Here is a 68,562-nt window from a genome sequence, read left to right on the forward strand (position 1 = left end):
TCCTCCAGGTCTGATGGGAGAAGGGCCTCCCCCTCCTCCCTCCGCTCTGATGAGATCTCTCTCTTGGGAACAGCTACCCTGAGCGGAGCAGGCCAGCCTCAGATCACACTTCCTATTGGGGGCACACACCACCGCGGGGCTGAAATCAGGTTTCCCGCTGTCTGAGGAGCTGTTCCAGCCTCTGCCCCGGGCCAGGCAGCTCCTGACCTTGAGGCAGCCGGCCGCTCTGTCTTGGTTTCCTGGTCTGAGGCCGAGCACAGGGGATCATTCCAGGACCTGGTGGTTCTGGGCACCTGCGGTGCGGTGAGACCCCGGGCTCGTGTCCTCTTTCTGGGGTTGGGCGCTGAACGTGGAGGGTCAGCGAGCTCAGGCCCCCCAGCTGCCCAGGAGCCCTCCCCACCACACCACCCGGCCCAGGGGAGCACGGGGCCCGACCGAGAGGCTGGGATGGCCTCCATCCCCGTCCCCCACTCCGACGGGCTGAGCTGGAGGTGCGGCACGGAGCAGACGGCCTGCGTGGGTGTGGGGGCTCGGGCACAGGCAGCCGGGTTGCCAGGCAACCGCCCGGGCCTCGGCAGTGGTGTCTGGGCTCCTCCGGGCCCGGAGCACGGGGTTCTAACACTCACGCTTTGCCACTAGCAAAGTCGCTGTCAGTGGACGGAACAGGGGATGGTGTCCTTCGGGGCCGGGTGGCAGAGTCCCAGGAGGGGGAGAAAGCACAACCTGGTGCCCGGTTGTGCTCTCAAACAGGGGCTGGGGAAGCCCCCTGATGACAGTGCCCCCGGGCAGGGTCCTCTCCTGTCCCTGGCCAGGTGAACCAGTCGCCCCAGCCCCGCTCCCTCAGGACCCTTTGGGGCAGCCGGGTTCTCCAGCACCTTCTGTGGTCCCCTGTGTTCCCCAGCCCGGCCTCCCGCCGAGCCGGTGCTCCCTGCTGACCTGCCCGGGAGTGAGGGTACTGGGAGGAGGGTGAAGGGTGCTTGCGTGGGAGGGGTCTGACCGACCGTTCGTGACCTTATCCTTCCCTGGGGTCCACTGACGGGGTCCACCCCATGACGGCCTAGGTCTCCCCACCTGTCTCATGGGCCCAGTCCCTCTGAGCAGGTTGGCTGTGCCAGATCTGCCCCCACTAGGAGTCTCCCCCAGGCCCGGGGTTGGCTGTGCCCCCACGCACACTGGGAACCCTATCCCCTCCACTCCCACATCCTGGTGGAGACCAGGGTGTCTCTGGTCCGAGGGTGCCCCTGAGGCAGGGACCATGCACCCAGGCACCCCCACTGAGAAACAAGGTCAGCAGAGAGGGGCGCCTGGGTGGCTCAGTGGGTTAAAGCCTCTGCCTTCAGCTCAGGTCATGATCCCAGGGTCCTGGGATCGAGCCCCGCATCAGGCTCTCTGCTCAGTGGGGAGCCTGCTTCCTCCTCTCTCTCTGCCTGCCTCTCTGCCTACTTGTGATCCGTCAAATAAATAAATAAAATCTAAAAAAAACAAAAAAAACCAAAAAAACAACAGAGAGCACTGGGGTCCTGGCACACTGTGTGCAACCTCATGGGTGACGGGTCCAGCCACACAAGTTCGGCCCAAGGGCTCAAAGGAGAGGCAAAAGATGTCTTCCCAGGGAAGGAGCTGACCTCCGTGGGGCAGCAGCCTGACGCCCCGCCTTGGTCTGAGTCTGCTAGGTCAGAGCCGTGGGGGTGGGGGAGCTCGGTGGCCCCCAGGCCAGGCCTGGTCTGCAGATGGGGGTCTCTGCATCTCGGGACCCTCGGGTCCCAGTTTTGTCCCCCGGGAGGGCTTGGGCCATAGCTCCCTAACAGGGCTTCTGGAAGCAGGGTCCCTCCTCCCACCAGCTTAGGGTGGCTGGGAATTGGGGCACCTAGACATCCAGGTCTTGGTCCCCCCAGAGGTTGGCAGGTTCAGCTGAGGTTCCCCTCGTCAAGCCCGGGGGTTCCCAACACCCCCCACCTGTGAAGTCACAGCCCCACACAAGCACTCGGCCACCGTCTGGAGATGGGGCTGCTGACACGCACACATGAGGCAGATAGATCAGGGATTTTCCCTTTACTGAGCGTGAAATGCTTGCGTAAGATTTCAAATAGGCCATGTTGGTTCTGTCTGGTCCTGGGTGGTGGCAGTGGACGATACCCTCAGAACTGGGGGTGTCTGTGCGGAGGGGCCCCACTCGCCCACACCCCTGCCCAGGGCCTGGCATCTCCACACAGCTGGCCCTCTCCTGCTGACCTCCCCAGCCCCCGCAGGCTGTTCCCCTCGTGCTGATGGCAAGCTCTCCCTCCAGCCTCTGACTGAGGGGCTCGCAGCTCCCAGCACCAGCCCTCTGTGTCAACCTCGCATTCTGGGGCTTTTATTCCCTAGGACGCTTAGTGAGCACGTCCCGGTACTTTCTATGGCCCTGGGCACAGTCTGGCACCAGAGACCGAGCACCATGGAGCCCCAGCCTTGTCAGGGCCCAGGAAGAGCTGGCCGGGGGCAGGTTGGGGCGCCCAGGAGCTGAGACCCAGGGAGCCCAGGCTCCATGACCATCGGCCCCGTCGGCAAGCAGCAGCCTGGTCTGGCTCCCAAGGGTGAGCACGGGGCTCTGCAAACCCTTTCCCTGCTCTCCTCCCTGGGAAGCCCCCCCACAGAAAGCCCTTGCAGAACCTCCTTTGTGCCCCTCCGGTGCAGCTGACAGTTGAGACCAGGTGTTTGCCCCTAGAGCGGAGGATTTAGGATTTTCCCTCTGGGCTAGTGATTGGCCCTACTCACCCTGGAAATGGGGGTCCAAGCACTATCCCTGGGGACAAGCCTTTGCTTCTAGACCTGAATGGAGGAGCAGAGGAAGGTCTCATGTGGCAGTCCCAGTGTGGGGCCCGCCCACCATGCCCACCACCCTCTGTGGCTGTCACTGTTGGCCCAGCAGTGAGGCCCCGCAGCCCTCCTCTCCTTGGCGCCCACGCAGAGCCCAGGCTTGCCGCTTGCCACAGGCACCTTGTGGGGGGTCCTGAGGCCCTCGATGCTTCGGGGAGCACGGGAGGGGATGCAGAGACCCCCAGGTGGGGCTGCACATCCTCCTGGGGACCCTGAGGTACAGCCAGGCACCACCCCCTGCTCCTGACCCCCAGCTGTCCTTCCAGGATGTTGGGGCTGAGCTGGGGAGGGGGACAGAAGGTCGGGACTGAGGGACCAGCAGCCCTGGCAGCAGCCCTGCCCCTCCCTATCGATCTGGAGACAATTACCCCATGGCAAATCCCATTAGGTCCCTCACGCACCATTAAAGAGTTTAAAAATAACAATGTCTCATCCACGTCAGTGACGGGCCAAAGTTCAGGGCGGGATGCTGTGCGCCTGGTTCTGTGAAGGTGACTGTCACTTTGATGGGGGGCTGCGATGTTGTAAATCGGGTCCCCCAAGGTGGGGAGGGCTTTGTCTCTCCAGGTAGCCGGGCCCATCCTGACCCCCACGTCATCGGCGTCCAGCACGCCCAGAAAGCAGGGCACGTCCGGGGGGAAGCCCCTGCCTCCTGCCGGGAGACAAACCTCCTGCTTGCCCTCCGCCCCCTCACCCCCAGTCCCCAGGCCTGGTGAGCAATCCTCCACCCAGATCCAGAGACCCGTCGTCATAGAAACAGACCACATTCCCAGAGTAAACCAGGGCCATCTGTGTCCCTCTCTGGTCAGGGCTGGGAGTGGGTAGGGACAGGCGGCCTCTCCCCCCCAGATCGGGAAACAGGACAAATAGGGTCGGGGCCCTGCCCGCACCCCCGCTGGTGCTAGCTTCCCACCAAGCAGGAATCACATCCCACAGGCCCCTTGCTCCACCTTCTCTTTGTAATGCCTCGTGTGGGCCCTGGGCCCCAGCTGGCCGGCAGACACCCCGGGCTGGAGCCCATCCCAGCTTCAGGACCTGTATTAGCCACAGGCCGAGGGACACAGGGAGCCCCTAGAAGCCGGAGGAGGCAGGAAGCACCCTTCCCTGCAGCCTCCAGAGGGACCGTGGCCCCGTGACACCTTGATTTAGAACTTGTGGTCTCCAGATTAGGAAAAAATAAATTTCTGTGTGAAGCCGTCCAGTTCCTCTCCTCTGTGATGACAGCCCTGGCAAGCTAACGCGTCTCCTTAAATAACGGTTATCGCGGTCATCGAACGTGGACAGCTAATACTTTACCTAGAATGTGAACACATTTAAGCCCTTCACTGCCTTTGTTAATTTGCAATAGACAAAGGAAACTCTGAACTCCAGACAGCCCCACCCTCCCTCGGCACTTTTTCCAACTAGACAGGAAACTAGCTGCCCCCAGGCCCCCTGGGCCCCCGTACCAGCCCTCAGGGCAGCCAGTGATGCACCAGCATCTGGCTGGGGTCTCACTCTGTGACCGTGAGCTGACCAGTCAGCTGGGCCTGGGGTGGACAGGGGAGGCTGGCCTTCCCTGCCCCACATCCTAGCCCCGGCTACCCTCCACTCCCCGCTCCCAGGCTGCCGATGGGCTCCAGGTCTGGCGCCAGCCCCCCGTGCCTCCTGTGCCCCTGTGGCCCCTTCCTGCTCTCAGGGATGGTCCTGCAGAGGTCCTGGTGTGCGAAGGACCCTGTCCCTCTGTGGACCATGCCTATGGCTGTGCCGACTGCTGGAGCCCCACCTGTTCCCCATCCAGCCAGGCCAGGCAGAGATGGGGGTGTCCGCGGACTCCAAGACCCAGCAATCCAGGAGTCCCGGCCTCACCCTGGGGGGGGGGGGACTAGCTTGGGGGGGGGGCATCCACACCCAGGAGCTGCATCTGCCCCTGAGGCCACGGCTGACAGCAGCACGCAGTTGGGATTCGAGAGATGTGAACAGGACAGGACAGATGGCCTGGGGGACCTGGGGACTTCCCTCCACTCTGCTCAGAATGCTGGACAGGGATGGCTACGGCAGAGCAGGCCAGGTCGTGCAGGAGGCCCAGGCTGGAGAGACCGGGGAGGCTGGCGGGCGGAGGGCCCGCAGCTCACGGTGACCCTGCCCCGTCCTAGCACTCGGGCGGCGGCTGCTTCTCTTGGGGGAGATGCCGTGGCCCTGGCAGCCCGGGCCTACCTGCTAAGTGGCTCCATGCCGCGTCCAGCGCTCCCATGAGGCCTGTCTGGGCTCAGTGCCTCTGTCCAGCCAGCGTCCTCTACATCTATTTCCAGGACCTCTCAGGGCTAAGTGCTGCCGTGGACCCAAGAGGGGCCGGAGCTCAGGGCTGTTTGCATCTTCTCTGGGGCTACGGGCACGTGGCCTATGCTCCTGGTGCCGCCACAGGCCTGCCAGTCTCACAGGTGCCCTTGGGATGCCCTTGGGCTGGGGTCTCTAGGGAACACCATCTTCTCTTTCCTGCTGGCCGAGGGTTACCTTAGAGAGAAGGTCTGCGAACAGAACACCTCCTTCTAGCACCTCCAGCAGGGAAGAGCCGATGTACCCCTCCTGGGCAGGCTCGCCCTACCTCAGCCCTGCTAGTACTCCGGCTGGGCCATCCCTCGCTCTGGGGTCATCACAGGCACTGGAGACTCCTGGGGCAGCAGCCCGCCCCCCGAGAAGCCAGAGTACCCCTCTCCCTGCCACTGTGACAGCCACAGTGCTCCCAGACATGGCTAAATCTCCCCTGGGGGCAAAGTTAACTCCCAAAAGAACCCCGCTGCAGAAGGGTCAGGCTCCCAGCCCCACTGGGCCCAGAAGAGGGCCTGTCGCAGGGGTCCCACAGCCCTGACCCTTGTAGGCATAGACGGGCCATGGGACTTGCCTACGGAGATCCCTAATGGGTCCCTGGGACCTGGGACTGAGAGGTCAGTGGTGGGGGGACACGAAGCGCCAGGCTGAGGGCTAGACACCCTGTCATGGACACCCCGGCCAGGCCACCACGGCTCCTGGTTGGCACATGGCGCAGAGAGGCTAGGGTTTTGCCGGTAGTCCCACAGCGCATGGGCAGGATGTGGGGCCCACAGGGTGGCCTGACTCTGGGACAGCTTCATGCCCTTGACCAGACAGCTCTGCAGGGGCAGGCTGAGAGGGAGGGGCGGTCGGGGCAGGAGCGGGGGAGAGAACACATTCTCGGCCATCCTCCGAGTCTGCCCTCCAAGTGACCCGCCCGGCTCTTATCTAGTGCCCACACACCCCTAATCGGCTCGATTACCCACACAAGCCTTTGCAGATGTTTCTGGAGCCTCTTAGCATCAGAAGCAGCTCAGAGCAGCACTGCTCCCTCCCAACACCCCCGCAAGGCAGCCCAAGGTCGCTGGGGCCACAACCGGCCTGGGGCTGCTGAAGAGCTGGGGGTGGGGTGCAGAGCTTCCCCGAGGGCCCCCCACATGGACATCTGATGGCACACCATCAGGGTCAACTACGCAAGTTCCCAAAGCCCAGGGGCCCAGGGTTTCCCTGGGGACGCCGTGAGTTGTGCCTTCTTGGCAGCCGTGTCCTGTCCCTAGGGCTGGGTCCCTGGGATCAGGGTGCATTTAGGCCACCCCCCACTCCCAGGCCCTGTCGCCTGCCTGGGGTCTGAGGGCTGAGAGATGCCCTGACCTGGCCAGGCCTCGGGTCCCTTCACTGGGAATAGGTTGGCTGCTGGGAAACAAAGTAGGATCCTGGCCTGTCCGTGACAAGGTCATGGGGGAGCCCACCCTAGCCAGGGCACCCCCAGGCTGCAGGCAAGGAAGCCTGGATGGGGCCAGGAGAGGGGAACTTGGGCATGGGGATCTGCGTACCCCATCATCCTTGCTCAGGCCCCTGGAGACGGGCAGCTGGGCTCCCCCTCCCCTGCCCACCCACGGCCCCGGCACCGGTGGCCTTGCCACGTCAGCCTGTTCCTGGCCCTGCTTGGGCAGACGCAAAATCTCTCCCAAATCCCGTATTTAATTTTGTTCTCTGGGAAATTGTAGGAGGTTTTGGAGATAAAGCTGAGCTGATAAATCAGGGATTTGGCTGTTCTTGCGGAAACGCTCGGATGATGGGCGGGCGGCGGGCCCAGGTTGCCCAGGTCGGCAGAGCCCCGCGTAGGTGTCCCCGCAGTGATTCACGGGGACCCCCACCAGCCTGCTAGGTGACAGGTGTGAAGGACGCCGGAGTGACGATAGCTCGTACGGGGGCCAGACCACAAGGGACGCCCCGAGGTGCTGTTAGAAAGTGGGTCCGCGCACACTGCAAGAGGTTGGGGCGCTGAACCACACGGAGCCCTCCTCTCCGCGTCGTGCCTCTGTGGATCCTTCCCCAGGGGTGTGCTTCAGTGCCCCCCCTTGCTGACTGCTCTGCCTCAGCCGCCCCACTTAGCCAACACCCACGCCCTGGAGCACTCTCCTTTTGTCTCCCAAGCACGTTCTGGCCAGTGTGGAGTGGAGTAGGGCTATCACCTCCCTCATCTGGGACACTATACCTCTTCTAATGTGACTCAGAGGGCACTGGGTTTGTCAGCCTTGAAACCCATTGGCTGATGTCCACCAGGGGTGGTCTCAAAACCCCCCAGGGGTAGGGAGGTTTTCATCTGGTTTCCTCATTACTGTTGGGTTTGCCCTCGGCATTTCTTTCATTTCCTTAGCAGGTCTGAGTCCCTTTTATTCACAGTCAAGGCTTAAAAACGCCAGGTCATGCCTGTGTGCTCTGGACCTCTGAAGGCAAAGGAGGAGGAGGAGCTGTGATACTATGAGAGACAATCAGGGAAGACTTCCTGGAGGAGAGGTGAACTCGCAAGAAGTGGGGTCTGGGGCATTCCAGGATGGGGTGGGGAGGGGAGGACCGTGAGGAGGGCGGGTGTGAGAAGCCCCTGGATCCTGGCTGGGTCCAAGTCAGTCGGGATAGGCCGGGTTTCCTCGGGGTAACAGAGGTCTGGTCCACCTCGATGGCTTCCCACAGCAAAGGTTTATATCTTGTCTTGCCCTAGGTCCTTCGTGGATTGTGCTGGGCCCCATGACATCCTCATTCTGGGATGTGGAATATCTTGGGCCCCCTGGCAGGGGCAGGGCAGAGGGAGAATCAGGACTGGCTCTTGAATGCTCTGTCCATGAGGGACTTGGGTCACTTCTCCCATGTCATCCACCCGAGTGGGGACACAGCTTCACCTAGTTTTGGAGGGCCATCAGGGGCCTCCCTGTGCCTGCTGCAGAGTAGAAGACACGGGGCCCCGTGGGGACTGGCTCCAGCTCCCCAAGTACCAGGCTGTCCTCGGCCCCAGAGGAGGGGATGGGGCCCCTCATCAGGTGTGTGGATCCTGGGGTCCTCCTGGGACCTCGGAGCCTGCACCTTCTCCCCACTAGAGTTGAGCTCTGGCCTCAGCCCTGGGATCCATGAGGATAAGCAGCCTTGCGGCCGCAGGAAAATCACTTTATAGAAAGAAACCGGATTGAAAAATCTGCCTTGAGGTCCTGATGGGAACATTCTACTAAAACTGGCTTTGGACAGTGACATGCCATAGGGGAACGTGGGCATCCTGTGGCCGCTGACGGCTCCTGGGGAGCCGTCGTGGGCTGGCCCTCAGCCTGCTCTCCCCCAGCTCCTAAGCAGCTGCTGTCCCCCCCACGCCCAGACGGAGGGGAATTAAACACAGGGAGGGTGCTGCCCCCCCGCCCCCGAGCTATGCCCAGAGCAGTCCTGGCCTCAGCCTTGGGAAAAGGTTCTGGAGTCTTCTAGTCCTCTGACTGGTCCCTGCTGTGTGACCTTGGGGTGACCTACGGCTCCATGCCTGTTTCTTCATCTGTGCTCGGGGACCCAACTGCATGCCAGAGGGAGCATCCGGCAGACGCAGGCGGGGCCCAAAGGAGGCTTGGAGTGGGGGTCGGTGGGGGGCGAAGGCCGGGTGCAGACGGGAGTGCGGAGCAAAGCTCTGGGCCCCGACGGGCTCCATGGTGAGTTCCAAGTGTCAACACGCCTTGTGAGGGGGGAGGAGGGGACGCATGCTGGAGCCCAAGGATGGGATCCCAGGTCTCAGCCCCCTTGTGCCCTGCTAGGCCGTGGTGGAGTGGGCCCAAGGGACAGAGCCTGCTGCCCCTGAGGTCCAGGAGAGACCAGGCCAGGCGCAGAGTGTGGATGGGCTGGAGAGTGTGGGGCCCCAGTATCCCGCAGCCAGTGGGCTGGGCACAGTTCCTCTCGGCCGCGTCTGCCCCCAGGTGTCTCTGAGCAGAACGAGGCAGGTGCGCTGCACCTGAAGCCCGCTCCCTTCTCCCCGCAACTTCTTGGACTCTGCCAGAAGCCTGTGGGGACGTGCTTTATGGGAGTAAGGAACATGTGTGTGCAGGATGGCTGCAGGGGGCCCAAGTCCTGTGGACATCAGCAGGGAGATACCTGGCAGGGAGGGCAGCGGCTCTGAGAGTTTCTTGGGGTCCCCCACACTGTCTCTGATGTTTCCACCATTCCTCGGGGCGGGCCAACAGGGCCCAGTGGGTGGGGCGCCCCCGACACTCGCCTCCAACACAGACTGGAGAGAGCCCTCCCTCTGCGCGGGATCCGTGGGCTGGGGAGCAAGAGCTCTCCCAGGCATCCTGTTCCAGGATTCCCCACCGCATCCTGACACGCGGCTGCTTGAACACCTCCAAGGACGAGGAGCTCATTCCCTGTGGGAAATAGAGCCTGTACCCAGAGCGCAGGAATTAAGGCCCCGCGGGCTCTGAGCTCCACCTCTTAGCGAACAAACACTGTTTCATGGTCACATCTCAGGCATCCTTTGTCTGTGCCCAGACCCCAGATGCCGTGGAGCTGAGCCTTCCCAGGGCTCTCCTGCCCAACCGCTTGTTACGCGGCCTCTTCCGTTGTTGCTCTGATTGTAAATCCCACCGTGGTGTAGCTCGGAACACTGACGTTTCCCTTCCCTTTGAAAAATGCCCCCTATTTGCCCTCATGTTCGAGGGCGAGCGTGAAGGGACTGGGCAGCTTATGTCTCTCAAGGTCACCTGACAAAGTCCTTCTAGAAAGCTCACCGGACCGGTCAGGCCCCAGGATAGATCCGTGGGGCTTCCCCCAGGGCCCGCCCTCACGGGGCATCCGGCGCCCTGCCTTCCCCTGGGAGATGGGGTGCAGGGAGGCAGTGGCCGGTGCCTCAGGCCCCTCGACGCATCCCCGTGTTTTCAAAGTCCTGGGCTTTGGGAGTCTCCAAGCGGTGTCTGGGTGACAAAAATATCAACGTACACAAATAACTGAAAATGACTGCTCAAAGTGTGCCTGAGGTCCCAAGAGCTCTGCCCATGGCCGCCAAAATGTCCCTAGAGAACATGCGGATAGCAGGCCACAGCACACCCAGGCACTGGATTACCACCGGCCAGGACTAGGAGAGCAGCCGGACCCCCGCTGCCTTGTGAATGCGCCCGAAGGCGGCAGGGCCAAGCCTCCTGGAAGCGCATCTTGATGCCCGGCACAGCCAGAGAGGGGTCGGAGAGACACAGGTGACGTGGGCCGTTTCTATTCGGGGGGCTGGGAAAGTTCTGGAACCAGAGATGGGTGGACGAGTCTGTGTGCCGCCGCGTCCACATGCACTGGCCTGCCCAGCCCACCCCTGGGGCCTCTCCCTGGCCGCCGGTGCCGCACAGTCATCCTCCAGATTTTGGGGCTACACTCTGCAGCTTTGTGGCATCTTCCAAAAACCCCTTAATGTGGACATCTTGGAGCCAGTTCTGCAGGACGGAAGGCCTGAGAGGTTATGAAGGGCAAGGGGGCACGGTGCCTGACCCCCAGCCCCCGTGTCCCCTCTCTACGTGAGCGCCCAGAACGGACCACAGACTGCCTGGGAAGGAACCTTCGGGGACAGAGACTGACAGAGAGACTTCCAACGGGAACAAGGTCAGGGGTCAGGCCACATCGGGAGGGGCACGCACACCGTGTCACTCCATCCTCAAACACCCAAGAGAGAGGAGCCGCCCTTATCCCCAGCTCACAGAAGGGGAAACTGAGGCATGGTCCTGGCAGCGTCCAGTGCTGCGGTCTAGATCCACCGCCCACACCACAGACCTCCAAAGCCTCGCATGGCAGAGCCAGGCCATGGTGCTGGGGACAACCTGGGTGACCGGGCCATGGTGTCTCAAGGCTGCCAGGGCCTGGGCTGAGCCCTGCAGGGGGACACAGCTGCCCAGAGTGGGAGCCCCATGTGGTTCCAGCTTTGGGCTGGGAACACGGTCAGTGAGTGGTGTCCTCTCTGGGCGCAGGGTGGACAGGGGAGTCTCATGGTCCTGAGTCTCCACCTTGTGCTCATGGCCAGGTCTGGGGACAGGCCCGGGGCTGAGCAGGCGTGAGCCCCCAGCCTCTGTCAGCCTCCCTCCTGCCAAGTGCAGGGACGTGGCATGGAGCCTTGACTTGAGGACAGTTGGGTTGCAGGCTGCAGCCGCCAACCGCCCCCCACCCCCAGCATGTCTGCCCCCACCCACATCCTCCTGCCCTCTCCTGCCGCAACCCCCCTGACCCATTGCAGGGAAGGGGACCTCCCCAGCTGCCCAGCGCCTCCATTCCTAGAGCACATGTCCTGGGCCCGTCCACACTCCGTGCTGCTGGACCAGGAGGAGGGAGTGTGTGCTTCTTCCCTCCTGCCTGGGGGCGGGGGCAGGCCTCCCTCTTCCCCGGTGGCAGCTGCTGGAACTGGGACCGGCCAGGCTTAGGGCCATCTGAGACGCTTCAGCTCCTCCAGTGACCAAAATGTCCTGCGGGCCCGGGAATTGCGAGGAGGGGTGAGGCCATCCTTCTGGCCCCGACCAATCCCCCTCCCTGCAGGTAGTTTCCCGGAAATGCCAGGTCCTGCATCCTCTCTCCTCTTGCTGGGGTCCTGGGTCTGAGGCTGGCGAGTGGCCTGTCGCCTCCCACGGCACTGGCCGTGACTCAGTGTCCCTCTGTGCAAGCACAGAGCAGCGGCCAGGGGCGTGGACAGGTAGAGACCCCAGGGAACGCTTGGGGGGCACCGTTCCTCCACCATCCCCTCCCTGCCTCTTCCTGCCTCAGCTAACTCTCGAGATCAGGCCAGGCACCCACTGGCCCCATGAGAGGTCATGAGAGGCGCCAACCCCGGGGGCAGGGGTGTGTGAGGAGGTGTCTTCCAGAGCGGCCCTGGGAGGAAGGGAACTCCCTGTCCCCGGGGGTGTGCGAGGACGATCTGGAGGGAGTGCTGGGGGGCCTCAGGACCTCCCTGAACCCATGGCAGGTCCCAAACGGCTGTCTGACCACGGCAGGGGAGAGGGCAGCGGGTGAGCACCTTGGCGTGTCCCTAGACTCAATTTTCTCGGCTCAAATGCAATTTGGCAGCAAATCCAATAAGCCTGCATATCACTCAGCCGCTGCTTCGAACCCGACACTGGCAATCAGCCTGCCGCTTCGAGCCCAGAGACCCCGCAAAGCTTGGGGGCTGGGGGGCGGGAATGGGCCTGGAAGGTGCTGCTCATTCCCAGCACTGGGCACCGCACCAGCCGTTTATGCACAGCCACTCCACGCAGCAGATGGTGTGATCCCTCCACAGAGGAGAAGCAGGCCCGGGACCACCGGCCTCACCACAGGGTAATAAGGGCAGGGTTAGACTCCAACCCAGCCGTCTTCCCGTGGCGTGTTCACTTCTGCCTATGGACAAGGGACGGATCTGCCACTGTCCGGGTTAGGGGCCCAGTTCCCTGACAGGCACCCAGTCACGTCCTGTGGACCGGCCTTGCTGGGGACCCCGTCATTCCCGAGCACCTGCCTCGGGGACCACATCCTGTCATGTCCCCAGGGTCTCCAGAGTTTGGCTCTGGCCTCGTGTTCAGCAAGCTCCCTGGGTCAGCAGGTTCTTGGGGCAGCTCTGGCCTCAGAGGACAGATGCTGTGTGCAAAGCAGGGTCCAAGTAAAAGGGAGGGCCAGGGATCTCCCCTTCGTCCCCGTCCTGAGTGGGCCCTGTGTATGCAATGCCGTCAGGAGACACAAAGCACAGAGAGGCCCCCCTGACCTCTTGCCCTTGAGGACAGGCTCAGGTCCAGTCTCAGTGGGGGAAATCTGGGGTGACTGTCCCCAAGGCCCACATTTATGAAGCACTGACTTTGGGTCAGGCGGCAGACATGCTGGGCCGCAGGGCCCCTGCCAACAGGGCACAGAGGTCAGGCCCCCCGGAGGGGGCACAGCCAGGCCGAGGCTGATGTACCTGAGGTCTGGGGCTGGTGTGGCCCAAGCTGGGACAGGACAGCATGGGATGTGGAGGGACAGGGGCTGTGGGATGGAAGGGGGCATGGTGGTACATAGGTATCCTGCAGGTGCACTGTTGGGAGGCTCCCCAGGGGCTAATGAGGCGTGTGGGGTGGGAAAGGCCATCCAGGCTCCGGATGGGGTGGGGGATAGGCTCCAGAGGGAGAAGAGACCACCCCAGCCATTGTCCCGCCCCTTCCCAGAACATTTTTGCGGCCAACGCTGCCCTCTGCTGGTGGTATTGGAGATCGCCCCTCACTTCTGTGGCTGGCAGGATGGGGCCAGATGAGCTGTGCCCTGGGGAAGAGGCCTCCTTCCTGCTCCTGTGGTCTCTGCCATGAGCCTGGCCCTGCGTGGCCTTGGGGACACTGTCAGGATCTGCTTCTACCCGTGTGGAGAAGATGCGGGTGTCTGGGTCCAAGGTATCCCCTGGAGGCTGAATTCAAACCCCTTCAAAGACAGGCCCACCCCGTGCGTGTCCGGGGGACCGGCTCCCTGGGACGAGTAAGATGGGCAGGGGACAACGGGCCCTGGCGTCAGGCCACCGTCCCGGTGCAATTCTGGGCAGACACCACATGTGGTCCAGGATGGGTGCTGGGACTTGGGGCTGCCTGGCCCTTTAAGAGAGCCTCTAGGGGAGGGGGCCAGTTGCCCAGCAACAGGAGGGCTTGTGCGTACCTGTCGCTGGGAGACCAGAAGTGTCCTGCTGGGCACAGAGTGGCCGGGACCTGCCCCGCTGACCGTTGCCCTGACCACTGACCGTCCCTCCCCGGGGTAGCAGGGGCGGGGAGAACCATGGCGCAGATGGACGCACTCCTGACCAAGGAGCCGGCCCCGCAGACGGTGCCGGCCTGCGAGCTGCCCCGGAAGCTGTACGATGTGGCCCGGAACACGGGTGCCCATACGTCCTCGGGCCTGGCCACTGCCGGCTTCCGCTCGGCCAAGTACCTGCCAGATGAGTGGTTCCAGAACTGCTATGCCCGCTACCACCAAGCCTTCGCTGACCGCGACCAGTTGGAGCGGCAGCGCCACGAGAGCCAGCAGCTGGCGGCGGAGACGGAGGCATTGGCCCGGCGCTCGCAGGAGGACTCCACCCGGAAGGTGGGTGCGCGGCTGCAGGACACGCACTGCTGGAAGTCGGAGCTGCAGCAGGAGGTGCACGAGCTGGCCGCTGAGACTGACCTGCTGCTGGCCCAGAAGCAGCGGCTGCAGCGTGCCCTGGACGCCACCGCTGTGCCCTTCTCCATCGCCACCGACAACCTGCAGTGCCGTGAGCGCCGCCAGCACCCCGACCTCGTCCGTGACTTCGTGGAAATGGAGCTGCTGAAGGTGCTCCGGGAGCCACAGGCCCCATGGTCTCCCCCGCCTCAGGGAGCGTGGCCTGCACAGGGTCGACGGGGGGTGGTTCCCCCGGGTGCGCCCACGGCGCGGGCTGACCCCAGGCGGGTGCACACAGACTCATGGAGCCCACGCCCCTCTGCACACACGGGAATACTCAGAGCACGTAACCCTTGGCACACGCAGACCCGTGTGGAGCACATGCCCGGGTCCACACCCATGCACCGTGACACCAGCTCTGTTTGTAGGTTGGGGACCCACAAGGTGCTGGGGCCACAGGGTTAGGGCTCAGGCCATACAGGACGGAGGCGCGTCCCTGACCCTGGAAGGGTGCCCAGTCTGACCTTTTCAGAGCCCAGTGCTCACAGTGGACACTGGGGGAGGCTCAGCAACTGGCAGGGTGGGCCCCAGCTTGGACCTGCTGAGTTGAGGACATCATGGCATGGGGACAGGTCCCAGTGTAGGGGTTTGAGCAGGTACGGGGGCTGGAGCTGGACCTCACATCTGCTCACCCCATCCCATGTCCAGGGCCCCTGCTCTGCCCCCACCCCAATAATTGCTCATCTTGGGGTGAGGGGGACAGAATTCACACCTGGATGTGTGTCGGGGACATTTGCCTGAGGATGGGACACTCCGAGGACACCGAGGCGAGGTCCATCCACAACCTGATGCCCCCCAGCATACGCCCCATGGTTGGGACAGGGACTGAGCTGAGCCCAGTGGGGGGGGGGGCACCTGAGGTCTGGGATGCAGGCAGGGCTGGCAAGTTGGGTCCTGTAGGCTCCTGCACTGAGGGGCAGCCCTATGGTCACCCTTGGGTCCCAGCACCCGCTGGGTAGACCCTTGGGGCATCCTAGCTCATGCAATTAAACCTGCGCCTGAGCTCCTGAAGGCCGAGTGCCCCATAGCTCCCCCTCCCTGATGCCTGTGGTGGAAATCCAGGCCCAGCCCAGTATTCAGGTGCTGCTGGGTGAGGGTGGGATGGAGGTCACCTTCATACCCCAAGGCTTCCCCACTCCAAGCTCAGCAGGACCTGTCCTTGGGGGAGCCTCACAAGCATCAGGGAATGACACAGTCCAGTCCTCTGCTCCAAGACCCTCTCAGATCCTGGGGGCCTTACTTGTGACCTGTAGGCTGTGGGCGTTCCTGGGAGATGCAGGGCACCCCCTGCATGCTCCAGGCTCAGCCCAGAACCTTGAGTACCCCCTCTCCCAGCCCCAATGCCCTCCTCGGTCCCCCTCCACCTCAACCCCACACTCAGCTGCTCAACGAGCTTCCAGGGCTCTGGCTGCAGCCCCCTGGGCCCTTAACCAAGAGACACCCCCCTCCCCCTCCCTAAGCATTACCCCACCTTCCCAATGTGAAAACATGAACAATGGTCCAGGTACAGGGAAACAGACCCTGGGTTTAGAGCCAGATGGAGGTAAAAGTCTAAATGGGGGTAGCGGACTGTTTATGCACAGAAAACAGGGCCATCGCAGAAGCAGAAAGGCACACAAATTCCCCCTTAAAGGCCAGAGGAGAGAGCCTGCCTTCTCTGAGCCCAGGGCCCTTGCCGGGAGGGCACATGGTTCCCAGGGGCCCAGGGGCCCAGGGATTTGTTGGCCACCCTGCCTGGGGGCAGGCGGCAGGGATGGCCCCTAGAGCCCAGGGGCTGCTGGGTGGGTGCCAGGTAAGTGGGAGCTGGCCCTAGTGCCCCCCAGAAAAAACCCTGCACTCTGCCACACCAAACAGAATATTCCAAAGCCCAGAACAAACCCAGTGAAAAAGAGTGGGGCTCCTCCCTCCAGCCTCCCGGGAAAGAGATAGGGGTCGACTAGCTGGCTGTGGGGCCCAACCAAGTACAGCCAGGGCCAGATGTTGGCCTAGGCACTGAAGGGGCTGACCATGGGCCCACACCGGCCTGGCCCTCCTCAGATCCTCACCAGGGAGTGGGGTCTTCTCCCCCAGGAAGCCGAGCTTATCCGCAACATTCAGGAGCTCCTCAAAAGGACCATAACGCAGGCCGTGAACCAGATCCGGTGGGTCTCGGTGGTTGCACACCTGCCCCGTCTCCTCACCCCTTGGGCTGGCTCTGGGCAGGAAGTTGGGGTGAGCTGGCTGGGAGTCTCAGAGAGGTGGGGGCTTGTCCTGGGTCTCAGCCAGGAGGATGGGGGAGGTAGGGGCAACTGGTGGGGGTGCAGACTCCTGCATGGCCTGGGGACCTGGGCATCCAGAACCCAGGCCAGCCTTTCAGGGCCGGGAACATCTGCTCCTGGACGCTGTTGGCCAGGCAGAGCCTGGGTGGCCCGAGGACCCCTGTCCTTGACAGATGAGGTGGCCTGGTTCACAGTGGAGAAGGGGGTGTGTGCTTGCTCCTGGGGTGGTACCCAGTGCCCCCTCCACAAACGCAGACCCTGCCCGCCCCAGGCTGAACCGAGAGCACAAGGAAACGTGTGAGATGGACTGGTCTGACAAGGTGGAGGCCTACAACATTGACCAGACATGCGCGCTCTACCACAACCAGAGCACGGAGGTGCAGTTTCACCCGCACTCAGCCAAGTTCGAGGAGAGGTGGGCCACCTCCGCCCCAGCCCCTTCCAGGGAGCCCCCCCAAACCCCGGTGCCCACCCGGTGCCTGTGCTCCTGAGCCCTGTGCTGGGGACCGTCCCCCAGCCCCCCGCCCCTGACGCTCTCGCACGGAGGGCCTTGTGTGCAGCTCCTCTGCCCACAGGCTGGGCAGGTGAGCAAGGACCCCCGCGCAAGGACCCCACACGCCCAGCTCACCGGGGACTGAGGGGTTACCTGCAGCTCCTCGGGTGGCCGGCAGGGGGCGCGCAGCCACCACGCCGCGGGGCGCGGGGGGGCGCGAGGGGGCACAGGGCCGCGGTGCCGCGCTGGGGGTGCTGACTCGTGCGGGCGCAGTGGTCTCGGGGCGCGGGGCGCGCGGGAGGGCCGGGTCGCAGGAGCCGTCCGCAAGCCGTGCCCGCCCGCAGCGCCTCCACGCCCGAGACGTGGGCCAGGTTCACCCAGGACAACCTGCACCGCGCGGAGCGCGAGCGCCTGGCCTCGGCCAACCTGCGGGTGCTCGTCGACTGCATCCTGCGGGACACGGCCGAGGACCTGCGGCTGCAGTGCGACGCCGTGAACCTGGCCTTCGAGCGCCGCTGTGAGGAGCTGGAGGACGCGCGCCATAAGCTGGAGAACCACCTGCACAAGGTGAGGTCCTCGCCCCGCCAGGCCACGCCCAGACTCGGCCCGGCCCCTCCCCACAAGGCTCCGCCCCACCAGACCGTGCCCAGGCACGGCCCCTCCCCGTAAGGCCCCGCCCCTGACCCAGTCCCGGCCCAGCCCCACCCAGGCCAAGACGCGTCCCTCGCCCTACTCCAGCCCCTCCCAGCTACCGACCTTTCAGGCCCGATCCGCGCCCCTAGGCTCCGCCCCCAGGCCCCACCAGGGCCGTCCCCACCCAGGCCACGTCTGGTCCCTCGTCTCACCCAAAACCCGGCCAGGTACCGTCCCATCAAGCCCCGCCCCCGTACACCCGCCCACTCCCCACCCCCCAGCCCTGCTCCTTGTGGACCAGCCCCGCCCCTGGCTAGGTCACAACCTGGCCGGACCAGGCCTTCTATCCTGTCCAGCCTGAGGGCTCCAGGCACCCACTCCTCCCTGGGCCCTCACTAAGCCAATACAAAACTAGGTGACACTGGGGGTTGCTGTCAGGCAAGAGCAAGAGAGAAGGTGGCAGGAGGTGGCCAGGCCTACTAGGGCTCTGACCCTGGGCTCTCAGGGTGCCCTTTGCTGCAGCCATGTCTCTCTGGTTCTTCACCAGGGTTGGGGCCCAGTAACCAGCAGGGTGGGGGCCGGGGGGGGGGCGCTCAGGCCAGAGCTGCTGGACCCCAGGCTTTGCAGCCCCACCCCGGCCCTCTGGGTGTCCTTGGTGGGGCTGAGAGGGCCGAACACATCTTCCTGCCTCCATATGTCCCCCCAAGTCCATGGACAGGGCCGGGGGTGCGGTGGGGGTCACGGCAACTCCCCCAGGGACCGTCCTGTTTGCAGACGCTGCGGGAGATCACGGACCAGGAGCACAACATAGCCATGCTGAAGCAGGCCATCAAGGACAAGGAGGCGCCCCTGAAGGTGGCTCAGACCCGTCTGTACCAGCGCTCGCACAGGCCCAATGTGGAGCTGTGCCGGGATGCCGCACAGTTCAGGTGCCCGCCAGGGCTGTGGCTCAGGCAGTCCTGAGGACAGGCTTGCTTGTGTCCCCCTCAGCCCAGCCCCCTTGGCCTCTGGGCCCCACGAACACCCTGCCCCCCGCCCACACAACTAGACGTGGATGTGCCTTTCAGGGCCCTGAGTGTCACGGACAGCGTGGCACTTCCTGCCTCACCCTGTGCTGTGTGGTCTTGCTGGCAATGGATCTCAGGGTCTGAGAGGCTGAGCCCCCGACGCCCCCGGCCGCCATGCCCATGCTGCCTCGGGCCTCCCATCCAGACCCCCCATGGCATGGGTGGCCCCTTGGTCCTGGCTCAAAGCCGAGGCGGGATGGGGTCTCTGGTGTTTCTGCCCTTGTTGGCAGAATCCCCCCGCATGGCTCCCTCCCTGCCCTCAGCACACGCAGGGGACTGGGGCCTTGGGCAGCACCAGGAGTCCGTCTAGCCTGCCTCCAGGTTCCAGGAACATAGGGACCCAGGAGCCTCCGCGCTCCACCAGCATTGCATCTAACTGCAGCGGGTGTCACTGAGCTCAGCCCTACACAGTGCTGCCTATGTGGGCTCTTCTGGCTGGGCCGGGGATGGGGGTGGCAGCAGAAGTCCCAGCTCAGGCCCAGCGCGGTGGCCCTGTGGGGCTGTGGGCTGAGAGCACGAGGCACGCCCTCTCCCACCTGCTGCGGGGCCCGTGTGGCATACTGGCCCGGCCCACTCCATGTGGCTGGCAGGTCTCCCTTTGGACTTTCAGGTCCTCCTGTGGCCCTGCAGCTGGCCTGGGACCCCTTGCCAGGGCTCCCAGGCCTTGCCTGTCCCAGCCTGGAGGCCCCAGCTCACGCCTTCCTCCCCGGCCCCCCAGGCTGGTGAGCGAGGTGGAGGAGCTGAACACGTCCCTTGCGGCGCTGAAGGAGAAGCTTCTAGAAGCCGAGCAGTCACTACGCAACCTGGAGGACACGCGCATGCACCTGGAGAAGGACCTGGCCGTCAAGACCAACAGCCTCTTCATCGACCGCCAGAAGTGCATGGCCCACCGTGCCCGCTACCCCACCATCCTGCAGCTGGCCGGCTACCAGTGACCGGGGCTGGCACCACGGCGGGTGCCTCTGCAGCCTGGCTGGACGTGGGCAGGGACTGTCCCCAGGCCCCCCAATAAAGAGTGTATTGGCTTTCTACTTGTCGGCGTGGTTCTGGGTGGAGGTGCCGCAGCCTGGGCGGGTGGGCTTTACCTACGGACCTCCTGCCCAGGCCAGTGGGAGGTGGGGGTTCAGAGCCTTTGCAGGGCAGTTCCTGCTGCCTGTGGTGGCCTCGGTTCCCACCTGGAGAGGACTGTAGAGGCCCCTGCATTGCTCACCGCGACCCAGTGCCCCCACACCCCCACCAGCGCTCCGAGCCTGCTGAGCCTCGGACGGGGGCCCTCTGTCTGCCTGAGCTGCCCGCAGGACCCCGCAGAGGAAGCGTCCCCTCCTGCCACCGTGGAAGCCACAGCTGTCGTCACCTCAGCCATGACCAAAGCCCCAGCTTTCTCCTCCGTGTGCCCTGGACGCTGTCCCTGTGCGGCTGGCTGGCTCTGCCCCAAGGGACTGGGCCGGGGGTTGTGAGCTTCTGCTGCAGGGTGCCAGACAGAAGTCCCCTGGGGCCTCTCCCTGCCCTGACAGTGGGAGGGCACCCAGGAAGACAGATGCCTGGAGACTCTGAGCCAGGGGTGGGGGGGCCCCCACTCTCAGGCACCTCGGTCACCTTGGGTGGCCAGTGTCCTGTCCGGCCTCTCCTTAACCAGAGGGTGAGTCAGGCTGGGGTACGGTAGGTACAGTGCTCCCAGTGCCACCTGTTCATGCACCATCCCTCACCCCTCACCTCCATGAAGGAGGGCCCTGCGAGCGCCCACCCCACCCGGGGCACACAGCTTCCAGTCCCTGTCCGCCTGTGCAGGGCAGTTCAGGAGCAGAACTCAGGGAGCGTCCAGCCCCTGCCCCCTGCGACAGCTGCCAGGGGACTGAGGGGCAAGGTGGGTGCTGAGCACAGCTCATTGTCTCTCGGATGGGCTGGGGGCCCCGGGCTGAGAGCACGCGGGACAGACCCGGGGCTGCCAGCTGGCCGTTCGTTGTCTCTGGTTGTGTCATGGCTGCCGGGGTCTGGAAGGTTTGTCCCCCTGTAGAGACGATCCACCAGACCATGGAGCTGAGGGACGGCTTCCTGGGATTCTGGCCCCCGCTGCCCGGCCAGGCTCGTAGGAAAGGTGAGGCCACGACACAGCCCGGGGTTCTGCCTCAGAGACCTTGACCCTTCTGGGCTCACAGTGGCACAGCTGTGGACCCAGGCCCTGAGGCCAACAGGGCCCTGGGGAGGGGGAGCAGGGTCACATCAGGCCACCAGAGCCGCTGGAGGGGTCCTGCATGGCAGGATCCATCAGGGGACAGGGTCCCAGGGCGCTGGGCAGGGCAAGCGTGGTGCGGGTAATGGAAGGAGAAGGTCTGGGGCCGCAGTGTCACCCCTCTCTGCTCCCTACTGCAAGCCCCCTGGTGACCCAGGGCTACCCCAGCACCGCTAGGTTACCCCTGGCTTCCACGGGTTCCCTGTTTGTGGAGACCTCCAGCCTGGCTGCAGTCACTCTCACAATGAGTGAGTGACCCCGCAGGGTGCCCGGGTCCGGAGCCCCCGTCCATTCCTTACAGGACCCCCTGCGTGGCCCCACTGAATGGAGTCTGTGGTGATAGGCACTTGGCCTCACCCCCGGCCCCCATGCTAGGGCTGCTGCTGCTGCTGCTGCATTGGGGGCCGTGTGGGCACCTTGTCCCTCCCCCCAGGCTCGAGTTGGTGGTCAGTGCAGCCTTCCTGCGCTGCAGTGGGCTGGAGGCAGGGAGGGAGCCCCGCCCCGCTGTGGGTGATGCTGTGGCCCCCTGGGGGCCACTGACCCGTGGGGCCGTGACGCTCAGCCACGCTCCCGTCGTCACGGAGATGTCAGGCGGCGTGTCTGAGGACGGCTATTTCTGTCCAGGCCCTCCCGCCACCTGCTGAGTCACCCTCAGCCCCTGCTGACCACCTGCACCTCAGTGAACACTGGGCAGCCGGGGGACCCACCCAGACCGCAGGGACCCCAGGCTTCCTTCCAGGACCTCCACCCTACAACCTGCCCCTCTGGAGGCACCCCACATACTAGGCAAATTTAGCTCCCTGTCCCCTCCCCTAAGGGACACACAGTGACTTCCCATCTCCTGGGGAGGCTCAGGACAAGGGATGCTGGGGCCCACAGTGGGGCCAGAACTCGCCCAGACCCCCAGGGGCAAGGCTCTTCCTGCTCCCACCTGCCACAGGGGATGCCCCCAGCCACTGCTGAGCCCATCGATGTCCATTTTATAGGTGGGGAAACTGACGCTCGGATGCAGGGAACCGCAGAGGTCGGGCCTGTGATCCTTTCCAGTGCCCGAGAGGCCGGAGTGAGACCGCCAGTGAGGACGCCCCCACCTGCCCTGGGCCCAGGCTCTCACAGGGACGCCGCGCTGGGAAGTAGGGGCCACGTATGGGCCTCCAGGAGAGGCTCTTGCGAAGCTGCCTGGTCTCAGAGCCAAGCCCGCACCTGGCACACACTGACAAGGTGTGGGGCCCTGGGAAGCATGCAGGGATCCAGTGGTGATGTCTGTCAAGGGCAGGTCCCTGGCCTCACCTGACCTCTCCCCCAGACCAGGGGGCACGGCCCAGGCAGCTGTGGGGCTTGGGGTTCGGTTGGGGCCCCTCCTCCTCATACGCGGACCCCCTCTGCTCCCCCACCAGGCTCTGGTATGGACGGCAGCCTCTGGCCTCCTGCTCTTCCTGGGGCTGCATGTAAGGGCCTGGCCCAGCCTAGGGCCTCCCCAACGTCCCTGTGTGTAGTGCTGCCGCCCCGCCCGGCCCCCTGCTGTCCCCCACCGAACTGGGGAGCTGTGGGGGCTGCTGCCCCGCGTGCATCCCACTGTGGACATCTCCATCCTCAAAGGTGAGTGTCTGTGGGGAGGCACCCCCACCCCAGGCCTGTTCCCATGAGGACACCCCACGCTGGGGGGTGGGGCAAGAGAGCCCTGATGGAGGCAGCTGGGCCCCTGTGGGCAGGACACTGGACACCTACCTCTGGCTCCTGGCAGCTGCAGAAAGGGGGAAGCGAGGCAGCCTGGGCAGGGGGCTGTGGCAGAAGGGCGCCTGAGGTCCCTCTGTCCTGTTCACCCACCTGCAGCGGTGCCCTAGGCCCAGTCTCCAGGGGAGGCTGGAGGGAGGCCCCAGGTCCCCTCTGGAAGGACGCCAGCTACACAAGCCCTCATCCTAGGGCACTGGGCAGCACTGCCCTTAGCTGGACCTGCCAAGCTCCCAGCCTCACGTCCTGTACAGACCAGGGCAGACCATCCTCTGGCAGCTCCTGCTGTCCCTGCCACCCCCGCTGCCCGTCCTGTTCCCATGCGGCAGGTGGTTGAAACCCCAGAAGAGATGCAGACTGGGGCCGTGACTTCTCCTGGCCCCCCGTGACCCCGGACCCCATGCCCTGACCCCTCGTCCCTTCTCCTCCTGCAGGTGAGAAGGGCGAACCAGGGGTCACCGGTCCCTCCGGCAGCAACGGGAAGGAGGGTCTGCCAGGCGCCCGTGGCCTCCAGGGCCACAAAGGCCAGAAGGGGCAGGCAGGGCCACCGGGCTCCCTGTGTCCACGCACCTGCGCGTCCTTCTCGGTGGGCCAGCAGGAGGGCCTGCACAGCACTGACCGCTTCATCGCAGAGCTGGTGAACCTGGATAAGCCTTTACCTGCCGTCTGGCCGCTTCCTGCGTGCTGTGCCAGGCGTCTACTTCCTGAGCCTCAGCGTGCACACGTGCAACCACAAGAGACCTACCTGCACATCATGTGCCACGGGCGGGCCGCCGCTGTGCCGTACGCCAGCCCAGAGAGCACAGTGTCACGCAGACCCAGAGCTGCTGCTGCCACTGGCCACTGGCGATGCCGTCCGGGTGCGCGTGTTCCAGCGTGACCGCAGCAACGCCATCTATGGCGAGCACAGCGACCTCTGCATCACCTTCAGCAGCCACCTGGTCAAGCCGGCCACGGAGCTCTAGCCCTCCCCGGCTCGCCATGCCACAGATAGCCCAGCCCAGCCAGCTGTGTCTGAGCTCCGACTGTGTACAGTGATGGCGCAGAGTGCCAGGGATACAGCTAGAGCCGGACGGACATGGGGCCCCCCAATGGGGGTGCGCGCAGACTGGGCATCCACACCGAGATGATTGGGAGGGAGGCCTGCGGGTCCTGGCGTGGGGGGCCATCCATTCTGCTTGTACAGAGCTGAGCCCGGCACCGGGGCTGCGGACACGTCTGCAGAGCTCCTGCTGTGGACACTGTAGACATGGGCGGCCCCTGGAGACATGGTCTGCTCAGGGCCGACTCCGCCAAGAAACACATAGAACCCCGGGGTGTAGGAGGGTAGCCAAGGCCCTGAGACAGGACGGCGTCTAGCAGGGGTGGGTGTGGTCCTGGGCCAGAGGGGAGAGTCTCGTCCTCGGGGTGAACACAGGGCCCAGTGTCCCCTCATCTGTCCAGATGGTGGAGGAAGACGGCCCCTCGAGGTGCAGCCCTGAGCCCGGGGGAGCCCGACACTCCAGTGTCACCGTGTAGTTTGATGAAGCTGAAATTAGGGCCTGGCAGAGACAGAGCCTCTCTTAGGCTGCACGCCTCCCCCACTGCAGGCAGAGGTGAAGCTAGAGGGTGGCGCGTTCACTCCACAGCAGGGCTCCATCCACCTCCTGGGGCCGCTGTGAGTCCGTTCCTTTTCTGGCTTGTGCCCCTACCTGGGCCTTCTGCCCAGCCCCTCCCGTGCCCCATCACCACCGCCTCCTCCCTGGACCTCCCCCACGTCTCCTCCTGCAGCTGCTCCCTCCTGAGCAAGGATCCTGGGGCAATGAGACCACGGAGGCCGTGGCCAGAGCAGCGTCTGGCATCTGTGGAACCCCACAAGCTGGATGAGGTCCTGGGCTGTGGCGAAGCGGCTGGAGCTGCACAAGGGCTGCACTGGGCAGGAGATGTTGGAACCTTCTAGAAGGAAGGCCTAAGGCCGCAGGACAGGACACAAGAGGAGGCAGAGGCGGCTGCCAGAGGCCCCAGAGCCCTTTCCTTTGTTGGGTGTACCAAGAGCACCCACAGGCCTAGCCTGGGGCCTCATGGGTGCCACCAGCTGCCAGAGGTGGGGTTCCCTCCGTCCTCGTTCATGCCAGAACCCCCCCAAAGAGCACCCAGCCCAGCATGAGATAAATTCCCTATACCCACCCGGTCCTGGCAGACCCCTGGGAAGGTGGTGCTAAGCGTGGGGAAGGGGAGGTCATCAGGGATCATTGTCTCAGACACACATTCGGGGCTTCTCCTATCCCAGGACAGAGGAGACACTGCGGCCCAGCAAGGGTGTATAGAACCTCTAAGTGTGTATGGTGTAGGGCGCTGGCCCCCCAGGGGCTGGGCTACCCCCACCAAGTATGGCCCTGGACAGAGGAAGGGGGCCTCACTGAGGAGGGGCTGCTGGGATCCCCTTTGTTGTCCACACCAGGCCTGTCTGCAGGGGGAAGGTCTCCCTGCCAGCAGTCCACCCTGTGGGCAGGTCTTGAAGCCTCTTGAGCAGTGGGTACGACCCACGGGCACACCTGGGGCCCCAGTAGAAGACCCTCCCTCCATAGGTCCTACAGCCCATTGCGGCCAGTGGGGGGTCCCACGGGCATGGGTTCCTGTCACTCCAAAGTGCCGGCCCAGGCCTCCCACGCTGGGTCCATGTTTGCCCCAGACAGGGTCCTGACCTGAGGAAGTCATCAACTAGGAGGTCGGCACCAGCAGGGGTCTGTACCCCAGGGGGCAGCCCATGGGGGCTTAGCAGGGACTCCTGTCCCCCAGGAGCACACCAGCCCGAGCAGGCCCTACTGGCGTACGTGGCAGGTGTCAGCCAAGGACACAGGACAGGGGGGCCAGGATGGGCATCCCAGGCTGCTGGATGGCGGGACCATTGGAACTTTGGAGCTGTGGGAAGTGGCAGCCCCCCGACCTGTGATGCCAAACTGGCCAGACCTGCAGACTGAATTTTGACCTCTGGCCGTGCCCTTCTATGGCTGCAACAACCGGACACAGCCAGGGTGGCGGCAATGGGCAGGGCCCTCAGGAGCAGCTCAGAGCGCTGTGGGGTGGGGGGCAGGGGCTGCAGGGGCAGAGAGGGCCTGGTGGCAGGACCAAGCCACCCAAAGAGAAAAGGGGCACCTGTGAGAGGACTGGAAGGACCCGGCCCCCCTCCCCCCTCCCCCCCAGAGGCGGACTACCAGCGTGCAGCAGGCCAGGTGGGCCAGAAGGAAGGCTCTGTCTTCCCAGCTTGCCCTGTGGCCTCCGCTCCCACATCCAGCAGCATGGGGAGGACGACAGGTCAGGTCTCAGAGCGGCCGTGGCCAAGAGGTGCCCGGGTCCAGGGCGGTCTGCTGACCTGGTGGCCTGAATCCAGCTGTTCCCGGAGCCCAGGCAGGGAGGTGCTGGGACACAGTGGCAGAGCCTCTGGGGTTGGGCCCTGGTATCAGCTGCTAACCCAGAAGGCAAGGATGGGTTGGGCCCTGAAGGGCGTCTGAGAGCCCCCGGGCGCTGAGGCCAGGACAAAATGCCGGCATCCCCCCCAACACACACCCCCTCCAGGTTCATTTATTTTTTAAAAAGGAACAACTGACCCCAGGGTGCAGTCCACATCCCAAAATGGCCAGGCTGAGCGGTGCGGCTGCAGGTCTGGGTGGGAGGCCACGGCTGCCCTGAGCACGTGGGGAGCAGAGAGGAAAGAGCCGGGCGGGCGTAGCATGCCAGAAGCGCCGGCCGTCTGTCTACAGCAGAATCACGACTACGGGCGCCCTGGCGGGAAGCTGTCAGCGACGTAGCCCTGCCACAGGCCCCCAAGAGGGAGCTCCCATCAGGAGCCCGTGACCCACAGAAGTCTGCCGGTTTAGTGGATTCTAGTAAAACCTCCTTTTAAAAAAAAAAACCGAGGTGAGATCCACATAACGGAGGCTCGACCACCTCACAGTGAACGATTCAGTGGCATTTCGCCCATTCCCGGTGCAGAACCACCAGCACCTCCATCTAGTTCTGGAGAGTTCTCGTCCCTCCAGAGTGACCCCGAGCCCTCCCCGGCCCCTGGCAACCCCTGATCTCATTGTGTCCCTGGATCTGCCTCTTCTGCACACTTCCCCGAAATCGGATTCCCATGCCGCGTGGCTCTGCCTGTGGCCTCTGAACGTCGCGTCTTCCAGTTGGGGCCATGCTGTAGCGCGTGTGAGGGCCCTGTCCCACTGTGTGGATGGACCACGGGTTGTCCGTGCGAGGGCTGGTGAGCTGTCACGGATAGTGCTAGTAGGAACATTTGTGAACAAAACCCACTTTCTTAGTTTTGCAGACTAACGCCGGACACAACCTGGAAAAGGGAATAGACAGGATTCTAGAACATTCTGACCCAGCCGAGGAGATGCTGAAGCAGAACCTGAAGATACAGTAGTGAGCACCACGGCAGAGGCCAAGGGGACCCCGAGGACTAGAGTGGCCGGTGTGTTCACAAGTCTGGGGGCTGTGACGCCTCCACACTACGGATACCCCATGAGCTAACGCACATGCCCGTGGAACAAAAGAGCCAGTAGAGACACGGCCACAGAAAACACGTGGGACGCACCCTAACCACAGGGGACCCACTCAGGCTATCCATCAATGACGAATGGACAAAATGTGGTCCATCTGCACAACGGAAGTTTCCTCAGGACACGCCAGTGCGGGCTCCATGGGGGTTGGGGGCACCCTTGAGGGCAGCGGTCAGACAAGCCTGTCACAGGGAGACAAACTCGGCGGGCTTCCCCTTCTCCAAGCCCCTCCTGCAGTCAGATCCCCTCCACCACGGTCGGTGGAGGTCCCCAGGGGCGGGGCGGGTGGGGCGTCGGCGGTTCCTGGGCACGAGCTTCGGTTTGGGAAGATGGAAAAGCCCCGTGGACAGACGGTGGTCGTGATCCCTCGGCAGCGTAACGCACTGTGCGCCCCTGAGCTGCGCACCGGGAGCCAGGGAGGGGTGCGCTCTCTATGACATGTGTTCGGCCACAGTTGAAAATACGTGAAAATATTTCGCGCGTCTGTGGGCGGGGAAAGACTTCTCCATCCAAAAACGGACGTGGAAGCATTTCCCAGACAGCTGAGTGTCAGGCTGACTCCGTAAAAATAGCAAACACCAAGCCCAAAACCCAAACGTAAGACACAGGACGCTCGAGAGCGGAGGGGGCACGACTCGTCAGCGTCAGCGTGGGAAGGAGTGAGAACCATCCTGTCCCCAGGGCAGGCCGCGCCCACACACACGCCTTCACAGGCTGCCTGGTCACCACCGTCATCCGTCCCCCTCGGGCGATCCAGGCGGATGCTGCAGCTCCGCCGGGCCCCAGCAGGGTGGCCGCAGAGGACACATGGCTGGACCCTCCATTCAGGGGGCCAGGGAGGCCACGGCCAGGTGTCAGAAGGGGGAGGCCCCAGGTAACGGCAGCCTGTCTCCTGGGATGCCCATCTCCTACCCCATTGCGACACCAGCCACAGAGCAGACCCCGGTCTGGTTCTAGGGAGACCATGGTGTGTTTGCTGGGCGCTGAGTCAGGAGGGAGGGAGGAGACCACACAGCACAGGCTGGGTACCACGTGGGCAGGGAATAGGGGCTCTGGAGGCTAACCTGGGGCAGCTCCCGGCATGCCCTCTGGGGGCCTGATGGCCCCCAGAACACAGATGTGGGTGGGGGGCATCGGGTGTGTCCTGTTCCCCCAGGTCCACTCCCTAGCTTTACCCTGACCCTATGGGCCACAGTGCTGCCTCCCAGGCTGTGTCTGGCAACAGGGAGCCCAGCAGGGTATGGGAGGCAGGAGATGGGGTCGGGCACACAGTCTCAGCTCTCAGGACGGCTGCTGCCCTGGGCTGAAGGGGGGACTCCTCCTTACTCTCAGAACCCCGTCCCTGTCCCTGTTGGGTCAGGGAACTTCACTGCCCAGCCCTGCAAAACATCTGTTAATTAAAGTCTTCTCATACTACCCAGTGGGGGCACTGCCTGTTCCCTGTGGACAGGCTGTGCCTGGGCTACATAGGGGGGCAGGGAGCCACAGCCAGGTGCTGAGCAGGAGAGAGCATGGCCGGTCCCCACTGTCCTGCAATCAGTTTCCTCCCACTGGAGAACCAGCAACGCAGCCCTTGGCAGGAGGACCTGTGTGCTTCTCCCTCCCCAGGGCACACCTGCCCCTCCCCACACCAGGGGGCTGCGGGCTGGGCGATGGACGCTGGTGTAAGTGCAAATGTGGGGGAAGAGATGGGCTGGTCGAGGGCCAGAGCCCCTTCCTGCCCCTTTATGGGGACTCCCCCAGTGCCGGACAGTGCCCCTGCACCCAACGCATAGAAGTCAGGGCCATCTGTGGCTACGCAGCCTGAGGAGGGGGGACAGGGCAGGCCTGGAGAGAGTGAGAGCCCTAGGGGAGGAAGGGGCAGGGAGGGGGACCTGTGGGTACACCCCCAACCTAGCCAGAGCCCCTGTCATTCAATGTCCTCTTGGTCATTCAACACACACCTTTCAGGACCCCAGATGGCACCGGCCAGCCTGGATGGGACAGTGTGCTTGGCCGCAGGGAGGGGATGTGGAAGTGTCCAGGATGGGGGTCACCCCCAGGCCCAGCTGTCTCCCAGGCCCCCTGTCCTTGACATCCGAGCTATGCAGATGCCCAGAAGGGACCAGCGCAGACCCAGTCCTCACGTCCGTCTCCCTGACACATCCCGAAAGCACACCACAGCTCTCTGGGGCCCCCAGGTTCTGTGGGAAGTCCTTCGTGGTGCCACCTGCTCTCTGCTCAACCTCTTGCTTCGGGACACCCAGGAGGGCTGGGCCCTTCCTGGCCCCACCCAGGGCACCCCGATCTGGATCCTGCTGCTAGGGACGGGCCTGGGAGGAGCTGCTGCCCGCCAGAGCCCTGGGGCCAGCCTCGGTTTCCCTGAGTGTGGGGAGGCCTCTCATCCCCTGCCCCGCCCTGCCAGGCAAACAGACCCCTCCTGCATCTGCCCTCCTGTCCTGGAGGTGGCCTCGCCCTGCCCCTGCAGGCCGGATTTCCTGAGCGAGGTCACTCTGGGAGCTACTGGAGCCCGGCGGCCAATAAAACTCATCGAGGCGGAGAGAGAGCCCATAAAGCAGGTCACCCCCCTCCAAAGCCCGTTTGCTCTGTGCTGCCCTGCCCCCGCTCAGGGCCTGGGGACGCAGGGCTTCCAACAGTGTGGTAGCCCCAGCCCGTGTCGGGTGTGGGAGGGCCGTGTCCCTGGCCTCCTGAGCCCGCCCCCACCTCCCACCAGGTTTTCAGGGGGTGTCTGGGTCCTCCTGTGTCCTGCTCAGGGCCTAACCCTCACCCAAGGCTTCAGGGACTGTCCACTCTGGCCGAGCCTAGTTCCCAGCAACCACCCCGAGCCAGGGTCCCCAGGCTGCCTGGGATCTCCAGGGACATCCTATGCACACACACTCATGCACGCTCACAGACACACGCTCACACCCGCCCCCTGCACCGCAGGATCCCGCCGGGGCGCTGCCAGCGTGGTCGCCCAGGTGTGGGTGCGCGCCCAGGGGTGCACGGGCACTCCGGGCTGGCGTGGCCCTGAGGAGGCAGCTCCCAATATCAAATCAGTTGGGAGACATTGATTTGGGCAGAGATCTCTGAGCCATCTGCACTCACTCCCCAAAGTCACTCCGAGCCAACGTACTTGGCCTCAGTTTCTCCCAGGGTGCCCTGCCTCCCTGGAATGCTGAACCGTGGTGTGGGGAGGGGTGGGTCTGTTCATCAGCTAGGCTCCAAGGCCCCACCTGTGGGGGAGCCCCCCCCCCCCCCCCCCCCCCCCAGGAACAAAGCAGTGGAGTCAGCGGGCCCCCATACGTCAGGTGCTCCGGCCCCCAGTGAGCCTCCCGCTGTCCTGGTCCGAGGGCCCTGGAAGGATCAGACGTCTCCCCCACCACGTCTTTTGAGACCACAGCCCGATGCCACCCCCCAGGCTGGCCCGCGGGGGACACCTGCTCTTCTTCAGACCCCACTTGCTGGCGCCACTGCTGTCCTCGCCACAGCGTCCCGGCTCCCACATCCAGCAGGCGGTTGCCTGCCCCCTCCCAGCCTCCTCTGGTCCACGAGCTCTGAGCCGCACCAGCTTCGATCGGCCCCAGGGACAATATTTGCTTTGGGAAGGAGTCAAACCTTTATTCTCTAATTTATTCGGGAGATCAGGTTGTCAAACACAAGCGCCCTCGTTATGCTATCATGTTTCCAGGTCTTGGCCTCTGTCCAGGGTCGGTGCGGCCCAGGCCACAGGGACGGAGCCTTTCCCCTGGCCGGCTCACACCCGCTCCCTGTCTCTTCCTGTGGGCTGGAGGTCTTGCCCCGGGCAGACCCAGGGAGCCTGGGAGGGGTGGCACCAGGCACGGCTATCCAGACAGGGTTGGGAGCATGTGGACCCAGTGAGCCCCACGTTCTGGTCCTTCTCCAGCCTTGGCCAAGGCCCAAGGCACATGGGATCCCAGAAAGTCCTCAGCTGGCATCTTCTCTGGGACCCCATCGTGGGCTGGGGGTGGTAGGCGGGTGGCGCTCCCCGGGGGTGGATGGGGCTGCTCTCATCTGGGCACCACAGAATTCCTCGGGGCCTGGCATTGGCTGGCATTTACAGGCACCCACACAGAGATCCTTCCCAGCGGCTGCTGCTTGCGATGGGGGCCGTTCCCCCCACCGCTGTCTCGCTAGTTCTCCTCGTCTGCTCCTGTCCCCCACACTCTCCAGGCCAGAGCCCCTGACAGAGGAGGAGAGGTGGCTGTGGGTGACCACCCTCTCCCCAGGATGGCCTCTCCAATGCCCTAGGACCCAGAAGCCTGGGGGACCCGACTCTCCACCCTCGATTCAGCCACTTTGCTAGCCCTCCCCCAACCCCCTCCCACCGTGGAACCGATGGTGACTGTGGCCAACCAGTGGTGGGGGGTGGACAGTGGGGGTTCTCCATGGCAACAGAGCTCTGCAGCCCCAGATGTCCCACCTGGGGTCCCAGCCCCCCTTTGCTGCCCTGCCAGCCGTGCCGGCTTTGCCCCCTTGATCTGCCACCCCCAGAGTCAGCGGTCACAGGTCCTGGGGAGCCCAGTGCATCCATGTGTCTTTAATTTCAGACTCACACTCGGTGTGGCCAGCCGGTGCAGGGCTATGTGAGGAGACACAGGGGACCAGAGGGCGGAGGCAAGTGGTCCCCAGCTCACATGGGGGGTCATGCCCCGACCTGGCAGGGCAGCACCGGCTGGGGACAGAGAGGTCAAGATGCCGCAAGCACGGCCCAGGTCACCCGGCCTCTCCCGCCCACTCCCTTGCATCCCCGAACCCCACTGCTGGACCCACCACGGCCTTGGCCCTGGCGGAGCATCAGGCCATCGCAGGGGGTGGCTCAAATACTGGGGGAAGGCTCTGCCCGGCAGGGAATCCAGAAGCCGCCGGGCTCCCCCCGCCCCCTGCCCCCACCTGCAGCCCTCACAGCCGGCTGGTCTGCATGAGCCCGTTGGCCTCAGAGCTGCACACGGGCGGTGTGGCCTCCTGCAGCCGGCCACTTTTGTCGGGCTGAGGCTCCGTGGCATCGGCATCCTCGGCACCGGAGCCCTTGCGGAGGCACAGAACCTTCCGGAAGCTCTGGCGGAAGTTGTCGGAGAGGAAGCCATAGAGCACAGGGTTGGCGCAGCTGTTGGCGTAGGATAGGACGACCACGAAGAAGTAGGCGCCCGCGGCGACGGGCTCCTCGGGCAGGACGAAGGCCAGGTTGACGATGTTGACCACAAAAAAGGGCAGCCAGCAGCCCACGAACACCAGCACCACCACCACCACCATGCGGGTCACCTTGCGCTCTGAGCGCCGCCGCGGGGCGCCCACACGCACGCCCGATGCCTTCACCTTGACCACGATGAGCAGGTAGCACAGGCAGATGACCAGCAGGGGCCCAAAGAATCCCAGCACCGACGTGTAGATGATGAACACGGCGCCCCACAGGCCCACAGGCTCTGGCCAGCTGAGGTTACAGGTGTCCCAGCCCTCCTGGATGTCCGCGAACACCACCAGCGGCAGGGACATGAGCAGCGAGAAGGCCCAGACCGCGGCGCTGGCCAGCTTGGCCACCCGGGGGCGGCGCCAGCGGGCAGAGCGGATGGGGTGCACAACGGCCAGGTAGCGGTCCACGCTCATGACGGTCAGGCAGAAGATGCTGGTGAACTGGTTGATGCCATCCAGCGTCATGACCAGCCGGCACAGGACGGGGCCGAAGGGCCAGTAGGACACGGCGTTCTGCGTGGCCAGGAAGGGCAGCCCCAGCATGAGCAGCACATCAGCCACAGCCAGGTTCAGGATGTAGATGTTGGTGACCGTCTTCATCTTGGCGTGGCGCAGCACCACATAGATGACCAGGGTGTTCCCGCCCAGCCCCGCCGCGCACACCAGCAGGTACAACACGGGCACCACCACCGCGCGGGCCCCCGGTGACGGCGACGGCCCCGCCAGTGTCCCGTTCTCGCCAGCTGCGCTGGTGACCGCTGGGGAGGGGCTCCAGGTGACCGGCGTGGGGGCCGGGAACAGAGGCTCCATGGCGGCCACCGCGGGCCGGCAGAGTGAGCGTAAGCACGGCGCGTCCTCTCTGCGGAGAAAAGGAGGGCGGCAGAGCTGTTATGGCCCAGGGTGCTTCCTCCCCGGGGCCCCGCCTGCTTGGGAGGCAGGGGATCACCCTGCGGCGAGTAAACATTGTTACTCGCGTCCAGCTCAGCCACCGGGAGTCACATTAAGCAAATTGTTTGGAAAACCAACCCGGGGAGGAAGGAGCAGAGAGCTGGCGCTGTGTCATCTGCTGCTCCCCTGAAGGCGTCCTGACAGCCCCGCCTGCCCCAGGACAGCCCGCTGGGCAGCCTCCTCCTCCCTCATCCCCTCAGGGCTCAGGGGGCTCACGGCCCCCATCTCGCCAGCAAGGATGGTGGATGGCACAAGACAGGTGGAGGACAGAGCGGTGATGGGAAGACTGGGACCACGGCCGGGCACACAGCCCCCATGCCCAGGCAATGCTGGCTGGAGGCACAGTTACACCTGCTGGGCCCCGCTCTCCCGGGTGACCTCCCAGAACCCTTGGGAGGGTGTCAGGTCTTCCGCACGGCCGAGGAGCCAGACCTCGGGCCACAGAGCCTCTGGCAGCGTCCACCAGGCTCTCAGGAGAACTGTCCCCTTGAGAGCCCCGCAGAGCCCACAGACCAGCCCGAGGAGTCGGTTCCCCCAGAGCTGCCCCTGCAGCAGCCTGTCTCAGGCTGAGGAGACAATGCAGGAAACCGCTCCGGGGGGCCGTCATCAGAGAGGCGAGAGACAGACTCCAGGCGATCACCTCCACAGCCACAGACAGAGGCCCAGGCAGAGGGCGCGGAGTGGGAACGGGCAGACGAGGTCCTCCACATGTGCCGTAAGGCAGCGAACACAGAGAACGCACAGAGAACCCCAGCCCGTGCCTCTGACTGGGAGGAAATGCTCCTGTGTGAGTGGGCACCAGCCACTGGGACGCGGTGTACATGGGGTTTTGCAGAGAAAGAGCAGAAAACTGAAATTCCTCTGTTCAAGGTCACGGGCACATGTGTCCTTACAGGTTTTGTACTTTCCTGTATGTTTGAGGAGGTTCATGAAAGTGACGGTGCTCGGGAGAGGAAAAGCATCTCCACCGACAGGAGGGAGAGGGGAGAGGGTGTAGGCACCCACCACCCTAGTGGGCCATGTCACCCAGGGGGCGGGGGCCAGCCGGGAACCCCAGCAGCCCCGGGGGCCCCAGCCAGGGCTACTCAGGCCCAGAGGCGCCCCAGACCCCTGCCTGGCTGGTCTCCAGACCCACAAGACAAGCTGGGGAGCCCAGAATAAAGCCCAGTGACCATGTCAGAAAGAATCCCTCAGCTCCCGCTGGGCAGACACTCACACCTCCAAGTTCACTCGGCTAACCGCTGCTAGGACGTGTGCCCCAGAAAGTCAGTGGTGGGGAGATGGGTCAGTGGCTTCATTTCTGATGGAATAAAAGTACTGGGTTTAAGATATATTTAAATAAGTATGTGTAGGATCCTCAGTAAGGCAAGGATAAAAATATTATGATACAAATTTGGCTCCTGTCTGAGAAGTAAAATGAACAAGTGTGTATTTTTGAAAGTTACAACTCTTGGGTGTGAAAAATCATCTGGACTTAAAAAAAAAATCACAAAAGTCAGAATCTGCTCTGGTCTGGATATAGCTGAAGAGAGAATCGGGGAATGGGAGCGGGGCTGAGGGGACCCCCTGGGAGCGCGGCAGGCTGACGAGCGGGTATGGGCAGCGGCAGGCGCCAGGGATCCTGGAGAGCACAAAGCAGCCCCAGGGACGAACACAGATCAAATAGCCTCAGGGTCCACCTACACAACATCAAGGGTGCAGAGAAAATCCTAGAGAATGGCAGCCGTGAAATGGGACAGAAACCCAGGCAGAACTTGGAGCAGGACCAGAAAAACCAGTGGTTTCTGGACGCCAAGCACTGGGGAGAGATGTGGTCACGCTGGGGTCCCCACCCAGAGGGGGCTCACCAGCAGGGGAAAGAGATGCTGCCCATGTCAGGCTGAGTTTGCCGCTCCTGGTGCTGAGCGTCCCCCGCGTGACGTGGTGACCAGAGGAGAGGGGAGGGGCCGTAACTCAAACAGGGCAAGGTGCGATCTCTGGGGACGGCTGCATTTCCAGACAAAGCCAGGGCTCCCTCAAGTGGAAGGGGCGTTCCTGGGTTCGGGGGGCCCACCTTTCCCTGGGTGCCCCACAGGGAGGGTGGCCGGCGGCAGGCTTGCTCCCACAGGTGGCGATCAACCTGCTCATCTCTGTGCCCCAGGACCCTGCTCACATTTGGGAAAAAAAATACTCAAGAAGAGGCTTTCAGCTCATTCCATGTGGGTCCCAGGGTGCTGGGTGGGGGAGAAGCAGCAGCCCCCATAGGTGTTCGGTTCACCCGTGGAGGGAGGGGCGGCTGCTAGCTCAGATGCGTCCCTGGCGCGGGGCCCGCGTCCCTGGCACATGGCAGCTGAACATGAGTTTGACCCTAAAAAGGCTGCTCAGGGCTCTTCTGAGACCCGCTCCTAGGCGTGCTGCCAACCCCCCAAACCTCCCAAGCCCTCAGACTGCACAGCGGTAAAGAACAAAATTAGGCCGCTATGGGCGCGCCGGCCTCTGGGAACATAATTCTACAGGAGCCATTATTCAGAAGCGGCAATCTTGTTAGTCACAGAAATTACACTCGTGGAAAATTGTCCCTGGGGCCCTTCCTCCCGCAGCAGGGGACTTAGTGGGGGGAGGGGATGTGGAATCAGCCATGGGCCAGCCCTGGGGCACTCCGGCCCAGAGGTCCCCACCAACACAGCCCAGGGAGAAGAACCCCCGCCCGCCCGCCCCGCACCCCGGCCTACTGCTCTGAGCCCCGGTGGGTGAAGTTTTACGGGTCATGTGAAATAAAGCCCGGGTGTGCAAGCTGCCGTGGGCAGTGCCAGCCACAGTGGGTGCCAAGTGATGGCCCCCACCCACCTGCCCCAAAGAGCCCAGCATCTCCCCAGCCTCAGAAAAGGGGCCTGCCCTGGGCTCCAAGGAGAATGGTGCTGGAGGCTTCCCAGGGGTTTGGGGATGGGGATGGGGCCCAGCCTCTTCCAGACCGGCCCCACAGGAGGTGTCAGGCCTGCACTGTCCACTCAGAGGCAGCAACAGCTGGAGTGGCTCAGTGCCCCTGGGGTCCGCATCTCACCTGGAGCTCCCCCCACCTGTGCAGGACAGGGGCAAACCCTGGGCATGGTCCAACGCCCCCACATCCAGGCCTGCCTCCCCCATGGGGGGGCCTGGCTCAGGCCTGCCCCCAGTGGCAACCACCCATCCCTCCCGGACACACGCCCTAAGGGCCTTAAGGCAGATCTGGTCAGAGTGGTGTCCCTTCCCCTGGGGAGCCTGGCTTGGATGGGGAGGTGGGCGTGGGCTGGCTTGGCGCAGCAAACAGGAGGCTGGCCAGCACAGCCCCCTCCTCATTCCCGGGGAGGAGCCCAGGCCCTGCAAGGTGTTTCCAAGGCCCTGTTCCATCTCCAGCACACTTTCTGGGAAATCTGGGTCATTTTACCAGGAACCCATAGAGGGTCATTGCCGTTGATGCCATCAATCGCCACCGCACTCAAGGCTCCCCGTCCTCCCCTGCTCTCTGCAGACCCGCCTCACTCTCTGGCCTGCTGGGGCTCCCACCCCTCGCCCTTCCTCAGGACCCCTGGTCAGCTTGCAGGCCTGGGACAGTGTTCCACGCAGGTGGGCGGCGAGGGCCCGGCCTGGACCCCGGGTGAGGAGACAGCACAGGGGCGAACTTTCAGGGCGTGTGCTTCCTTCTGGGGAAGGACTACGAGAGCTCCAGAGCACTGATGCCGAGCCCTGGAGACCGCTCCCAGGACCCCCAGAAGTTGGGCCTTCTCTTCCGCCGCCCACCTCCCCCGGTGCGCCCCGGCGGACCCCACCTCAACTGGCCCGTGCCCCGGCCCCCCGCGCACGCGCCCTCGGACTCGCTTCCCCGTGCGCCCCGCGCTTCGCTCTCCCTCGGCTTCCGCTTCCCACTCTACTACACCCCCAAGCCACAGTCTCGGAAGGAATGAACCCACCCCAGGCGCGCCGCCCACCCTCCGCCAGCCTCGGGGAGAGCCCAGCAGCGGCGCCCACCGCGAGGAGGTCGGGCCGGCAGAGACGCGGCAGGCAGAGCGGCGGTCCCAGTCTCTCTGCTGCTTCGGCCCTGACCCGGGCGCACCCGGTGCAGCAAAGGAGACAGCAGCCGGGGAGCGGGAGGGGACGGAGCGACCCAGACTGGGGAGCAGACGGAAGGGCAGGGAGGCCCCCCGGCAGTGGCAGGTGAGCCCCAGGGGAAAGCAGGGAAAGAGCCGGCGGGGACAGGGGGCCTTAGCGCAGGGTAGTTAAGACCCCCAGGGGGTAACCGGGAGCTGCAAGGCCAAGGCCACAGCAGAGGGCAGGGGCGCCCGGCACTCACCCGGCGGCGGTAGCCAAGTGCCCGCGCTGCGCTCACTCCGGGTTGCGAGCTCACCGCTCAAGGCGCGGGCTGGTAGGCGGGGCTAGCGCGGCGGGAGGGGGCGCGGGGGGCCGCAGGGCGGGGCCGACACTAGACACCCCGAGCCTCTCGGATCTGTTCCCGGTCCTTCCCGAAGCCAGCGCACGTTCATCCCACAGCGTTTGCCCCACCCGCTCCTAGGAGAACGGCGCCCCCCAGCTCCTCCTCTTCTGTCCGCCCTGGCCATCGTCCTGAGCTGGGAGGGTCCCGCCCCGAGCAAGGCCAGAGGGGCACCCCCGGAGCGCCCTCTTGAAAGTCTAAGGATGGGGAGGTGGTCCTCCCTTGGGAAAAGCGCTGGAGGCCTATGCCAGACCGGTGGAATGAACGGAGCCAGGGATGGGGGGTCAGGGCGGTGGAGGGGCACGGTGGAGGAGCACCGGATGGCCCCAGCTGGCTGCATGGTTTGGGGATTTCCCGGATGCTGTCTTCACTCTGTAGGGTCTCCCCCTGGCAGGGATCACAGTCACCTGATCAATACACAGTTGCAGGGTCTCACACCTGGGGTCTTAGACTAGGGGGTGGGGGCAGCAGGCCTGAGAATCTGCCTTTCGGACAAGTTTCCAGGTGCTGCCGGTGTGGCTGCGGGTCAAGGTGGTCTCACTTTGAGCTGCTGATTGGAACCGGTGTTCTGAGCACCTGTGCTCTGCTAAGCAGGAGGGCTGGGTGGGTGTCTGGACGTTCCCCACACCAGGAAGCAGCCCCCAGCGCCCTGACCCTGATGGCATCTTGGTGGAGCCTGGCCACTGACTGAAAGAAGAGGGGGCCCCTAGATGGTAGAAACCCCAAGACACCAGACCCTTCCCTGTAGATGCAGAAGAGCCACACGCTGTGTGTCGGGCAGGGGGCCTGGCAGCACACTGACTCTGCATCTAGAAGTACCTCTCTTCTCTGTGCTTTTCTGAGATGTCACATCTTGTGGAAGGAGCATGACTTATGTGTTTCATCGAGGAAAAACATTTACGGAACCAAGGAGTCCAGCCTGGAGGCGAGGGCCTGTTTTCTTGCAGGCTCCACAGGAGGAGGCTGGGCTGCTCCCTGAAGCACACAGACCCCCTCCCCAGCCAGCCAGCCTTGCCCCTGGGTGGTCTCAGCAGGGTGCTGCCACGGGCTGCAGTGGGAAAGGAAGGACAGCGCCCGGAGAGGTGGCCCGCCCACCTTCCTGCCCACCCCCCTGTTGCCCCATCTCCTGGTGTGATCCCCAGGAGGAGCAGGTGAGGGGACATCTGGGTACACTCTGCAGAGGTCAGGACAGCACTGGAGTGAAGGGTGAGGATTAGTGGGAGCCATGGCAACGGGCAGTGGCCCCATGGCCTCCCCAGGGACAGTCCTAGCCCGTCTGAATGGGGACCACTATCCTGGCTGTGAGCCCCGCCATGGTCCCGATTCCCCCCTGTGCGGGGTCTGAGGCTGAAGCCATGGGACACAGCCTGCCTCCCCTCCCCCTCACAGCCACGCGAGCCTGCCCGGGCCTCTGGCTGAGCCTCCCTCTGATTATTCACCAGGCACGGAGGCTGACTCTGGTTCACCTAGAGACACCCCGGAGGCCCCTGTGTGTGTCCCCAGGAGAGTCCCCGGGCTGGGGCGGGCCCTGGGGAGGCGGAGAGGAGGCCTTCTCTCTCTTCTGGCCAGGGGGGCCTTCTCTCCCCTCCTTGGAGACAGAATCTTTGTCCTAGCCCTATCCCAGCTCAGCACACACCAGTTAATTAACATGTCTACGCAAAAGCCCCTTCCTCCAGGAAGCCCCCCCACCCTGGCTGCCGCACCATGGTTCTTTGTCGCCCTGCCACCCGCTGCTCCCACACCACATTCTTTCGGTGATGTCCATCCTGGTTGCAGAGGCTGTCAGTGTTGGTGAGTGAGTGTGTGTGCCCCTCCACCCCGGGCTCCCAGGAAGCACTGGGCCTTCTGTGGGGGCCGTGGTTGGCTGCCATTCCTGGCCACGGTCTCGGGCTTCAGGGGACACCAGGTGACGGGGCACTTTGAATGCAGCTTCCTAGGCTACCCCAGGTTTCCGAAGGGGAGGCTTCAGCCCGTGGGCACCTATGGGGCACCACACTGTGCCCGCACCATCCAGGCCTGGGTGTGGAATGGGGAGCAGAGACCCAGCCCCTGGTAAAGGGTCCACAGCCTGGCTTGGCTCCGGGAGAGAGGAGGAGGAAGCCTTGGGTGGAGCGTCCCGCAGAGACGTGCAGTCAGTGCAACCCCCAGGGCATTTCTGGGACCCTACCGGGCCCCACCCCCAACAAGACAGCTCTTCCCTCCCAGGGGGCTGCACTGCCCAGGGGAGGCCTCAGATGGCCCCCAGCACCCTGGGGGGCTCAGCAGGGGCTCCAGACCCACTCCGCTGTCGCCTCCCCGGGACACTGCAGGCAGTCAAGGTGGAGGCCTGTGGCCAGACCCCCGCCCCCTGACAGAGGGCACATGCCAGGGCCTGTGAGAGAAGGGGGTCAGATGCCGGTGGGCCCAGCTGCCCACACGTGGAACCCTCTCCATCCTGTGGCCTGGATGTGAGAGGCAGAGCTTGCCGCTACCTCCTTTGAAAGTGGGGAAACGGAGGTGGCAAGGGGCATGGCTGGGTGCAGAGCAGAGGTGGACTGGGGTCCAAGTCCGCGGACACAACCAGGCGCTTGCTCAGGTCCGTCCGCTGTCCCTTGTGTGGAGGGCCTCTGCAGCTGGGAGGAGGGGATGGACTGAGTCTGTCCCACCCTGTGTGTCGCAGCTGCAGCCCCCCGGGACCCTCCCTGTCCTAGAGGCTGGGTCCCTGAGAGGCCAGGTCTGGCCTCAGCTCTGACAGGGCCTGGATCATCCCAGTAGAAGCCTCTCGGGATGACTCAGCAGCCCCACTCTTGCCAGAGACTCCCCATAAGGCGGGACTGGTTTCCCCACCTCCCCACCGGCTGTGCTGGCTTGGCGTTCAGGCCACCGTGTCCCTGGCTGTGGGCTCAGTCTGGGGCGGGGGGGGGGGGTGATGTGGCCGTTTCCAGGGCTGCCCTGCCTGGGTGCTGGACACCAGGTCCTGGGGCAGGGCCATGCCTGGCCCTGGGTACAGGTGTCAGGTCTGACTCAGTGGCAGGGTATGACGGTCACGAGAGGGAAGAGGAAGGTGGTGAGCTTCCGAAATTAGCCACGGTGTGGAGGAAGGCGTAAACCGCCCTGTTTGCCGATGGCGCGCGGGTCCAGCAGGAACTAGACAAGCACGGGCCCTGTGGCCAGAGCTGCCCAGGAGTTGGGGTGTCAAGGACAAAGAGGCAAACACGGCTCTCCTGGGCACATGGACAGTGAACTCCAGGAACCGGAACAGCGGGGCAGAGAGCGTCAGCCTTGCCCGAAGGCAAAGACCAGAGCTTTCCTTGCTGACTGACTGAGGGGGTACAGGGAGATGGGGGGGGTGACCTGACCTTGGAAGCCAAGCGACAAGGACGGGGAGAGACGACACGTCCCCACTGGGGAAGAGGGCAAGAGGCAGCCGACTCCGGAACATTCCGTGTGGCAAGGGAGAACGATGGCTCTCCCTCGCCACACAGGCTGCTTTAAAGGCGCGCTGGGTCTTCTGGCCCCGAGGGGGTCTGGACCGGTGTCCACCTCCACCACCTGGAACTCCCCGGGGGTCAGTGACAAGAAACACCCAAAGGAGATGGGCACAGGGCAAGCTTCAGGCCCAGGGAGCAGCTGGCCGGCCGGGCTCCTCCAGGGGTCTAGGATTAGCCTGTTGGTGACAAGAGACTGAATGATGTCTGACCAGCCACATGTGATAGGAGAATCCTGACCCATAGTGTGCCCACACCAGCCCAGACCACAGCCTCCGTGCAGAACAGTGCGGTCAGTCACCTCAGCGACCTTAAGCTGTCTCTCTTCTGCCAAACCCATGTGTTCTCAAATCCATCACGTGGGAGGCCTCCCCCTGGGCAGCTACCTCCACCTTCACCAGACGCCCCTGCTGGCGGCCGCCCTCCCACCAAGATGCTCCCCACAGCCTGGTGCACCTGGGCGTCTATGCGGGACGGACACGGTGACGGTGGCTGGCTCCTGTCGGGGCTGGCGTCTCGGTTCCCACGTGGGTCTGGAGCTGGTCAGGCTTTGGCAGCAGGTGTGCTCTCGTAGGGCTGGCCCTGAGCTTGCGGGATCCCCGCCATCTGTGGCTGCGTGAGTCAGAGCTGTGCCGGTGCCTGGGGATGGCTGGGGGCGCAGGTACCCCTGGGATCAGAGGTGGAGTGCTGGGGGTGTTGGGAGTGGAATGCTGGAGCAGAGGCAGGTGACCGGGCCCATGGGGGGACCTGGCTCTGTTGTCCCTCAGGAACCCACGCCGCACAAATCTTCATCTGCTTCCCAACGTGGTCTTTGAACGGCGTTTTCTAAGTGAGCTCTGACAGCACAGTGGGGCTGCGGGGCTGACCTGGGGTGTTCCCCTTGCCCTGCGTGCATGTGGCTCCCGGGGCTGCTGGCACACAGGGCCACTGACGGGGGTTTAACACAAGCAGAGACACGTGCTCTCGCCGTCTGGAGGCCAGAAGTCCGAAATCAGCCATCCGCAGGCCTGTGCACCCTCCAAGGCTCGCGGGCAGACTCTGGGCCTCGCCTCTCCCCGAGTCTGGTGTTGGGGCATCCTTGGCGTCCCTCGGCTTGTGGCCCCACCGCTGCCAGCTCTGTCAACGCCTGCATGTGGCCTCCCCGTGTCCGTGTCCCTCTGCGCCCTCCTCTTCTGAAGCCGCCAGTCCTTGGACGCAGGCCCCGCTAAACCTGGCATGATTTCACCTGAAGACCCTTAGTCATGTCTGCACAGGTGCTGTTCCCAGATAAGTCACATTCTGAGGTTCCAGGTGGCTATAACTGTGGGGTATGTCCCCCAGTCCACCCGGTGAGTGCAGGACGGGTGTGGCGGAGTGAGCGGTCAGGGCAGTGAGCAATGGCGCTGTCTGTGGGACGTGGGCAGCAGGTGGCAGTGCTCCGAGGCCCACGAGGGGCTGGGACCCACCAGCACCCCCTTCCTGCTCAGGTGACTTCGTGCAAGCCAGCCGCAGTGATGTGTGTCGCCGACAAGAGAGAGACCCAGCGCTCGCGCCCTCGGGGCCGCCGGGGGTTCCTCCCCTCACAGGCTGGTGCAGGTGTGTGCAAGCTGCAGGCGGGTTCGGTGACGTCACTGAGCGGGGCCGGCACCTGCACCTGCTTTCACAGGGAGGGACGTGGATGGCACGGTCCATGCTAATAATTCAAGCCTTCCGTGTGTCCTTACTTAGAGCAACAGTAAGTAAGTAAGCGAAGACACCAGGACGGGACAGCAGCTTGGCCAGAACCCAGTGAGGCGTGGGCCCTGGGTCTGCGGCGGCCAGGCCAGGCGGCATCTGGAGAGGGGCCACCCGCCCTTGCTCTGTCTCTGTCTCCACCCTGTGCCCCCAGACGCTTCTGGAAGCCGGCGGCAAGCAGCCAGGACAGGAGCAGCTCAGACGGGAGGAGGCGTAAGTTCCGGATCTGAGTCAGGCCCCAGGGAGGACAAGGCCTGGAGGGGACAGGCTGCGAGGAGGGGGCCCCCACGGACACCTGCTTGGTCAGTGGCCCGACTGCAGCCCGAAAGCTGGCAACTAGTCCCCTTGTCGCTTTCCTTAATTAGCGTAGATCCACATGTCCTTTCTCTTAGGGCAGTGTTAGGGTTACAGAACACGGCCGATGGAGAGGGTGCCATGGAGAGGGTGCCCACGTGCCTCTCTCACACACGCCCACAGTGTCTCCCAGACGGACATCGGCAACTGTGTGATTCGCTCGCTGTCACAGAGGTAGGGCGACGGGTGATACGGACGCAGGACGAATCACGGAAGTCCGCCATCTCTGTCAGGCTGGTGCCCTGCGCTGGGCGCTCTGGGGGCCCCACGAAGGCACGGAGACGTGGAACCACCATCGCAGTGTGGGACAGACTAGTTTCACTGTCCTGAAAAGTCTCTGTGCTCTGCCTTTTCCTCCCGTCCTTTCCCCCAACCCCAGGAAACTGCTTTTCCTTTTCTTTTTTTTTTGTCCGAGTAGCTTTTGCCTTTTCCAGAGCGTCACGTAGCTGGAATCACACAGCCTGTGCCTTTCCCCGGTGGCTTCTTTCCCTTGGTGATAGCAGGTTCCTCCGTGTCTTCCCATGGCTTGCAGCTCCTTCCTTTTTTGGCGCTGAGCAATAGCTCGTTGTGTGGATGGACGACAGGGGGTTTATGCCCTTGCCTGCTGAAGGACGGCAGAGTCGCTCCCAGACCCCTGTCCTTCTAAGGGCAGGCAGTACTCACACAGTGCCCCCCTGCTGCCCCGGGCCTGGTCCTCCCTTGCCCAGGCCTGCTAGGGTCCATCCTCAGAACAAGAACATCCTCCCCTGGCCAGGCCTGGCATGGGGCAGGCATGCTCCAGGTTCTCCACTAGTGTTAGATGGCTGAATGGATCTTGCCCAAAGAATGCTAGTCCTGGAACCCAGGGGCCAAATAAGTCAACTTTCTGGGCAGCCGAGCCTTGCCACCTCCTCCAGGAAGCTCTCCTCTTCAGAGTTCTCTGGCCATTATGGGCTCTCCAGTGTTAAAGTGCCTGGCGAAACATTATCCCCCATGTCCACCCAGAACTTCAGGATGTGACCTTCCTTGTAAACAGGGTCTCTGCCTATGTCATTAATGAAGGATCTGGACACGAGGCACTGAATCCAGTGACAAGTGTCCTTATAAGAAGAGGCCCAGATGCACAAAGGAGAAGTCACGTGAAGGCGGAGGCCAGGATGGAAGGGATGTGGCCACAAGCCCAGGATCGTCTGAAGCCGCTGGAAGCTGGGAGAGGCAGCAAGGACCAGCCCCAGCTTCCCTCATCCTGGGGGCGTCCCCTGCACCCGCCTTGGGCCCACGTCCTGACGGCTGCCTGGTCCCCCGTGGCCCCAGCTCCTGGGTGGAAGGAAGGGCTGCTCCCTGCAGGGCAGGGAGAGGTGCCCCTGTACCTCCCCACCCCCTCCCTCTGCCCCAACACCGGACACGGCTGGCCCACGCGCGTGTTGCTGCTTTCCACGATATCCAGGTGTTGGTGTTGACTCACACGAAGCCTGTTGCTTGGTTTCCCACCCGAGGGCAAATCAGAAGGAGAACGTTGTCTTTGATTTGTCCTCATCAATCAGCTTTCACATCAGTAAAAAAGTTCATTTTGCTCATTGGATGCCCGTGGAACGTTCCCTTTTCTAACTCATCCAAATTCAGTGACTCAAGGTAACTTCAACCATTTATATCTGAAAGTCAAATGGCCTTTGGAGACAGTCCCTCAGCAGAGAAGTCATTCATCAGGAGGAAAACAGAAGTGTGCCCTGCTCTAGCTCAGTGGCAAGGCCGATAGCCGCAGGGACAGTGGCCTGTGGGCGCCGGCCGCCCTCAGCTCCCACAGGCTGGTCACCATGTCTCCAGCGGAGGAACACAAACGCGGGCTCGCGCATGCCGGTCCATGGGGGCCGGGTGGGGGACTGAGGTGAGGGACAAGCTCCTTGGCATCCAGGCAGCAGAGGCGTGAGGCGGGGTCCCCGCACCCACTAAGTGGGGTGGGGGGTCCCTGAGCTCCAGCCTGGGCTACCCTTTGAGCACACATGGGTCACACGTGCTGTCGGCAAGCTCCAGGGACAAATGTCCCGGGCACGGGCCACATGGCGAGGTGGGTAGAGGAGCTCACTGCTGTAACCGAGGACTGCAAACCCAGAGGCAGGGGTGCGGGGGCGGGGGACCTTAAAACCCCAGAGATTGATTCTCTCATTCTGGAGATGGAAGTCAAAACCAAGGAGTCGGCAGACTGTGCCCTGCAGAGGCTCCGGGGGGGACCCTTGCTGCCTCGCCCCTGTTTTCGGTCATCTCTGGCTCATTCCTGCATCTCCCCTGACTTCTGCTTCCCCTCCCTGTGAGGCTTCGTCCGGGGCTCTCCCTCTGTCCAGGGGTACTGGCCACCGGGGCAGGGCCCACCTCGATCCAGGGAGACTCTGACCGACTAACGTCACAGCATCTGCAAAGACCGGACGTGCTCCCGTTCCAGGGGAGGGGATTCCGACATACCTCCTGGTGAGCAGGACTCACCCCCTCCCCAGCTTCTGCATACCAGAGCCTCTGGCTGTCATTGGCCAGCTCCTCCATGGGGCTCAGAGCTGCTCCCCACACCAACCTCTGCCAAGGGGTCACGTGGAACGTGGGGGTTGGTGTGGGGGCACTAGCTCATCCCCCAGTGGAAAAAAAAACCTCAGGGAGGGGCTTTGCCCACCACCCCCACCTACCAGGCTGCTGGGCTCCCCAGGGAACTGCTCAGAGGGCGTCCCTAAGAGGAGGGAACACCTCTGCGATGCCTCCACTCCACATGCCAGACCAGTTTTGTTATCCACTCTTCAAGAGCCAAGCCCTGGCTAGTGGCCGAAGGTGACCAGGTGCCGGCTCCAGGCCTCAGCAGGGCACCAGGAAGGCTCCTGCAGGTGACTGGGCAGGGTCCCCAGAGGCTGGCAGACCGTCCATTTGCACATTAGCTCTGTGAGCCTCTCAGAAGCATCCTGGAGGCATGCAGGAGCCGTAATCTCTAACTTCGTTAGGAACGGCAAGACCACAGGCGGCCTGAGTTTTGAGTCTGCTGCCCACTGCCCACTCCACCCCAATCTGCCCCAGGTTTGGCACTCTCCCCATCTCGGGTACTCAGGCTGCAGAGGGGGTCTTGTCCATTGAGAAGCAGCCCCCAATGTCACCAGGGTCACCCTACGGGGCTGGGCATGCTTGTCTGAGGCAGGATGCTGGGTCCCGACTCTTGAAGGTCTGTCTCATGCAGCGCTGCCCTGGGGTCTCAGGTCCTTCTCCACCTGCGGGTGGGGTGGACGGGAGGGTTTGCTGGAAGCAATAACAAGATTTCCTCTGAGCCTCCAGCTCCATGCTGAGCCTTTCACATCCATTTTCCCACCAGGGAGGTGCCTGGTACCACCTAGAGGTGAGGAGATGGCCTTGGAAGTGCTCAGCTGATAAGCTGCAGACCTGAATTCTGACTAGGATGCTGAGGTCCTTTCCTGTACCGGGAACCGCTGCCTCCCTCCCTGGGGGCTTGGCCTCGGAGCACTCTCGGCAACTCCGTGAGTGGGAACAGAGGATACAGAGACAACCTGGGCTCCGGCCAAGGCAGATGTGTCCACCCCAGAAGAAATGATCCCCGATGAAGATGAGCTCACACCGTGGGGGCACTTTAAGAACGAGAAGTAACAGCACAACGTTCAGAAGAGATCATACAACCAGCCTAAAACGATTAACAAGATAGAAGTGGAAATCACACCCAATGTAATAGCTTAAACAAAGACCCAGAACAAAAACAACCAAATAGAACCTTCAGGATGAGAGGTAGGGTTATTGGCTTACTCAGGAGTTTAGATGTGGGGGAGTCAGACGAGGAAGGGAGCTGAGAAACAGGCCTGGGAAAATCACCCAGACAACACCTCCCCACCCCCTGAAAACCAGGTGAGAGGCAGAGGAGAGGCAGAACGAAGAATTTTCATGCTGAAGATACAGGCAAAGTCCCAGCAGAATGGGAGAGCAGGAGCTGAGACCTAGACCCAACCAGGACAGCAAGGGGCATACGGAAATACATGCTGGGGGCCCCTGAACCCCCCCATGCTGAGTGTTCACATCTGTGACCATCAGGAGAGCTGCAGACGTAAAGCCCCCACCCAGCATGGCCCCTCCCCAGGGCCCCCTGACTGCTGCGGGTGGGCGGGCAGGATTTCTGCCTGGAGGAGTAGCCCTTGGTCCCAGACGGGCTCCCAAGCAGGTCTGGGAACTACCCCCAGGGTCTGGCTGGTCAGGGCAGGCAGAAGGGGGCATCCAGGGTCAGCAGCCCGCTAGCCCGTGACTTGGCCTTGACCCCTTCACACCAGGCGTTTGACGCCAGGGTGTGGGCCAGGACGCAGGAGGGGTTGCTCAGGTGTTTCTAGGAAACATCCAAAGCCATCAATAAACTTCCCAGCCCGTGCTGCCATCAAACTGACACTGAGAACCGACTGGACAGCAAATTAAGGCGTTAGCCAAGGACCAATTAGAAGCTCTGGACATGGCTGGAGGGGAGGGGGCATGGCCACAAGGGTCTAGCCCCCACCTCCTCCTTGTCTCCCAATGCCTTGCTCAGTTCACAGCCATCGGCCCCGCCCCCAACACCATCCCCTTGTGAGATCCTCTTTCTGGGACCCCCGTGCCCTCTGCTGCCTTCCCTCCATCTGTCCTGGGCCCCAAGGGTGGAGGATGTCCCAGCCCTCCCCTTCCTCCCAACGCCTCCCTCCCTCCCAGGACCCTCACCTGGGGACCCGGGAAGGGGGGGAGCAGAAGGCACAGCAGCACGGCACACAAGACACCTCCCCTCCCTAAGGGCAACTGACCACCTACTAGCAGTCTGGGGGAGCCAGAGCCAGGGGCTGATGAGGGCACCGCTGGATCCCGGGCAGGGGCTGTCCCCTAGCTGCCCTCGCGCATCCCTTCTCTCCCCTGACAAGCCCCGCCCCTGGGGGACACCTGGGGGGCTGGCAAGCTCAGCCCCCAGCCTTCGGATCTTGGAGTCAGCCGAGGCCCCGGCATCCGCCGGCCTCTGGCACCACCTGCTGGTCACTGCGGGAGCCGGGCCTGCGGACAGCGGAGGAGCCAGGCCGCCCTAGCCACAGGGCTCCCCACGGGGAGGGCGGGAACCATGAGATGGGGTAGGGGTCCCACCCGTCCTCTACCTCCCGCCCTGCCCAATGCACAACCCGGGGTGTCTGACCCTGCTCTCACCCTCCAGCCCCGCCCAGGCCCCGCCCACAGGCTTCAGCCCCGCCCACAACCCCCCAGTCCTGCCCACGGCCCCGCCCACCGCTTCCAGCCCCGCCCACGGCCTGGCAGCACCTGTGTGGCCTCAGCTGCCAGCTCATCCTCTCCGAGCTTCAGTGCCCACATCGGGTCACGATCACTGCTCTTCCTGTCCACTCCGTCCCAAGTTCCCAGGACAGCCCTGCCCTGATTCTGCCCCTAGGCCCAAGTCTGTCCCTCCCAGACCTCCAGGAGCCTGTGTGTCCCTCCGCAGTGCCCCCCCCAAGCACTGCCCCCTGCCCCTGCCCCACAGCCCTCGGGGAACAAGCCTTTCCCTTGAGGGTCAGTGCCATGGGCATCAGGAGCCCTGGGTATGGGTGGCACGAACCCACCAGGTGAGGAGGGGGACCTGCCCGAAGGTCTGCATCCAGTAGTCCACAGCAAGGTCCGTCCGCTCCTGAAGGTGCTCCCCCTTTCTGCATGGGGGACAACTGGGGCCTGTCACCTGGGGGCCAGCTGGACCCACCTGACGACAGGAGGAGGGCGGCTAATGTCAGACTGCCCAAGGCCCAAGTGCTCCTAAGCCCTCTACCCTTCCCAGGTTTCCTTACTGCCACTGGGACCATTTTCTGGGGCCAGATCTGGGGACGCCGGCCAGAGGCAGCCTCCTTTTTGTTCCCTCCTCCTCAGCCCTCCCAAACCTGCCCCCATCAGGCACCTGGTGCGACCTGCCTGCGACCCTGAGAGGGGCCATAAGTGTCCCCTGAGGGGGGACAGGGAGAGTGCAGTACCCCTGTGATTCTGTGCTCTCAGTGGACCACAGCACAGGGCTGCCAGCCCCAGGCCCAAACTCCTGGATCTCTGGGCCCCCATCCGCAGAATCCCTTGGAACAAAGCAGGCACTTGCCACCGGGAGGCGCAAGTGGTTCACAAACGCTCCCATCACAACGTGGGGGGGAGGCACCATCCGGTCTGGGCTGAGATTTGAGGACTGGGGAGGGGGATGTCCTTTCTGCTTCCTGGTTAGGATTTCCCACGTCATCCAGATTGAGAATCTGGGGTTTTAGGCCAGGATCTGGGACGTGGAGGAGCTGGGGTGCCATCCTGCTCCAGTGGGGAGTGGTGGGGAACCACGTGGGGTGTGAGGCCCTCCTGCAGCCCCCAGCCCCATCCACACTCTGCTGGCTTTGCTGCCCGGGCGAGTGGCCAGCCTGGCTGCCCCACACCCTCCAGCAGCTGGCTGGCGACCCTCCCGGTGGCCAGTGGACTCTGCTCAGCCGGGCTGCCCACACCTGCCACAGCAGCTGGTTCAAAATCCCCAAATCCCCCAAACCGGCCGCTCGGCCCCATTTGGCCTGGCCAGGGAGTCCTTGGCCCCGACCGTCAGCCTGTCCCTCACCGAACTGTGGCCAGCTGGGCAGGTGGACAGCGCCCCAGCATCCCGGGGCGCCAGGGGCTCCTGGCAGGCACATTGTGGAGACACGCCTCCAGGCCCCCGGGTGGGTGGGCAGGCCTCCACTGCTGGAGGGGGCCTAGTGGGCGTGCAGGCTCACTCCTCAGCGGCGAGAGTAGAGGTGTTCCGGCACGAGTCTAACCACCCACCTGCCTCAACCCTGAAGGAGGGGAGCTGGGGGACTGAATTTTGTGGTCAGGTGGCCACTGGGGAGGCTCTGCCCGTGGTCATGATGAGAATCCCCAAAACTCGGGCTGCAGGACCAAGACAGGAGTAAGTTTACAAGGCTGTGCTGTCCGTGCTCACTGCACCAACGCTCACTTAGTCTGCAAACATTTGCTGAGCACCTGTGGGATGCTGGTGTGGCCCTGGTCAAGGGGCCCCCAGTGGCCATGCCACCCAGGGGCAGCCTTCTCCTGGCCCCCTGACCTTCCTGGACACCGAAAACATCTGTGAGCATCCCCCACTTTGCTCAGGCACCCCGACCCTACAATGCCCCTCCCTGAGGCTGCCTGGTCTCTGCCCTGCCCCCAGACCTGCCCCACCCCTACTCAGTCCTGGGACACGGGTCAGCCCATGTCACCCTTGGGAAGCGGCTCAGGACAGCTGCTGGGTATTGATGCTTGCTGCCTAGGGGAGGGCTTTCCAGCACCAGCCGTGGGGTTGGCCATAGTATCTGAGTGGACACTCAGACCCAGACATCATCAGGAGAAAATAGTCCCAAGGGGACAGCTTCCTGGGAGCAGGATGAACACTGGGGTGGGGGTCGCACAGCCCCAGGAACTGTGTCCATGTGGCCTTGCATCCGGGGGGTGCTGGTGTCACATGTGGGGGCATGGGCAGGGTTCGGCCCGTGCTCTCCTCATCCAGGCCCTCTCCCATCTCCCTCTCCTTCCTTCCTGCTTCACCCCCTCTGCCCTCGTCCCCCAAGCATCTGCAGCCACTGTAACCGATCCCCCCGGTGGGGCGGCCTGGGCTCTGGGCTCCGGGCTCTCTTGGCCCTCTTGTCTCCGGCCCAGCTGTTGCTGGGGAGGCCGTGTCTGTCCTGGGGACCAGCAGCTGCAGGGCCGGAAGCCTCCACCTACCCCGAGCAGGTGTGCCCTCTATGGCCCAGCGCTGTCTGCTGACGGCCAGTCCTGGGAGTCTAGGGACCCCTTGCCCTCATCTGCTAGGCCTTGGGGCCCTGGGCTGCGATGGCGTGAGGGTACCCTGGGCCTTGGGCAGTTGGAGGCAGGGCCCCTTTGGCCGGCCTGTGGGCAGGGCCGGTGGAGCATGCATTAGTTAGTGATAGAGCCAGGAGGGGCCTCCGACGCCCGACACACCAGCCAGCCCTTTGAGGCCAGAGGTGCAAACCCAGACAGAGGGCCTTGTTCGGGGTCCCCAGGGCAGGGGGCAGGGCACATGGAGTCAGTGGCCGGCAGCAGGCAGCCTGGGGAGCTCACCTCGGTGCAGACTCAGCTGCTCGCCTCCCTCCAGGCCTGGGACGGAGTGTCCTCCCTGACCTGTAAGCCTGTCAGTACCATCCACTCCATCTTCCCCAGCCACAGCCGGAGAGGGTCCCTATGCTGTCGGGCCACTTGTGAACATTGACCTGGGGGGCCTCCTCCCTTCTGGGGTGCCTCTGACGGGTGCTGCCCTATCAGAGAATGAACTCGTGTTGTTTTCAAGCCCCGCCCCCCAGTTTGTGCTCACACTGGCCCCAGGACCCTACCACATGCCTCATCCATCCCTGGACATGGCAGGAAACTGCTCAGTGGCTTCCTGGCCCTTGGGGCCCAGTGCCCTAGAGGCGCCCGGTAGGCCGCCTCTGAATTCTCCGCTGGCCTCCCTGTGCCCCCGACGTTGGCATGTGGGAATTGTGGCCTCGTCTCTGACGCCAGTAAGTACTGACCCAGCTCAGAGGGCCTCCATGGTCCTCGCATGTGAGCAGGTGCCCAGGCAGGGCTGGTGCTTCTCTGAGGGTTCAAACCCATCTGTTAACAAGATGACTTGTCTTAGGAGCAGAGACTGTCCAGCTTGGAGACGCCCACCATGGATGGATGGACGGATGGACGTCGGGGGCTCCAAAGTCCAAGCCATGCCCACATTCCCCCACTCATTGCTCCAGAGCCCACGCCTCCCTCCCAGCACCCCAGTTACGAGCAAGAAGGAGTTAACGCACACACTGACCAAGCTCAAGGGTGGTGACCCCTGGGGACAGGGGCACGGACAGTGGAATCTGGAGACACCATGAGAGGGTGGCAGACAGGACCCACAGGCTCAGGATGGGGCTGGGGACCCAGAGAGAAGGCTCCGTGGGGACTCGGGGCGGGCTGGGCAGCATGGGTCCTGGGGGGTTGAGCCCTGGTCACCTTCACTCACCACCCAGTTGGAGAGGCGAACACGGAGCCGCCGCGGCACCTGACATCCAGCTCCCACCCCACACGGGGCCGCCAACAGGGCTGACCTTCGGGAATGGAGTGGGAGCTCTCCGCGGATGGCGTGGGGGGGGCGGCTGGGGCTCCAGGCAGATGCAGGCTCAGAGCAGGGCTTGTGGGTAAAGGGAAGATGCGCTGTTCCCGCAAGCGGGCTCAGAGGAGCGCGTCTCTCGGGCTGCTAGTTCGCAGGAGCGTGGGGCTCGATCAGCGACATCTGTCCTGGGGCTGTGCTGAGTGGGGCCGCGGGGGCCGCGTTTGCCAAGCGGCTGACAGGGAGCGATCCGTCCCAAACAGCACCCAGCCAGGGGCAGCTCCCGCTCAGCACTTTCTGGCAGGTCACACAGACCGACTGCGGTGGCCCCCCGCAGCCCGGGCTCTGGGTCCCCAGGTCTCCAGCGGACTCCCTGGGCTGCCTGGCACACAGAGGAGGGCTGGGCCTCCTGGCTGTCCCAGCCCGGTCCTCTCCTAAGCCCCCACCACAGGACGCCTGGGCTGGACACAACAGGCAGACAGGGTCCAGCCTCTTCAGAGGCCCTGGCATCAGTGACAAGAGTCACTGCGTGCGACGCCCGACCCATCAGCCGCCCTCTGGCCCAGGCCCCGCCACGAGGTGTCTAGCCAGCTTCAAACAGGTGATTTATCTGGGCTTTGGCTCTCCTCAGCATCTTCAAACAAACGCCGGAGGGTTTTAACTGGACAGAGTGGCTCTCCGCACGGTCTGGATTTCCCATCTCCAGGAACCCCTTGCTTCTGAGAGAGGCTGGGGTGCCGGATGTTTATTTTATCACTTTCCCCCGCTCAGGAGTTTAATACTTCAGCAGCAAGTCTGAGGCAGCCCCGCACGGAGCCGTTTGTTTCTCCGGATTTCATTCCTTTCCAGACCCCCGTGTGTACGCGCCGGCTGGTGGCGGATCATATTTTCCCTCGAAAGACGTGGTTTTCCTATTAAGAGCTTCATTTCGGCTAGATCGTTCTACCATGCCTCGTCTCGGACGCAGCTGCCCGGGGCCAGCAGCAGCTCCACGGGGGTGACCGGCACCCCCGGGCCTGCGCCTCGGGTGCCCCGGACAGACGCACGGGCTTGGCGCTTTGGCCGCAAAGCCTGGGCCTCATGTCACTGCTTCTGTGGCTCACCTTGCAGAGGGCCATCTCCGGTTGGTCCTCTAGAGACCAAGCCCTCTGGCAGCCCCTACCCGGTGAGGCTGGCTTTGCTTCCCTTATCTCCAGACCAGGTGTTCGGGGCACTCCCCTCGCAGCCGGGGGAGGGGGGGGCTCTATCTGAGAGGCAATGTCTGTGAGCAGGCTGGGGGCTTTCCGGACTCCATGCATGGTCCTTGCAGCAGCACGGATGTGGGCCCTGCTCTCCACACCAGAGTCCTGCGGGTCTGTCCCAGGCCCCAGGTGGGGAGACTGAGGCCCGGGGAGGCCAAGCTCCTCCACCCAGCATGCATGTGCATTGGGTGCAGGCCTCCATCAAGTGGGAGGGGTTCACAGATGACTTAGGACCTAGGGAGCTTGGAGCCACCTGCATGGCCAGGTCTGCCCCTCCTGGGCTGGGGCCACCCCTCTGGGACAGGGGTGGGAGGCCCATCCCCCTCCTGCCCGGGTCTTATGACTTCTTGGCTCCTCTCCGCCAAAACTGGGTCATCTGGTTCAGAGCAGCAGAGCCCTGGGCTCCTTAATTTAAATGACACTGCTGTGGCCAAGCTCCCTGGCCCCACCCAGCCCCCACCAAGGACAGAACCAGCGGCCCCAGGCCTAGCCTCCCCTCCCACCTGGATCCCGGCAGAGCAGACGGGGTGTGGGGGCGGGAGGCACAGGGGGTCAGCTGAGGGGGCGGTGCCCACCTGCCTGCTGGGTGCTGTCAGCTCTTCCAGGGGCAGGAGGACGCTGGCTGGGTGATCGGGGTGACAGGGTGACAGCAGCTGCAGCCTGTCTCTGGCACCCCGGACAGCACCAGGCCCTGCGCCACACAAAGGCAGTGTGGTGGCCCCTGGGAGGAGACCTTGAGGGCTATGACCCCCTGGGACTCAGCGCTGCTGGTGGGGGTGCTTCCTGACCCTGTGACTCCCATCACCAGGAAAGAATGCAGAAACCCCAGTGCAAAATGAAATGTTCACAAACGACTGGGGGCCTGAGTCCCCCTGTCGACAGGCACTGAGCTCTGTGTCAGAGGAGGGCACGTGTCCCCAGGCCCAGGGATGTCTGCCCATTGGGGCTAGGGACCTGTGTCAGTTCCCGGCCTGCCTCCCCACACCCGGCTGGCCGGGGAGGGGCTCCAGCACGCGGCCCTCCCCCAGCCCACCCCTCGGCCCCTCACACGTGTGAGCGCAGCTGTGGGCCTGGGCAGGAGGAAATCCTCCGCTTTGCAAAGGCCCCAGGGGATGTAGAACTGCCTGGAACAGCTGGGAAGAGGCTGGCTGATGGCGGGGGCAGTCCTGGGCCGGTCTCCCACTCAGGCCGGGCCACGCCGGGGGCACCGTTACTGCAGTGGGAGGCAAGGCAGAGGCTGCTCCCCAGAGACCCCCACCAGGCAACCCCTGATATCCGGGATCACCCCCCATCAGAGCTGCCCCTATCACTGCCCTCACAGAGCTCCCCCGGTGATGAGCAGGGCCCTGGCTGCCCTCTACCTCTGAGTTGGAGCAATCCCCCTGAGGGGGCACAACAGCCCCAAAGTAGACCCAGGCCCATAGTCTCCCCTCTCCAGGAATGACCCTAGGAATCTGGGTTCACCCAGGGGCTGAGGAAAGAAGGGTGGGGCAGGAGGAGGCACTGTGGGGCCCTGCGTCCAGGGAGGGCTGTGGCCCCTTCTCCTGGCTGCCCGTGGAGCTGTCCTGGAGGGCCATGGGGCTGTGGGTAGGTGTGACCAGGAGACACCGGACAGCAGTGGCCCTGGGAGTCAGACATGGGGGTTAGTGACCATGTGCAGCCTGAAGGAGAAGCAAGCCCCCTCCCAGCAGGCCCAGAGCAAAGCAGGACGTCCACAGAGCCCCCAAAGCCACAGCGTCTGCCTGCTCAGGACAAGCTGTCTCTAGATCCCCCAGGAGGAGGGGGCTGTCTAGTGGCCCTACAGTGGGTGGGGGCATCTGTGATGCCTGCTAGGCCAGAGTCGGTTGATGAGGCTTCTCCCAGCTGCACATGGACATGCCCACAGGCAGCCGAAGCTTGGTTCTCCTGGAGTGTGGAAAGGGATAGGGTTCACCCACCACGGACCCCAAGTTCATCCCCAGTGCTCCTCCTGCTCCTAAGGTCTGCTCAACATCCTGAAGGCTTCCGAGGCAAACAACAGAAACCTCTTTCCCTGACTTCAGTGGCAAGCACAAGTTTCTGGACCATGAAGTTGGGTGTGGCTTCAGGCATGGCTGGATCCAGGCCCTCAGCTTTCCTGCCTGTTCCACAACTCAGCTCAGCTCAGCTCAACTTCTCTGTGCTTTAACTCTCCCAAGGAAGAGGGCCTCCTCCATACACTGAGTGGGGACAAGTTCCCGTCTCTCGTTTGTGTCATGTTGACTCTGTGGTCACATGCTTTACCCCATGGTTGGGAAGAGGACCATGTGCTAAACCCCCTTGCCCACCCACCGAGCCCAGATGGCCAAGAGCTTGTGTCCCCTCTGAGGACCCCCGGGGTCCAAGCCTCCAAGAACCTCAGTGCTGAAAGGCTCTTTGCCTGAAGGAGCTACCTTGTCTTTCCAAGAGACCACTGCGGGATGGTCAGCAGGATCCCGGACAAGCTCTGTACACTCCCCCTCCCGGCTGTAGCAATACCACTCTGAGCCCCTGAACCCTGTGTCCCAGGCCAGATGCACCCAAGCTTCCCAGTGCGGACACAAGCCAGGCCCTGTTAGCTTGGTCCCTGTCCCCAGAGGAGTACCATAGGGCCCTTTCCTCAGGATGTGTCCTGGGAGCAGCAGGATGAGGCCTGGGGCGGCTCTCGCATCCACAGCCCACGTCTTGGCTGTGAGGAGCCTGAGGTCTGGGGAGCAGAGGGAAGCCAGGGACGGATGGCGGCCTGAGACACCCCAGAAAGGGGCCCTCGGCGTGGAGCTCTCCTCCTGGATCCACCCCACCCTCTCGTCCATGGGGCGCTGGCACAGGAGCCACACGGGGCTGGGGGCACAGGGCCTGGGACGGGTGGGGCCTGCCTGTCTGGCTCCAAGCTCCCTAGCCTGGGCAGCCCCCCTCCTGCCCGCACAACAGGGCCCTGAGCCTGGGGTGGGCCGGGAGGCGCTGCCCACTGGCCGCCCGCTCACAAGGGCCCCATTGTGTGGCCGCGGCTGTGGGCAGCAGGTGGCTGCCTGGTCCTGCACGGGGAGGCCCTGCCGCCAGCCGCGCGAGCGGAGGAGGGCACGGCGGGTACTGGTGAGGCGGGGGCACGGGTGGGCCGGGCTGGGCTAGGGCACAGAGCAGCATGAAGGCGCTATTCTCCTGGCCCCGGCCCCACCCGCTTGGCCTGGACACCCCGCTGCGGGCCCTGGGCCAGAGCCCAGACACACCCGGCACTTGGATGCTGACACTGTGGCCTGGGCAGTGGCTGGGGCTGTGGACGGTGGACCAGCTCTGAGCAGAGCAGTCCTGACAGCTTCCTGGAGGCGGCAAGAGGCAGATGGGGCAGGAAATGGACCCAGCACGAGAGGGAGGGCCCCCAGGAGCCAAGCGAGACTGAGGGTAGGCCCTGGGCAGGAACAGGCCTCAGGTTCACACCGCCATTTTTGGCCTTGGATGGTGATATCCCCACTCTGTGCCTCAGTCTCTCTATCTGTAGAAGGGAGAGAGGACCGAAACTGCCCCAGAGTGGCTCAGGCCATGGCACAAGCTGACCCATGGGCAGGCTGGTCTGGGGAGGTGCCATGGCAGGACTGGTCAGCCCTTCTTCGGAGCACAACCAGAAAGACCTCCCATGCCCTCGGGCCCGCCAACCACTCAGCCCTCTCTGAGATGCCCCCTCCTCAGGGGTTGGGGAGGGAGGCACAGGAGGACCTTGGGCAGCCCCTCCACGGGGTGGGGGGGGGACCCTGCCTTCACTCCCAGCCCTGCTCCCACCCCTGGGCCTCTCCTACCGGTCAGTGAGCTGGCGCCTGGCTGCCTGGGGCAGGACTCTGGGCTAGCCGTTCCCTCAAAGGCGCGCTGCTGGGGCCCGGCTCCCCACCCAGCCCCCTGTGCCCTCGTGCTGGCAGGGAGCACATGCGGGGGCGACGGCCTCCCTCCCCGCAGTGGCATTAGGTAAGGCTGGCTGGAGCCAGGCTGACGGTCAGGCAGGCCTCCGGCAAATTGTGGCCAGGCCGGTTCCACCAGGGCTCCGTGGCCCGCCTGGGGTCCGGGGTCAGGCTGCCCTCCAGGCCTGCCCTGTGCCCAGACCAGCCAGCAGGAGGCCTGCCCTCCCGTGCCCCTGGGGCCTCCCGGCTGCTGTGGGTCCCACTGGTGCCCTGTCTGAGACATGACAGAGAGGAGAGGTGGGGACAGGCAGCTCCAACTGCAGGATCGGAGCCAAAAGAAAACATGGCCACAGGCCTGGGCCTGGGGCTGCCAGGGCAGGGATGCGAAGTCATACCTGAAGCCCAGCCCGTGCCGTGGACACAGGGCCGGCTGCCCGTGGCCCTCTGCACAGTGGCCTTGGGAAGCTGGCTGGAATGTGTATGACCCCATTTCTCAGATGAGGTCCAGCCCCGCCTGTGGCTCAGAGCAGGACTGCAGGGTCGGTGTGGGGTGGCCGTCCCCGGCTCAGGACTCATGGGCTGCCCAGCCCTGCTCCCCTCAGCTGCCCAGGCAGGGCTGGCTCTGTGCAGAAGACACCAAGCCCCTCCGGGTGCCTGTCCCTCCCTGGTATCTCAGCCGGGTCCCCCGCGGCCCCACCTGCCCCACCTCTGGGCCTGGCTGAGGGGGACCCTTGGGGGCTGGCACCCCGGAGGGGCTCCGTGCATAGCACCAGCCCGTGGAGCCAACTGGCACACTCAGGGAGGGCAGGGTATCAGGGAGAGAGGTTCCAGGCAGCGGAGAGAGCTCGGCTGGGCATGGGACAGTGTGGGCGCTGGGTGCTATGGGAAGGACACGTGTGTTCACAGGCCGGCTGAGGGCTGCCCACCCAGAGCCTGGCCTGTGGTCCAGCGTCACATAGCCCCAGCCGAGACCCCGCAGGCCTCACCTCCTGTCAGTCGTCCTCCCTCCCACCTTGGCTCTGCTCACTGAGCCCTGCCTGCCCCATGGGCACCGGCTCAGGGCTGCCTCCTCCAGGAAGCCCACCTGAGACCATCCTCTCCTCCCTGTAGCAGCTCAGGGCAGGCGGTGAGAGTCCACGGAGGGGAACCGGAGCCTAGAGTCAGGCATCCCTCTGTCCCCACCGTGGTGGCCCAGACTCTAGGACAGGACGTGTGCTGCATGCTCCCCCACCACGCGTGTCCCTGCCCCGGGGGCACTCAGGCCAGGGTGTGCACATTGTCTCTGGTGCTGGCAGACAGAGCCCCCAGGGATGAGCGTTGCCCCCAGGAGACTGCTGGGCTCCAGCCTCCGAGGGGTAGCCAGGACCCCCCATGCTTAGGCCTCCAGCCCTGCTCCCGGCCCCACCTTTCCCAGCGCCAGCAGGCTGGCTGGGGGTGTGTGGGGAGGGCACGGAGGGGCCGGGCAGGGGTGGGGTGGGGCTCCTCACCCGAGGTTGCCGGGATGGGGCACAAATCAATTCTCCCCCAGTTTCTTCCCGGGCCAATCTGGAGACAGATCAGACATTGAGTTCCATGCCGGAGTGGAACCAGACTCACCAGGCTTAATGCTGAGAGTGGCGGCTCCCCGCCACCGACCTCCCCCCCTGCAGCCCACAGCACAGCTAGAGCCGAATTACCCACGCTCCCATCACGCCCTGTGCTCTGTGAGGACCGGGGGGACAGCCAAGGCCCAAGGGTGCCTCATCCTGCCTAGACCATGGCTTGGTGGCCAGCGGCCTGCTGCCCTGTCTTCAGGACAGACAGGAGCAAGGCCCCTGGGCAGGAACCTTGCTGCTCCCTGCTGCCCCTTGCTGCCCCTCGCTGTCCCCTCGCTGCCTCTCGCTGCCCCTCGCTGTTCCCAACTGCCCCTCGCTGTCCCTTGCTGTCCCGGGGGCTGGCTCTGGGGCCACAAAGGATGCCGTGCCTGCTTCAGCTCCGGGTGCCTGGCGTATGTCTGTCCAGACACTGTGAGCCCCTAGATGTGGAGGTCCCTGCTGCAGAGTGACCACAGGTCTCAAACTTTGTTGGGTGAAGGGTAGATGTGGGGTTTGGCTTTTGAGTGAGAGGTTTAGGCAAACGTGCTTGGGGTCAGACTGTGGCATCGGAAAGCCACTTGTCAGGTTGGGGTGCACGTGCAGGGGGGTGGGCTGGTGTCCAACTTTGGCCATAGGGCTCAGGTGTTAGGGCTTCACTGGACAGATAAAGGGGGACACTTGAGGCCTCAGGAAGGGACAGGCCGCCTGGGGAGGCTGTGGCAAGGACCCCCAGACTTGGCTCAGTGGAATCCTGGGGTAAGAGAACCACCTTTCTCTCACCTGGGAGAAGGCTCCCCACCACGACGAAGAAGCTCTGCTTTTGCTTCACTTCCCCAAAACACCCACCCTGTCTCCCTACCTCCAGCCCCTCCAACCATGGCGACATGAAGCCTGTCCCTGCCACAGGACCTTTGCACTTGCTCTCCCTGGAATTCCTCCATCCCAGGTCTTTGCACATGAACTATGTCTTATACATCAGATCCAGTTAAAACGGCCACCTCCTCTGACTGAGTCTGTCTAGGCTCTCTTGACAAACTGCCATTCTCAGGGGGCTTAAACAATAGACATTTTGCTTGCTCCTGGGGCCTACAAGTCAAGGTGCTGGCAGATTCAGCATCTGGTGCGACCCTCCTTGCTAACCTTGTGCTGTGTCCTCTTCATGGGTGGCGGCTCTAGTAGAAGGACACCGATCTTGTCCATGAGCCTCATAATCCCATCACCACCCCGAGTCCCCACCTCCCAACACCATGACCTTGGGACTTAGGGTGTAACCTGGGTCCCGGGGGAGCGTGAACACTCCGTCTGTAGTGTCCTCTGAGGGGCCTCCTTGACCACTGTGCACACCCACACTGTGTCTTCTTCCCCCTTGGGGACCTCGTGCCTGGCCCCACAGCCCAGTCCAGCACCAGACTCTCAGAGGCATTCAGCTGGTGCCGCCTAGCAATTCGGCAAACCAGCAGTCATGAGCATCCCAGGCTGAAGCTGAGAGTAGAGACCAGTCTGGTGGTTCGGTTACATGATCCGCCGACATCTGGTGCGCGATTCTTCTCACTGAATTAACCAGCTGTTCTGAAGTCGTGCATAACCAGGACGATTAAATTCATTCTTGTGGGTTGACTCGAGTTGACGGAACAGAGCAGTGAGCTCAGTGACAGCCCTCTGGGGCAGGGGAGCTTGGCGCGCTGGGCACCAGCAAGGGGAAGGCATGCACCCCACCATGGGTGCGGACCCTGTCACCTCCGTGAACACAGGGACGGCTAGATCCCTACCTCACACCACACACAGACAGGTTCCAAACGAAGGCCTTGAAGCGACAGGAAAGCAGCTAAATGTTCCAAGAAAGTGAGAGATACCACGGTGGTAAAGTCCTGCTGAGAATCTCATGTAAGCCTGAGCCCATGTCCAGGAATTACCGATAAAGCTCACTTGTCTGGGTGGGGACCCGAGGGCACCACAGCCAACCTGCCCCTGCCAAGGTTGTTAACTAGCGGCAGATGGCAGAGGAAAGGAGGGACAGGGTCTCTGCCGAGACTCTGCGGGGAGAGGTGGTCCTGGTGGGTCAGGACCGTGGTGGTCCACACACGAACAGGTGGGTTTACTAACTGTCATGTTTTCTGGGAGTGCAGGGCTCCGGAGAGCTCAGCAGACAGAGGTCCAGGTTCCTGATCCTGGACACGAGTGTTCTCAGTGAAGTGTGCGGCATATCCCCTCTACTTACAGCGTACACGTGGGTCCCCAGGAGCCAGCAGTGTGTGTCGGGGAGCAACTGGCCTCATGTCCACGCCAGCTCACAGCCCTGGGGTGGGGGACCCGTGTGGTCGGGTTCTAGCACCGGGTGACACGGGGTGATTGGGAGGGAGAAAAATTGGAACTGTGGGTCGGACGATGGTAGCCACCCGGTGGAAAGCAGGGAGCAGGGAAGGTGTACGAGGACCGGCACTCTGGCTCAGGTAACAGGATCCGGTCTGATTTACAGGTAGGCACACGCGGGGGCCGGGACGGCACAGAGGAAGCCAGGAGCTCGCCCCCAGGCCAGACCGGGCACACACCCGTCCCGGGGCTTACAGAGACAGAGGGCGAGGGAGAGAAGGAGGGAGGGAGGGAGACATAGCCAGGCAGACAGACAGGGAGGGACAGGGCACAGAGCAGGGTACGACCAGGCGGGCTCCACTGGCAAGGGCTCTGGCCGTCCATGGCCGTGCGATGTCTCGCTACGCCAGTCCGTGATTTCAGGGAGGTTCTTGGCCTCTCTGAGTCTCGATTTCCTTGTATTCGTTTGGGAATAAATTGTCCCCCTTGGGTAGGGGGGCTCTGAGGACTGATGGGATTTTACTTGTTAAACCGGTGCAGGCCCCCCGGACGCCCACCAAGGGCCAAGGGGATTCGCACCCCGTGGTCCATCCAGCAGGACTACGGTTCAGCCCCGAGGAGGGCAGAGCGTCTGCTCCGGCATGATGGACCTTGCGGCTGTGACACCGAGGCCAACTGTCCAGTGCACAGACACAGACCACAGAAAGCAGAATGGGGCGTCCCCGCCTGGGTACAGGAGTAGAGAGGGAGTTTGTGAAGGAGGCTTCTGTCGGGAAGACGGACACGTTCTGGAGAGACGCAGCCAGAGCTATGCCCCTGCCTGGTGGACAGGTCACCCCTCCTCTGCCGAGAGGCTGGGGGCAAGGAGAGCCCAGAAGAGGAGGCCTGAGAGGATGAAGCAGTCAGTGATGGGGGCCCAGGGAGGAGGCGGGGGCTGCGGGTGCTCAGGGGGAGGTGGAGGCTGGAGGTGCTTGGGGGCAGCCAGGGGGCTGGGGTCTGCCAGGGCAGGAGGGCTGCCAGACCTCAGGGTGGGACCCCCAAGCAGAGGATGGCCGCTGGCCGGCACCCTGGGCCCCGGAGCCCCGAGTCTGAAGCCGCACACTCTGCCTTCAGCCCGGGTGTCAGGGAGAGCACACTCCAGGTCGGCAGGGCAGCTGGCGGACGTCGTCCAGCTCACAACGCCATGGCTGGCGGTGCCCCAGCTGAAAGCCCACTCCCCCGATCACACGGTGGGGCGTGGTGGGGCCAGCCTGGCTGTGATCTCAGCAGGAAGTTTCCGGGCTCCGGCCCCAGCGTACCCGAGACCTTCTGGGCTCCAGAGTGGCCATGGGGCTGCGCAAGTCCGTGGCCCTGGTCTGCACCCGGTGACGTCCCACCGTAGGGCTCCGCGGATCAGGCGACGACTGCTCTCACGGAGTCCCCCTTCCTTAGGACCCAAAGGTGGAGCCTTCTTTCTGCGTTAACAGGCGCAGCTCTGTTCAAGTCGAGGTCTGGCCTTGCTGCCAGTTGTGTGGCTTTGCCAGATGGCCTCATGTCTCCAAGCCCTGCCTGAGGCCGTCCTGCCCCGGCTGGGCACCCCTCCCCAGCCCCCCACAGCACAGGGAAGAGCCTCCTCTTGACTTCTTCAGACTCTGTGATGTGGGCAAAGAAAGTCGCAGGGGGTGGGCTGCCCCACACTCGGGGACCCAGTTCTGTGGAGGCAGAACCCCACGTGGGCCCGAAGCCCCCAGAACACAGTGGTGGCTTTCATGGTGGCGTCCAGCCAGCACCAATCCAGGGTATCCCTCCAACAGCATGGGACAGTCCCGGGGAGTCCATTCAGGAGGGCTGGAGCTGAAGGCCCCAGACTCGCCAGTTGCCTGGCTTGAATCCCAGCCCCACCGCCTTCTGTCTTGGACACCAGGCACGTTGCTCAGGCCTTCTGCCTCAGTTTCCCCATCCGAGAGGCCAAAAGCCAATGCCTCTGCAGGCCGCCACGAGAAAAGCTGGATGTGGGGCCCTTCTGGGGAGCCTGGATCTGTCCCGAGGATCCTGCCAGCTCAGGGACCCAACACGGGTCTGTGGGCGGGACAGGCCAGCGGCAAAGAGGGATGTGGTCACGGCTCTGCGCACACAGCGGCCTCCGCCGGCCCTTTGCCGACGAAAAAATGAACAGATGGGTGGGAGTGGATGAGTGGGTGCCGCCCATGTGGGGCTCCAGGTGCCGCATGCCCACTCCCAAGCAGGGCAGCCATTCTCCAGAAAGTTCCCTGGCCGCCAGCCCATGCTCCCGTTGTAGCCCTGGTCGGGGCAGGAGGGTAGGGGAACGCTGACCAAAGCTGCTGGGGGCGCGACCTTCCACCTCACAGGATAGTGGGTGCTCTCGCCGGGTCCTGGCGGATGGAGCCGCGGGAGGGGCACCTTCCCCACACACCCACCCCCCTCCTTCTTTCCCTCACCCCATCCCTGTGCGTCTGAAGGATGGCTCAGCTGGGCTCAGGGAGGCTTCCTGGGAAGGTGACCACAAGAGAGCACAGGCCAGAGCAAGGGCAGAGAACTGCAATGGGGCGTACCTGTTACCCGCAGCCCTGCGGTGGGGCAACTTGTGTCCCCCCAAATTCCATGTTGAAGCCATAGCCTCCAGGACCTCAAAATGTGACTGCATTTGGAAATGGGTCTTGAAGGAGGCGATCTAGATAAACTGAGGTCAGTAGTGTGGGTCCCAACCCCATCCGACTGGTGTCCTCACGAGAAGAGAGCTCTGGACACACACACACACACACACACACACACACACACACACACACACGGGACTGCCAGGAGGAGACGGCCGTCTGCACACCACTGAGAGGGGCCACGCCCGGACCTCGGCCTTGCAGCCCCCAGCCCTGGGGCACAACTCTTCTCCGCTGTGCTCGCTGCCCTGGCCTTGTGGGACTCTGGGACGGTGGCCTGAGCCGGCCGGTACCGCTGTGTGACGCACTGTCCCTGATCTTAGCGCTTCAGGCCACGGCAACGTTTGCTGTTCACGCAGCTTCTGAGACCCTCGGATCTGGGAGCAGCTCGGCCCTGGGGTTCTCTGGCTCTGACGGAGCCGCAGTCGAGTTCCAGAGATCCCGGAGGCCTGACCTGGAAGCTGAGGGCTCCTGGGCAGATCACAACACCCTCCCTGGGTCCCGCCGCCCCAGGAGTGGGAAATAATTGAGTGCAAGAATCCGGCTGCCTGGGGCTCCCCAATCCCCCAAATCAGCCCTCACTGACCTGATGTGCTAAAACTCCCACCGCGAATGGCCACGGCTGGTCAGGCTCTCTGCTGCTTCTTCCTTGACTGCGGAAGAACTCAGACCCCAAGAAAAGCAGCCACTGGGTGGGGAAGCAGTGCATGAGCCCCGAGTGAGCGTTGCAGGCGGTGGGGCCCCAGACCGCAGACAAGGCAGGAGCACCTAGAGCTCGTTGGCAGGGGCGTGGGGAGCTGGGGAAGGGGCAGCAGCCTATGAGGAGGAAGCCTGATTGTTTATGTGCCTTTTCCCAGGGACCTTGCAGGCTGTGGGTTTTTCTTGCGGTGGGTTCTGTTGTCACCCTGGATGAGTCTACACGCAGGGGAGCTGACTGAGCACTGCTCCCCAGGAGAGTCACGAGGGCCAAGCTTTGGTCCCAGCCAACCTTGGCTCAGATTTGGCTTCTCCCCTGACTGGACATGTACCTCCTCCTGCAGACCACAGCCCTAGGACTACTGCGTCCCAGTCACAAGTGCTGGGGACGAGGACGGTAGCCCCAGAACTAGGGCTGAGCTCATGGCAGGCAATCCCTGGCATGTGCTCACCACTCTGCGCCCCTTGGCCCAGGTCCTGACGTGTCTGCCTCTGTCCCCGGTAAGTGGCTGTGGTCTGAGACTCATTCCCACCGCCCCTCCCTGGGCAGATCCGAGAACCTCCTCCAGCCCCCGGCTGTGCAAGTGGGAAGGACACGTGAGACCATGGGACCGAGGGGATTGCTGAGGTCACCTGGCTGGTGGGGCAGGGGAGGGGGTGCCCACGGCTGAGCCCACCCCCACACCTCACAGCAGAAACCACCTGGGTGGGGCCACGGCCAGGCCTGAACCGGGACCTTCCCAGACCCCCTGGCTTCCATCCCTCTTGATCACAGGCTGCAACCGGCCATTCCCTGGGAAACCGCTCATGGCTGTGCCTACTTGTCACAAGCCCCCAGGGCCATGAATGCACACAGTGCCACAGGGAGGACGAGGACAGCCCCCTCCCTCAGCCGCCCTCTGCTCCGGCCCCTCCTCCTTTCCAGCCTCACAGGATTCCCGGCTTTCCCTGCAGATGGTGGGGGCTTCCTTCAGAAGCTGCTGGATCAGAGCCCCAGGCTGGTACGGGAGCAGGGGGAGCCCTCTAATTACAAGTGTGCAGAGCTCGCAGGACCGTCAGGCATGGGGCAGCCCCATGGAGGGGGGGAGCACTGGAATGAATTAGGGCTGAGGGGGCTTCTCCAGGGGTCCACCTTCCCCGCCCCCTGTACACAGCTCCAGCCCTAGCCCCAGGACTGACAGCCCTTCCTGCCAGGGTGTCTCCCCTAGGCCCAGCTTTGAGGTTCACAGGGATGAGGCCAGCCCCACAGACTGCCTTTCTACACCCTCTCCCCTCCAAGACCCCAAGAAAAGCAGCCACTGGGTGGGGAAGCAGTGCATGAGCCCCGAGTGAGCGTTGCAGGCGGGGGGGCCCCAGACCGCAGACAAGGCAGGAGCACCTAGAGCTCGTTGGCAGGGGCGTGGGGAGCTGGGGAAGGGGCAGCAGCCTATGAGGAGGAAGCCTGATTGTTTATGTGCCTTTTCCCAGGGACCTTGCAGGCTGTCGCAGGACAGAGGGGAAGGGCTGAGGGGGAGCTGGCTGTGTCCTCTCAGGGTGCCCCGTGCAGGGCAGAGAGCATGGCCCCACCCTCAGAGCTTCTCAGCTAGCGGGGAACACAGATGCTCTCCTTAAATGCAGACACCCTCCTGCAGGAAGCATGGGGTGCGGTGAAGGAAGCAGCTCCAGTCTCGCAGCCGCCTCCTGGGGTTGAGGCCCCAGCCCCAGGCCCGCACAGCAGCATAGGCTAAGACCCGCCCCTGGGACCTGCTGCGCACACCCAGGCCTGGCTTCTTCCAACCCCTGAAGGGGTTAATGACGGGTGGGCAGGTCCACACTGGCCCCTTCTGACCCTTCTGGGCTCTTCCCCTCCCCCCCAGTGCCCACTCATCTAGCTCGAAACAGAGCCCCGTTGTCCAACGCAGCCCAAGCCAGGGGGTGGGAGATGTCGGGCCACTGCCCCGAGCTCACGTGGGCTTGGCGGGACCTTGGGTGAGGCCGCTGACCAGCTTACTCACGTGCGGGGCTGGTGGTTGCCTTGGGGGTCTCCAGGACAGGGCTCTGGCCCAGCTGACCGGCCCTGCCTCCTCACCAGCCTCTGCCCCCAGCAGCAGCACAGGCCAAGAACGTGGGCCCCACCTCTTCCTACCTCTGTGACATCAAGGTTTACCCCTGTGCACTTTCCAGGGAAGCTGGGAGTGTGAGGGAGGCGATGTGGTCCCTTAGGTCCCTCATTCCCTCGCCGTGGGCCTCCACGAAGCAGGGCCCCATCCAAAGCCAAGCCCCCCAGCTCCTTGCAGCTCCCTCTGGCCCGCCTTCCCCCCATAACCCGCTGGTCGCTCACAACACCCCGAGGTTCACCTCCATAGCTGGAAGTCTCAGATCATCCCCACTGGCCTCAGGAGCCCCGGGGAGATGATGGCAAGCTGAGGCCAGAGGCTGTCAGTCACTGTATCCTGGGCAGCAGCCACTCGGGTCAGGCCCCTCTAGGTCTCTGTCTAGACAGTCCGGGCATGAACCCCTGCCATGAAGCTGGCCTCATATTAGACCTAGTGCCCCTTCACTGGGTTCCCAGGGCCCTGGCCACCCGACCTCCTGGCCAGCAGCTGCCCCTCCTCTGGCAAGCCCACGCCCCAGGCCCCAGGCGCCCACCCAGGCTGGCACTGCCTCCTCACACGGTCTGGAACCGTGGATGCAGGGGGCACATGGGAGTCTCTGGCCTGGAAGACCTGCCTTTCACAGCCACCTCCTCACCCGTCCACTGCCTGCCCAAACCACCTATTGTCCAGCTGTCCTTCCCCTCCCTGCTCTGGATCAGTTTGGTCCAGCAGGCACTTCGTCCCTCCTGGAGCTTTCACCCATCCAAAGAAGGGTGAGTAATTACACTGCTGTAAGCTGGAAACACTTCTCAGCTGCAGTGACAGGAGCCAGCAGGTCCAGACTCCCGACTGAAGCCCACAGCTGTGGCCTGGGCTGCCTGCCTGCTGGCCAGAAGGGAGGCTGACGCCCTGGGGTGGGTGGTGAACTGGGAGGTCTCTGGGGTTCACTTCCCCTCCCATTTTTCATTTGCCCAAGGTCAAACACACAGGGATGGACAAATAGATGAAAAGACATACAGATGTATGCATAGTGGATAGACGGGTGGATGGATTCGTGGTGGATGGATGGAAGGATGGATGGTAGATGGTGGATGGATGGATGGATGGATGGATGGATGATAGATGGATGGTGGATGGATGGATGGATGGATGGATGGATGGATGAAGGGATGAATGGATGGATGGATGATGGACAGATGGATGGTGAATGGATGGAGGGATGGATGGACAGAGGGATGAATGGAAGGATGGATGGTGGCTGGCTGGCTGGCTGGATGGTAGATGGATGGATGGATGGATGGGTGGGTGGATGAACAGAATTAACGGGGCTTAGAAGGCAAGTAGCCTTCAGTTCTCTCCTGTTGGCTGTTAGGAACTCACAGGAGCAAAACCACCAGCCAGGGCATAAAACAACACTGAATTTGAATTCGGTGTGTGTATGACTCAAAATTTGCTCTGGACTCTTTCTGGCAGGGATTTGGAGGTCATCATTCAGCAACCTCTGTCTGGAGGGGCCTTGGGGACAGGAAAGACACAGTGGGTTCCAATTCCTGTCACCTCTGGGACTTGCCTGTGTGCCTGGCTGCAGTGGGCTGAATGGTGTCCCCCAGAATTCATGTCCGCCAGAACTGGTGCATATGACCGTATTTGGAAAAAGATCCGAGTGC

General features: G+C 63.7%; 3 protein-coding genes across 3 annotated transcripts; 2 read left to right on the plus strand and 1 right to left on the minus strand.

The window, feature by feature from the left end:
• Positions 1 to 13,896: 13,896 nt before the first annotated feature.
• Positions 13,897 to 19,778, plus strand: TEKT4 (tektin 4). The gene is made up of 6 exons (XM_059416007.1): positions 13,897 to 14,430; positions 16,390 to 16,460; positions 16,849 to 16,992; positions 17,415 to 17,637; positions 18,478 to 18,632; positions 19,489 to 19,778. Exons 1-6 carry the CDS (start codon positions 13,897 to 13,899, stop codon positions 19,703 to 19,705), a joined length of 1,344 nt encoding a protein of 447 aa, XP_059271990.1. The 3' UTR covers positions 19,706 to 19,778.
• Positions 19,779 to 22,006: 2,228 nt separating this feature from the next.
• On the plus strand, positions 22,007 to 23,696 carry C1QTNF8 (C1q and TNF related 8). Its single transcript, XM_059415904.1, is given in 6 exon segments — positions 22,007 to 22,063; positions 22,398 to 22,599; positions 23,166 to 23,379; positions 23,381 to 23,463; positions 23,466 to 23,548; positions 23,550 to 23,696. Coding segments are annotated over 6 exon segments (786 nt in total).
• An 8,475-nt stretch (positions 23,697 to 32,171) lies between these two features.
• On the minus strand, positions 32,172 to 37,780 carry SSTR5 (somatostatin receptor 5). The gene is made up of 2 exons (XM_059416008.1): positions 37,714 to 37,780; positions 32,172 to 33,318 (listed from the first exon to the last, which is right to left on the minus strand). The coding sequence occupies exon 2, from the start codon at positions 33,267 to 33,269 to the stop codon at positions 32,172 to 32,174; it is 1,098 nt and encodes a 365-aa protein (XP_059271991.1). The 5' UTR covers positions 33,270 to 33,318; positions 37,714 to 37,780.
• Positions 37,781 to 68,562: the final 30,782 nt, after the last annotated feature.

The sequence above is a fragment of the Mustela nigripes genome, chromosome 11, assembly GCF_022355385.1.
Source record: "Mustela nigripes isolate SB6536 chromosome 11, MUSNIG.SB6536, whole genome shotgun sequence".
Classification (NCBI taxonomy): Eukaryota; Metazoa; Chordata; class Mammalia; order Carnivora; family Mustelidae; genus Mustela; species Mustela nigripes.

Bases quoted from the DNA above. Each gene is read 5' to 3' on its own strand.
- SSTR5 (XM_059416008.1), bottom strand. From the start codon at position 33,269: ATGGAGCCTCTGTTCCCGGCCCCCACGCCGGTCACCTGGAGCCCCTCC.
- TEKT4 (XM_059416007.1), top strand. From the start codon at position 13,897: ATGGCGCAGATGGACGCACTCCTGACCAAGGAGCCGGCCCCGCAGACG. The intron at 14,431-16,389 runs GTGCTCCGGGAG...CTTCTCCCCCAG, and splicing joins TGGAAATGGAGCTGCTGAAG to GAAGCCGAGCTTATCCGCAA. The intron at 16,461-16,848 runs GTGGGTCTCGGT...TGCCCGCCCCAG, and splicing joins CAGGCCGTGAACCAGATCCG to GCTGAACCGAGAGCACAAGG.